Source organism: Ascaphus truei, chromosome 4 (genome assembly GCF_040206685.1).
Source record: "Ascaphus truei isolate aAscTru1 chromosome 4, aAscTru1.hap1, whole genome shotgun sequence".
Classification (NCBI taxonomy): Eukaryota; Metazoa; Chordata; class Amphibia; order Anura; family Ascaphidae; genus Ascaphus; species Ascaphus truei.
This window is the reverse complement of record NC_134486.1, coordinates 101,621,106-101,693,194: the sequence shown is the minus strand read 5'-3', so window position 1 is coordinate 101,693,194 and position 72,089 is coordinate 101,621,106. Positions and strand designations below refer to the sequence as shown.

At 43.9% G+C, this 72,089-nt stretch overlaps 2 protein-coding genes across 2 annotated transcripts; both read left to right on the top strand.

The window, feature by feature from the left end:
* Positions 1-1,818: 1,818 nt before the first annotated feature.
* LOC142491974 (cystatin-like) lies at positions 1,819-7,463 on the top strand. Its single transcript, XM_075594752.1, has 3 exons — positions 1,819-2,112; positions 5,551-5,658; positions 7,196-7,463. The coding sequence occupies exons 1-3, from the start codon at positions 1,903-1,905 to the stop codon at positions 7,271-7,273; spliced, it is 396 nt and encodes a 131-aa protein (XP_075450867.1). The 5' UTR covers positions 1,819-1,902; the 3' UTR covers positions 7,274-7,463.
* A 5,878-nt stretch (positions 7,464-13,341) lies between these two features.
* Positions 13,342-54,461, top strand: LOC142491973 (cystatin-like). Its single transcript, XM_075594751.1, has 3 exons — positions 13,342-13,617; positions 51,662-51,769; positions 53,295-54,461. The coding sequence occupies exons 1-3, from the start codon at positions 13,411-13,413 to the stop codon at positions 53,370-53,372; spliced, it is 393 nt and encodes a 130-aa protein (XP_075450866.1). The 5' UTR covers positions 13,342-13,410; the 3' UTR covers positions 53,373-54,461.
* Positions 54,462-72,089: the final 17,628 nt, after the last annotated feature.

The window sequence follows — 72,089 nt, the reverse complement described above, 5'->3', positions numbered from 1 at the left end:
ACACAAACAGGCACACACAAATATACACACACAGACAGACACACACAGACAGAGACAAATCTCACCCCACACTACATCCAGCAGTGGGGGGAGGGTGGGGGGGGGGGCAGGGAGATGTGCCGGTAGCAGGGGGGGGGGGAAGAGAGCAGGGACATGTATTCAAGATTACATTCAGCTAGTTAATAATACAAATTTTGACTAAATAGTTACAAGCATCAGAGACAGAACAAACTCCACTTCCATTACAATATCCTACAAATTTCTGTATGATCATCTCTAATGTCTCTTTGTTGGAGTAGCACCTCACAAGCCTATACATGATTGTGTATATATATTATTTCCATTTTTGGTTATCCGGTGTAGCCAGGTCCCACTCTTACCTCCAGGCTGCGTGAGGGGGGTGGCTGTGGGGTTACTGTGCTGCAGGGAGCGGCGAGTGAGTCACCAGTGTTCCGCCAAGGGTGCCGCCATTTTGTTTATGCCACGCATGCACCATAGTAGCTTGTGCATGCGCAGAAGATACTGAGAGTAGCAGTGGCCATCTTTATACACCCGGCGCATGTGCAGTGCAGTAAGGAGCGGCAGCCATTACACCCATAGCTCTACATGGGAACTACAGCTCCCATAAGCCTCTGGGCTGCTGACCACATGTTGCAACCAATCAATAGGGCTGTTATAATTTCAGCAGAAGACGGATACATTTGGCGCGATTGTGGGAGCATGTCAGTCGGAAGAGGGACCTCTGAGGAGTACATAGTGTCCAGGGAGATATGGCAGACATTCCCAGTTAGGCCCTGACTCACTGTAGCTTGTCGCTGCTATAGGGATAGCCCATAGTCGGGGACCTTTCCGCAGAAGCTGCACATAGTCAGGTACAGCACCGGTGCGACGCCACGCGGTGACTTGGCCTGTGGACTGGGAACAGACCAGCTTCATGGTAAAGATGGTAAGGTGATTTTATCCACGCCCGAATTCACCTCACGCGTAGGCGGACGCCATCGCGGACAACAACATTGGATCAGATGGATCCTCTGTGTTACTTGGCAATACCCAGCTGCTGGAGCACCGGGCAGGTATCTAGCCAAGTGCACTACAACTCTATGGGATAGCGCTATCTCCAACATATTGGGTGGGCCCTGACATTGGGAAAGGGACATCAGGGCATAGGTGCCTGACACCCAATGTACTCTGGGGACATTCACTGTTGGTATCAGGTGGGGTAATATATATATTACTGTGTGGTACAGGGTACCAATATTATTGTGTTCAGTAAAAGTTGCTAGCATATATTTGTGTGCATGCATTATTATGGTTCCTGTAAGAGGATTATCCCATCCCATTGGGATCCCTTACAGGTGGAGGCGCTGTTACCCAACGAATCAGGTACACCTCAGGATCCCAGCGGCTGAGTTTCAGGCCTTCTGTGAGCCACAGGTAACGCACCAATCACACCATAACCACTAAATTTTCCATAAGGGGGGGGGAGTGTGTTACACCTATATAGGTTTTTTTTCTGTTTTTATGTATTTAAAAAAAAATGTCTACAGTGTGTAATTGTTCCAACTAATTTTCTTTACATTGTCAAACTGTAATAATAATATTTTTTGTTTCCTTGTTTATGAGCTAACTTCATGTACAACATTGTATGCTATAAGGGGAAAAGAATGTTACATTCTACAGCATTTTTTATGGCTCTATTCTTTGCCGCTTCTCATTGTTTTCCTGACGGCTTTCCCAACACGTAATTTAAGAGAAGCTTGGCAAGCTTTGTGACATCAGCAGTTTATATACTGGAGCCCCTGCTTGTTTGCTCTCTATTCTCAGACCTGGAGAAGACAGCAGAGAACCACAGGCACAAAACCTAAGATTAGGAAATAAAGAGGCTGAGAAAAAGTTGTAGGGATGGCTGTTGTATTGAAAGTCTTTGTCGTATTGATTTTAGTCTTTGCAGATCGACAAACTAGACCCCAACTTGTGGGTGGCTGGATAGATGTAAATGAGGATGATGAGGAAATTCAGAAGGCTCTAAAGTTTGCCATGACAGAGTACAACAGAGCAAGCAATGACATGTACATCAGCAAGGTCCACAGGATCATCAGCTTAAAGAAGCAGGTCAGTAAGCATGCATAAGCACAGATGCACATACTGTATACTTCAGTGTCCCTCATTTTGTAAGGATATATGATATTTAAGTGCCACATTCTATAGTAGAGAAGTAGGATTTATCAAAGTCCTCAAATTACAACTTTTGTACAAACACACTGTACCATATTTCACAAAGAAATAAAATCTCCTTGTTTCCAAAAACATATTTTAAAATGTGATACATCTGGTTTATCTTAACTCGTTAATTTTGTAAATATATATATACAGTATACGGTATGTTTGTGTGTTGGTTATTCTGCTTAAGTACGGAAGACAATATATAAAAATGCATTGAACTTTAATGTAGAACTTTTATAGTCTAACATATACATGCAGTTTATTTCATTGTTTTTTTAGACATCTTTCGTTAAAGAGTATAAAAATGAATCGGTTCAAATTAATTTTGGAACTTAATTACACACTTTATGATTCTTTTTCTTGATGCTTAGAAATAAGAAAGGAGCGCAAGGAATGGGTAAGTAAAAAGGTAATTTATAGACAAAAGTGGCAAAATATTAAAAACTCACATACTGTATAGTATAAAGTACAACAGCACATGCACTTTTTTTGATGCTCTCTTTGTATGGTATTCCTGACTGTTTTTTCTAACAATAATTCAAATAAAGGGATTTGCAGTCTTTTACTATATATATATATATATAGTAAAAGACTGCAAATCCCTTTATTTGAATTATTGTTAGAAAAAACAGTCAGGAATACCATAAAAAGAGAGCATATATATATATATATATATATATATATATATATATATATACATATATATATATATATATATGAGATCATATATATATATATATATATATATATATATATATATATATATATATATATATTGATAGCTTAATTCTCATGCTCTACTTAGAGGCCAGAACTAGTCACACATATGTAACGGGTTTCCCCCCCCTCCCCCCCCCCAATCGCAGATTATACTGTGTGCGTGCAGGAACATACAATGTTACTCGGTGTGGTGCGTTACCTGTTGGCTCACAGGAGGGCTGAGCTTCCGCCACGGGGAACCTGGGGCAATTATACTAGGGGTATTCACTTACGATGCAGCGCCTCCACCTGCGATGGCTCCCACCAGAGGGGGAGTGGTTCCTCGCAGGACAATCAATAATCACATAGACAGCATGTATATTAACTAATGACTTTACTAACATGCATAACAACTCATCACACTCATAATGACATGTGTCCCTCTCACGAGGAGACACTAACCTCGACGTCTCGCCGGACGCTTCCTCAACACCAGGTGATCCCCCCCAGTGTCCAAAGAACCCCACCCAATGTCCAGCACTCTTGCAGAGAGTCAATGGGTGACTGCGCAGTCACTATTTACGCTAAGGGCCCGGTGGTGCACTTATGAAAGTATGATACCTGCCGAGCACTCCGGTGCTCGGGTCAGCAACTCTTCACAAAGGATCAGTCGGCGATGACTCATTCGGATCCTCCAACTGAACTCCTGCACGTGGACCGCTAGGGCGGTCCCACTCAGGAACAGTCTCTGTGGACCCCAACGTGGGTCCAACCGCTTCACGGAAACAGCAACAGCCACTGTGTCCCTATCTATCTAAGTGGCACGCACTATGCTATAGGCCGTCCCTATAGCACAGCAACCTGTAGTGGCTTGGGGAAAACTCCTAGGGGCCTACAGGGGTTAATGACCTGTCCCACTCGCCTAACTACCCAAGTCCCCTCAGCCTCACTAATACTTAATGAGTCCCAGCGCCTACAGCAGCAAGCTGTAGCTTACTGGATCTGGCAGCCAACGTGCTGCGCAACAAGGTGCCTGCCTGTCAGACCTCACAGCACTGACCGCCGTGACTCTGACAAGGCAGCACTCTAACACTAAGGGCAGCGTCCCTATCTTGGGCCTCCCTCAGTACTTACCCACTCTACCTAGTGGGGGGTTGGGGCCTACCTGGGGTGTGGGTACCTATGGGGGTGCAGGAGCTGCTCTCACTCCCCGCACCCTTCCTTCCCTCACAGCTCCCTAGCTCCAATGGACAGACCTGAGTGACAGGGTCCCTCTCTCTAGAGCAGTCTCTGTCAACACTATCTAAGAGGATACTTAGCTACCTCAGACCATGGGGGTGCTGGCCTAGTACAGGGAGTCCGCGACTCATGTACCCTACCTCCTTCCCTGGGCTGCTCCGGTCTCTGACTGCCTAACGCGCGCAAAATGTATCCACTTGCCTTCTGAGGCTTCCTAAGCCCTATTGGCTCACTGGTGTCACATGGGGCATTCAGAGGCTCATGGGATCTGTAGTCCCTGCTCAGAGCCTCTCCTAATAGGCTAGGGCTTCGCGGGCTTTTCTGGCTCTCTCCTGCGCATGCGCGAGCTATCTCAGGCTGCCCTAACCTCCCCTGGGCTTTCCCTGCTCTCGCGCGACTTCTCCCTACCCCTGCACTACCTTCCGTGCTATCTGGTCCCTGCGCGTGCGCAACACGCGTAGCAATGGCGGCGCCCTGCTTCCCGAGCCGCCGGGTCCTTAGAGACGCGACCGCGGCCCTAGCGACGGCCCGATCGCGTCCCCGGCAGCCAGCCCACTTGCGGAGGCAGAGCCCTACTCCCTGCTCCGGCCCTACACTCGCGCGACCACTGCACATGCGCGAGCTAACGCGCAATGGTGGCGCCCTAACCGCCCGGCTCCGAGAGTGCCGGGATTCCCGTGACGCGCGTGCGGCCCTGGCAACCGGCCGCACGCGTCCCCAGCAACCCCCGAGCCGGGACCTGACCGCCCTCACCTCCCGTATCGCCGACGGGGCCGCCATTGGACTCGGCGGCACCCGCGATCTCTAGAGAGGTGAGGGGGGTGCTGATACTCCTGGGAGACCTGGCTACACATAGATAGGAGAATGTGTCAGCAATACATAAGTGGTGGATTGGTACAGGTGTAAAATACAGTAGCTGTCTATTCCTTTGTTTGTTCTTGAGCACTGTTTTCCTTAAGGTTTATGACTTTAGAGAAGCTTGGCAAGCCCAACAGAATAACTGTCATAATAGGTTTTGCAGCTAAATCCATAATATAATCTCTAGAGGTGTTTAAGTACACAATTTAGGTTATATATGGAATAAGAACACATTTATTTTATATTTAATCAGTTAGGATTTAATTACTGCATACACTTTTTGTAACTCTCAGTCGGTAACTCACAAAACCAACTCTACTATCCAGTTAGTATCAGTATATTGTTATTATTACAGTATATTCTGGTTATCCACTTTGTTAAATTATAGTGGTAAGTCTTGGCTTCCCAGATGTTACTATTGTCTTGTATATTTTGTCTTGACCCAAAGTTTAATTACTATTACTACTATCATCATTGGTACAATGCAGTTTTAGCTGCTTTGTCACTAAAACTTTTTGTATTGTGTTGAAGGTGGTGGCTGGTATGAAATATTTGATGGAAGTTGAAATCGTTACCACTTCATGCAAAAAGTCAAAATTCACTATGGAAAACTGTCAAAATAAGGGAAACACGTCAAAGGTAAGGTCACGTTACAAATATAACTCACTCTTTCTGCTTTGTGAATGTGATTTTTTTTTTAGGAAACATTTTTAATAAATGTACAAAAATGCATTACACATTTTTTTGCACTGTGAATATCAAGTTGAGTTGCACAAAGGGAGTAAAACTCACCTTTTTACAATAAATCTACCTTTAATACATTTACTGTATCTGTATGTGGGATAGTGTATTTCCAATGCTTATGTATCAGTCTAAGAACATTGCATATTGCTATTAAATGTACTGTATGATACTGCAATCATTTGACGGCTCTTAGCAGCAATGTATAAAATACGTTGCCCCTTCTCATACCTGTGAGTTATTTGTAGAATTGTAATAGAAATGACATAACACTTCTTTGATAATAAGGTGTTTACTTTTATATACGTGTATAAGCCATTATATTTCTAAAAAAAAAAAAATCTATAAATGTCTGCTGAGTCTGGTGGGGAGTAAACATAGTTTGGCCAATTAGCCAATATGCATTGTTACAAATTTACTGTAGATGACTTTGAAAAAAAAGCTTTTGTCAAGTAGCATTTTTCTGACGCCTTATACAGTAGATGGCCCTAATCACTATTTGAGTCTGTAGAGGAAGATCTGTTTATTACTTCAACTTTATTTTGTGTAGTTATGTACTCAAAGGAGCAGAATCATCAAGTTCAGATATGGGGAAATGAACCCCAATCCAGTGTTTAATACCATTCAAGTAGATGGGAATTAATGCCAGGTCAGGGTGCAATACTCTGCATTGATGTTTGATGAATCCTGGTGATAGGGGCATATTTACTAAGCGGTGCAAAGCTATGAGGCATTGTATGGGCTGTAGCATGTCTTACAGCTTAGCTTTGCTGAGTAATTATGGTGCTCAACAGGACTTCCAACAGATCTTGGGGCCTAGGACACTGGGAAACCCTGAGTGGGGAGAGTACGTATGGCGGGGGGAGGGCAGTAGTTATGTCTCAGGGGGGATTAGTTACGTTCCTGGGGGGATTAATTATTTGCCTTTGTGGAATAGTTATGTGCCAGGGAGGGGCTAGTTTTGTGCCTTGGGAATGCGGGGGGGGGTGTAATAATGTCCCATCCACCTAATTCCAGCTGACAGGCAGGCACCTCTGTGGCCCTATTAGGGTCGCCGGCAGCAAACCCAGCCCCCTGGCTCACAGGGTCAGGGCCGGTAGTCCCAGTTGTTCCCCCCTGCCAGCAGCAAAGGCCTTTAATGCTTGCGCTACTGGTGACCTTTAACCATTTGAAATATTTAGCAAAGTTTTAAACAGAGCCAAACTAATTATTATTTCGGACCAAACATTTTATTATTCCTAATAAAAAACGCCAATTGAATGTAAGCAGTTTATATAATGGAGCAACATAGAAATACATTTTTAATCCTTCCTACATTTCATGGTATATTTGAAACTATGCAAAATGCTTTCCAATAGGCTGCATCAAACTTTTGGTTTTTAACAAAGTACGATCAATAGTAAATAAGAATGTTCATATTTCTGTGTTTCTTTAGATAAAGAGATGTACATTTGAAGTTCTGTCTGTTCCCTGGCTGAAGATCACTAAGTTGACACGAAACATTTGCCGCTGAGCAAGGAACACGCATCAAGATTTTAGCTCATTTCTCAGGCGCAGCAATAAACTGCTTCATTAAATGTTCGATGATAGCATTTATTTACCTTTGTCACACAAGCGCTATACTGTTTCTTTGCTTTAAACTTTAAATAAGTAAACACATTTATCAATGTTATTGTTTTCTTATGGGCTATCAAATTACTGTGATGGATACATAATAAAAAGCTGAATGTCTCAATCAAAATGTTATTATTTACACACAAAAAAACAGTATCCTTTATTTATATATTTCTCATTTGTCGGAAAAGAGTTGAAACGTTAGTGAGACATGATGACAAACCGTACACGTAAATCAGACTAATTAAAAGGTGCTAATCTTTAGAAAGTCTTTACTCCCATTCACTTGAATAGGACACAAGGTGGCTTAATGCTAGAGATGGACACATGTTTTGGACAAATTCCCACTCGCCATGGATTTGTAAGTACCTTTAAGCCACAATTTTTTTGCGGATCAGTGTCAAAAAGATACATTTGCTTTGTTTCTATCGCTGAAAATGTGCACCCGGATTTGGATTTTAAAACATTCTAATTCACAAACAGATTTCAGTATATAAAAATCTCTCATTAAAGTTCTCAACGTGCCCACCCACACTCTATCCCAGCCACCAGACCAGTCCCATGCACCCTCTCCCTTCCCTCAAAATCACAAAGTGAACAACAGTAAGGAAATAGGAGGTACAAACGCGAGGCACGCGCGGATACAATTTTTGCCAAATCCACGATTGGATTTACTATAAAATCCAATCATGGAACTTAGAAAATCCGCCTGGAAGGTTACTGATGGCGGGTTCAGGAGAATCCAACTGAATTTGTTAGTGCCCGATCCGACTTTGGGTAGGATGCACAGATCAGGTTTTGGGGTAAAATATGTGAATATTAACTAATTTGCCCATCTCTACTTACTGCAAAGCTCTGCTAGGAAATATGGCCCTGTGTGTCAAAGTGGAGTCTGTGTAACAGCTTCAAAGGGGTAATTTTGTAATGCATGTCCATTGCTGTCAATGGACTTAAAGGGGAAACTCCTCCTAGGATCACAGTTAACTAATTCTTCAGACATGTTAAAGTCTCATATGGGTGATTTATGTATTTTTTACTGAAATCTGACACCTTTAACTATTTCAATATACATTTTAAAAGTTTTACTTGGGAGGGGTTTGATTTCCTCTGGCTACTCCTCTTTGTGTGGTCACTTTGTGTTCAGGTAGTGCATGTACAGCCAGAGTTCCCCTCCCACCGCTCCCTATATCTTTATTGGTTCTCTAATAAGGACAGGGGGGGATAAGGGTAAAGAAAAACTTGATTGACAAACAATTCCCCATTCAGAGGCTCCTAAGAAATTAAACTTGCAACTAATTTACAGACGAGCCAACGAGTATTCTAAAACTTGTATTCTAAAACACATCCCTGATATCCTAATGGATACTTCTCTTACTATATCCCCTTGATATGAATCTCTGCTTCATCTCAGTAGCTCAAATTTCAAAGCATTCCTCTGTGGAGCAGTTACGTTTAAGTCTAATAAATTCACTCAGAGGAATGCCCTGAATTTGGTGGTGCTGATGAAAGCTGGAGGCATGCAAGATAGAGTAAGTGGAAGTGGTCTTCCTATAAATATCTGTACCCACATTCCCACTGGGATCGATATTGAATTTGAGATCCAGAAAATCTATAGAGGAGGTACTAGATTTGCAAGTTAGATTGATGTTGTAGTTGTTGTGGTTGAGTACATCGATGAACTCCCCAAACTCCCTGGCAGAACCCTGATAGAGGATGAGGATATTGTCTATGTATCTCAACCACAAGACGTGCTGAGTCATAGCTGCATTTGCTTCCCTTAAAACCACCTCCCTCTCCCACCACCCCAAAAATAAATTGGCATACGATGGGGCACACGTGGCCCCCATCGCAGTCCCTCTTTTCTGAAGATAAAATCTATTTTTGAAAACAAATAAGTTGTGATGTAAAATAAAGGACAGAAGTTGCATAAGTATGTCAATCAAGACGGGGCTGAACTGTGACATCCTGAGGAAAAACTTAGTAGCATGTAACCCGTCTTGATGACTGATAGACGTGTATAGCGCTTCCACATCACATGTGGCAATAATGTTGCGCTAGTACTGGTGCACGGAAGAGCCACATTATTACAAGGCTGATGACGTCACAAACACTGATCCATCGCGACGCTACAGCTCACAACGCATGCGCAATAAGATTACTGCCGTCAGCTGTGATCTGGCTTCTCTTCGTTACATACCGTGCATCTGTAATCCTGCTCCTACACCAGGCAGCTGATTCCATCATGGCCTCGCTTTCGTGTGCTTCTGCTATTGGCTGAGATCCTTGGGAAGCAATGCTGGCAATCATCTGTTTTACTATATATCTCTGCACACCTCACCTAACCATTGACCACTCCGGGATGAAACCCATCTTAAGGGCGAAACGTGTCGAGTGTCCCTGATGGCATCCCCCCTCTACCTCTCTTTTTTCAAGTCATGTCATTTGATGGTTCAATCCCTGTGTATTACATCAATTACTCAGAACTATGAAGCTATACTTATCCACTAGGATTTTCCATGGACTGATTGCTACCATCTATAGCTGAGTATTACTTTGTCTTTTACCCAGGATTTTCATCAGGACTAGTTCATCCATACGTGTCTTGGCACTTTATGGTATCAGGATAAGGGTGCAGTTTTACAACTCTCTGCCCCTTTATTTGCCTCACGTGTGGGTGCACGCAGGCACCAGTACATGCTTCTGTGTTTTATTTTCCACTGTTTTATACAGGGTTTGAGTATTTTGTTTTCCTTTTTTCTCCTCTGTTGCTCCCCCTTGGTTGTATAACATATATATTTTTATGTATGCTGCATTTTCACTTATAAGTTTATATCAATCTATTTTCTCTCCTTAGTTGTTTTATGCCATATATATTTATATTTAGAGTTTATATTATTTCTTTTCTCTAAGCATTTTGCAGCTATGTACATTTGGGGTTGTCTTTACTCTTAAACTTATTTGGATCACTATTATGTAATTATTAGTGATCATATTACTGTATTTTAGGTTTATTCGTTTAGTATTAGTTTAGTATTTACAGTCTTTGGATTTGTTTATTTGTGTTACATACTTATACTGTAGCTGCACAGTTTTTTCTTGCACATTATAGGCTGCCATCAGTGTTTGTTTATCTTTAAATGTTAGTGTGTCTATTGCTTTGTAATTAAAATCATCACCATTTTTTCTGTTTTGACATTGGTTCCCGGTTTGTGTTTCTTATTTATATTGTTTATTTCAGGCATATTTTGAGTGCTATACCTAGGGATCGTGTTAGTCTTTTTGTGTGTTCAAATATATATATATATGAACAAAAAACAAACAAAAGCGCAAGCTCCATAGCACGTAACTGAGTAAAAAATAAGGTACATTTATTTAAAAAATCAGCAGCCCATACGAATGTGCACTTACAGGATTTTAAACAGAACCATTCGTGGGAGAGAAATCTCTATTGTGGTCATCTGCGGTGATAGGGTGAGTCCCAGGTTTGCAGAGTGGATGTAAACGGCCCAGGTTCACCATGAACTCCTATCCCAAATTGGTAGCAAGATAAAAAGGTATCCAATGACTGCACGTCCTTTGCTCCCTCATACAATGGTTGCTAACACTTGAAATTACCGCCAGCCGGAGTGCAGGGAAGCCAGGGACTCCAAATACACCAACACGAACGCGATGACGTCACAGCTCTATATATAAATAAGCTCCTTACCAGGCAGTTCCAGAGTCCCAGGGCCACATAGCACATACACCGACGTTTGGGTCCAAGAAGCAGGACCTTTATCAAGGGAGTGCTCTAGACATAATGTTTGTTATCACTATGTCTAGAGCACTCCCTTGATAAAGGTCCTGCTTCTAGGACCGAAACGTCGGTGTATGTGCCAGTTCTCTACAATACATGTTTTGACACTTTACTGTGTGTGCTGTCTCTCCCTTGCTACAGTATGTGGCCCTGGGACTCTGGAACTGCCTGGTAAGGAGCTAATTTATAGTGACTTTCTTTATGGGATAAGCACCCACTTTTTTCTATATGCGTGTGCCATCTGCCTGTTTATATATATATATATATATATATATATATATATATATATATAAAAGTATACATTACCGCATAGCAGCAAAAAGGGAGACAGCACTCAGGTGAATGAAAATAAATGTATTAAATACAGCACATAACTCCTAGGAGTTATGTGCTGTATTTAATACATTTATTTTCATTCACCTGAGTGCTGTCTCCATTTTTGCTGCTATGCGGTAATGTATACTTTTATTATTTATATGGGACATGCACCTATTCATTATTGAATTTCTATTGGAGTGCCAGTGATTTTTTATCACATATATATATATATATATATATATATAAAAAACAAAAGGAACTAACTTCATTTTGAGCTCTAACTAATACAGCTTACTTACTTACTATAAGTGGGAGAAATCGAGGTAGGGGATCAGGAGCGCACTTGCATCCAGGAATATATCAAAAGAGAAGACATACACATATAGAGCAACAGAATTTGGGCTGAAAAATAATATGGATAAATAGTAATCTCACTCACGTTTCCCGTGATTAATCAAGGCTTTTTGGTTAACTGGAGTGACCACCTCAGATACAGGTTTCAGTGGTGTTGTCCATCAGCATATATTTATGCAGAGAGATGGGAGAAGGAGGATCCCATATGTGGAAATGGAGGACACACCGATCAACAGCCTTATTTCGGCTAACTGAACTAAGTGTGTGTTCTACAGTATTTGAACTCAAGCCATAACGATAAAACATAGTCAAGGCACTGGTTGCTGTTCGCATTGTTTCTAAAAAAACACATACAGACTCTACTCTTTAAGTAGTGATCAAAAAGACACAGGGTTATCCGAAATAATGCTTTCCCGGTGTCAAGACACGCATAATTATAATGCCTATGAGGTATGGAGTTGACTTCATAAGAAGACGCCTGGCAGCATATATCAGTTATGAGTGATTAATGATCTTAGAGCAGCTGCACTAAGCGCATGTGTCCCACAATATTTGAACTCTAGCCACTATCAGAAAATACCGTGAAGGCGTTTATTGCTGTTCGCTCTGTTTCTAAAACATATGCAGACACTATTACCTAAGTCAAGATCAAAGAGACACAGGGTCAGCAGAAAAAAGGCTATCCCTGAGTCCAGACACGCAACATTACTATATGTGTGGGGTACTAAGTTGAGTCCATAAGATGAAGCCGGGCAGTGTATATTTACACAGAGTCATATTGCCATTTGATAGTGGTATATTATAGACAGTCTGAAACTATACGCTTAATAGCCGCAAACACAGGGAGTCCACAGAATCAGTTAATATTTTTTTCCTTTTTACTACATTTTCCATAAAGGGGGGGAAAGTGTGTTACACCTATATAGGTTTCTTTTCTGTTTTTATGTATTTTAAAAAAATGTCTACAGTACTGTGGAGGCCCCCTTAAACCTCCAACATCACCGGAATTGTTCGGGGCTGTTTGCTTTTACAGCCGAACTTGGCCATGCGCCAGCCGCATCTCTTGGCACGCGCCAGCCGCATCTCCCATTCAGCGCTAATGACGCTAATGATAATGAAAGCGCCTGCGGCGCCGAAACTAAAAAAAAAAAGCCAGCGTCTGCCCGCACATTTAAAATCCCCGCGGTGGCGGCCGCAGGAGACTAAAGGCAGCCGCCACTGTATGTGTATGTAATTTTTCCTACTTATTTTCTTTACCTTGTCAAACTGTGATAATAATCTTTTTTATTTCCTTGTTTATAAGATAACGTCATGTAAACATTGAATGCTATCAGGGAAAAAGAATGTAGATTTTAGGGCTCTATTCTTTGACGTTTCTCTTTGTGTTCCTGACAGCTTTCCCAACACATAATTTAAGAGAAGCTTGGCAAGCTCTGTGACATCAGGAGTTTATATACCGGAGCCCCTGCTTGTTTGCTCTCTATTCTCAGACCTGGAAAAGACAGCAGAGAACCACAGGCACAAAACCTAAGATTAGGAAATAAAGAAGCTGAGAAAAAGTTGTAGGGATGGCTGTTGTATTGAAGGTCTTTGTCGTATTGATTTTAGTCTTTGCAGATCGACAAACTAGACCCCAACTTGTGCGTGGCTGGATAGATGTAAATGATGATGAGGAAATTCAGAAGGCTCTAAAGTTTGCCATGACAGAGTACAACAAAGCAAGCAATGACGTGTACATCAGCAAGGTCCACAGGATCATCAGCTTAAAGAAGCAGGTTAGTAAGGCATGTTATGGGCACAGATGCACATACTGTATACTTCAGTGTCCCCCCTTTTGTAATGTTATATGATATGTAAGTGCCACATTCCAAAGTAGAGAAGTAGGATTTTTCAAAGTCCTCAAATTGCAGCTTTTGGACAAACACACTGTACCATATTTAACAAAGAAATAAAATCTCCTTGTTTCCAAACACATTTTTTTAATTTGATAAATCTGGTTTATCTTAACTCATTAATGTTGTAAAAGTATAAATAATTAACTATATATATACAGCTCAACCCCATTATAGCGTGAACCGCTATAACACGGATCCGCATATAAGACGGTGTGAGCTTGGACCCCAAATTTTTTTTGTTCATTAAAGAGGTAGCTACAGGAATATTGTCTCATTAAATATCTGGTTTTAATTACACTGTTACAATCCATACATTTGAAAGTTTATACAGTAGATCGCCCTCTTCAATTCCCTTTTTAGAAACAGCAATTTTGTATGTAAATAAAAGTGAGTGCAAACAATTAAGATACCTTACTTAATGCAATAGTCACACATCTCATACAGAATACATTCTCCTTAGGTTTAGCCTTAAAAAATGCAATGCACATTAGAAATCATATCCCCAAAACATGCCTATTTGCACCATTTGTTTCCGTTATTATGTTGTAATACTAATATTTAAGCAAATAGAAGATATGTTTAGCATATTTAGCATATGCATTTTGCATTACCTATGCAAGATGGCTTGTCGATTTTTTCAAATATTTGTAGTATTAATATTGTGGGGGATGTAGTATCACATGATAAAAAAATATGTCACTTGCACTGATTTCATGATTATATTTTATACTGACAGTAATATTTAGCAAATATGCCCAAGAACACAATTCCCTTATCTACTGCAAGAACAGAGCATTTTCCAATTGGATGCCTATGTTTATACTTAAATTATCCCTGGTTCATTTTATCACATATATTGCCAACAACATAGGGCTGAAAGATTAGCCCTGATCATATTGAGACACACATTGAGACACACATTGAGACACACATTGAGACACACATTGAGACACACACACACACTACCTCTGGTGGTGCTGGAGGAACGTGCTGGGGCTGCCAGCGCCTCACTTCTGCCATCTTCAATATGCCTGGAGATCATGGTGGGGCTGCTGGGGGATCGTGATGGGGGATGCTGGGGGATCGTGCTTGGGCTGCTGGCACCTCACTCCTGCCTCCTCCCTCCTTCAAATCAAGCACGTGGTGGCCATTTAAAAAAAAAAATAAGCACGACTTTGGTTATAACGCGGTTGGATCGGTGGCCCCCGAGGACAACGTTATAATGGGGTTCAGATATATATATATATATATATATATATATATATATATATATATATATATATATATATATATAAAACATATATTGTAGCGCCAGAGTGATGTGAAATAATAAAAATAAGGATCCTAAATAGGAATATATACAAACAATGAATGGGTACAAAAACAATATAGGTGTAAGTGCAAAAAAAGGTAAAATAAATAGAAGTAAATAGAATCCAGTCCTTCAGAAAAGTCCATCAGATGGTGAATAATTAGTGGATGATTGGTAGAAGTGTGGGGATCTTTGTCAGCTCTCAAAAGGATGAACCACATCCAATTAGCACCTAGAGGTAGAAAAGAAGAGAGAGCACACGCCCCATCGTGTAAAAAAGTACATTTAATGATGGAAGGAAGGGGAAGTGGGGGGGTTGGGGGAAATAAACTCACAAGGGTAAGTTTAAAACAAGCGATTGGGTATATAATCACCGCCCAGCTGGTCGCTCTGCGTCCGGAATCCACAGCCTGAATCACACTCTGTGGTATAGGCAAACAGCGGAACATTGAGGAACCCCAGGGCATCTGGCATCATCACAAAAGTCCAATAAAAGCAGATATGCTGTTGCTGGCAGCCGCAGATTGTCCCACACTCGATTTGGTCTGTTAGTGTGCATGCTCAGCGACGTCCTGATGTAATGTCACTGCGTGCAGGGTAGAAGCGCTCCCTTATGCATTTCGTTGCTCTAGGGCAACTTTCTCAAAGGGGGAATTACAATGGAGCTAACAGGCTGTGTGTTTATAGTTACATAGTTACATAGTTACATAGTAGATGAGGTTGAAAAAAGACGTACGTCCATCAAGTTCAACCTATGCTAAACTCAGACAACAGATACTTTATTCTATATCTATACTTACTTATTGATCCAGAGGAAGGCAAACAAAAAAACCCCATTAAGGGGAAAAATTAATTCCTTCCTGACTCCAAGAATTGGCAATCGGATTAATCCCTGGATCAACATCCTTCCCATGTATACTTATTTGGTAAATCCCTGTATTCCTTTCCCAACTAAAAAGATGTCCAATCTTTTTTTGAACAAATCTATTGTATCTGCCATCACAGTCTCCATGGGTAATAAATTCCACATTTTAACTGCCCTTACTGTAAAGAACCCTTTCCTTTGTTGCTGGTGAAATTTCCTTTCCTCCAACCTTAAGGGATGGCCCCGAGTCCTTTGTACTGCCCGTGGGATGAATAGTTCTTTTGAAAGCTCCTTGTATTGTCCCTGAATATATTTGTATATAGTTATCATATCCCCTCTTAGACGCCTCTTTTCTAATGTAAATAAATCTAATTTAGCTAGCCTCTCCTCATAAGTTAGAATGTCCATCCCCTTTATTAATTTGGTGGCTCTTCTCTGCACTCTCTCTAGTTCCATAATGTCTTTTCTTAGGATTGGTGCCCAAAATTGTACTCCATATTCAAGGTGTGGTCTTACTAATGCTTTGTAAAGGGGCATAATTATGTCTACTTCCCTTCCATCCATTGACCGTTTGATGCAAGATAAGATCTTGTTTGCCTTTGCAACTACTGCATGACATTGGGCACTATTGCTAAGCCTGCTGTCTACAAGCACTCCTAAATCCTTCTCCATCAAGGATTCCCCCAATATATCTCCATTTAATTTGTAAGTCGCCTTTTTATTCTTGCATCCCAAATGCATAACCTTACATTTATCTGTATTAAACCTCATTTGCCATTTACCTGCCCACGTTTCCAGTCTCTCCAAGTCCTTCTGAAGAGAAATTTTATCCTGCTCTGATTCTATTACCTTACACAATTTAGTATCATCTGCAAAGATGGAGACTTTGCTCTCGATCCCAACCTCAAGGTCATTAATAAACAAGTTAAAAAGCAGGGGTCCCAGTACCGATCCTTGAGGTACTCCACTCACGACTTTAGCCCAACCTGAAAAAGTTCCATTTATGACAACCCTCTGTTGTCTGTCCTTTAACCAGTTTTCAATCCAGGTGCATATATTATTACTGAGTCCAATTTTCTTTATTTTGTACACCAACCTCTTGTGTGAAACCGTATCAAAAGCCTTTGCAAAATCTAAGTAGACCACATCAACTGCATTACCCTGGTCTAAATTCCTACTTACCTCCTCAAAGAAACAAATAAGGTTAGTTTGGCAAGATCTATCCTTCATAAATCCATGCTGACTATTACTAATAATTTTGTTTTCCATTAGGTATTCCTGAATATTATCCCGTATTAAACCTTCAAGTAGTTTCCCTACTATTGAAGTCAGGCTTACAGGTCTGTAATTCCCTGGGTGTGATCTAGCTCCCTTTTTAAATATAGGCACCACATCTGCTTTACGCCAATCTTGTGGTACTGAGCCTGTGGAAATGGAGTCCTTGAATATTAAATATAATGGTTTTGCTATTACTGAGCTTAACTCCTTGAGAACTCTTGGATGTATGCCATCGGGGCCAGGTGCCTTATTTACTTAAATTTTTTCAAGTCGCTTATGAACTTCTTCCTCAGTTAACCAATTGGTCATTAATATGGAGGTTGTGGCTTCCTCCTGTGGCACTACTATTGAACCTGATTCTTCCCTGGTAAACACAGAGGCAAATAATTTGTTTAATACCTCTGCTTTTTCCTTATCTCCAATAATCTGCCTACCCATCTCACACTGAAAGGGTCCTATATTTTCTTTTCTCAAAGACCCACTGGGTTGTCTAGCAACCCATTACTAACCAATATTGCATTTAGATGAATAATTATTCAATCAACCAATTGGCTATCACTTTGCATAAGGCTACACCTTCTACAATGAAATAGTATAATGAAATGGTATCACAGTTAATGACTTAGATAAAGATATCTTAAAGGAAATATCCAATTAGACACATATGCTAGATATATTATGGTCTAAGTATACAGTATAACTGTAGACGGACGTTCACAGAGGTACACAATTGGAGACTTTTATAAGGTGAAATTATAATAAGGCTTTATTGTGCCTTTTCCTTTTCATCAGGAAATCATCAAAACACAGGGGGGGGGGATCAAAGCTTCTATTCACTTGGGAGTATCTCTAGTGAAAATACCATGCAATTAATTCACAACTCCCTAAGTCAAGCATGTCTCACAGCCCCAAAACATATAGCATGAAATAAGCAGATATAAGCAGTCTCTTAAGAATAAAAGTCTTATCTGTTTCTTGGAGGGAAAATCTTCTCACTTCCTGGTTCAGCTTCAGGTGTAGTAGTTTTCCTTGTGTCTTGAAATCAGCTCTGCTGTGCAGAGCTCAAGACCGGTCAGCTCCAGAGATGTGTGTTCTCTTGGTCAGTCTCTCCTGGGAGACTCAAGAACACTCCTCTGTCTCCAAAGTTCAGCTCTCAGTCAGAGCTAAGGAGTTACTTCCTGTCTCAACAGACAGGCTTTTGTAAGCAATCAGGCAGGTGGTGTTTATGAATTGACTACCAGCAGTTAACCACCACACTGCTAGATTAAAGGCACATTTCTTGAACAGGGATTACTCCCCTGTTACATACCTCCCCTGTTGGTGGGAAGCTCGGGCTTGCCACGGCCAAAGCCCATCCTTCCACTCTCATTCTAGATATCTCAGTGACTTAAATGAGAGTGGATGGAGGAAGAGAACCCTCAATCCTTTTGGGATTGGAGCCCTTTCTCCAGTTTATTCGTGTCTCCTCCTGAAGGTGTTTGAGATCAGCACCCCTCAGTCGCTCGAGGAGGACTTTCTCCAAGTATAGTCTTTTTTCTACGTGCAGGGTTATGAGATTTCCCTCTCGTCGGGTGCTCGTCTTATTGTAGGCATACTGTATGGCAGCAGTTGCAGAGTGTTTAAAAACAGCCATTTGAGTTTTCCGCTCTTGAAGCTGTCTCTCTGCACTTTTCCCACTCAATGGGGTTGCTAGTTCAGCCTTTTTGATATTAAGTTGCAATTCCACACCCACTTCCAGAGAATGTCCCATCTTTTCAGCTTCATCAGCTAAGGATTCTTCTGGTTTTAATTCAGCACGTGTACCTTCTTTTGTTGCCTGCTGGGTGGCTGAAGGTTTTGCTAGTGCTTGTTTAGGTGGTTCAAATTTTGCAACCTTGTCTTTCAAATGAGCGGTATTCCCAGCTCTCACTGTACCCTTGTCTTCATGGGTTTTTGAGTCTGTGGGATACTGACGCTTAGTCAGGGTCAATACTTGTCCTTGTAGGACTGTAATCTCATCCGCGAGAGATCCCTGTTTTTTGAGTGCGTCTTGAAAGTCTCTTCTCAGGGAATTTATCTGCATGCTTTGCTTTCTCTGAGCTTGCCTCCACATTTTTATTGCATTGTGAAGCACTATGAACTTCTTTGCTTGGGCCACAGTTACTTGTTTCAGTTTCTGGACCTTCTTGTGCTCCCTTTTGTGCCGCGTCACCTGGGTTCTAAGCATGGCTTTTAGCGTTGCTTTGGTGATACTCAGGGTAGCCTTCAGTTTCTCATGCTGCTTTGCGGGGACATACTGGGTCATCAGACGTTCCTGCAGCACTTGAATTTCTTTAACAGCCTGCAGATTGTCATCCTGCAGAGTTCGCTGCTTCTCCTCTTCCTTCTCGAGGTGCGTACGCAGACCTTGCAGTTGGTTCTGCAGTCGATGCTCTGCTTCAAACTTTTCCTTGACTTCTTCTGTCAACTGAAAATGTTCTTCTTTCAGTTTTAAGTTTTCTCTTTTTAATCTTGAATTTTCTCCTTTTTCAGTCTCTGTATTCTTAAGGGCTTCTTTGCAGTCTTCCTTCCATTTACGCACATCTGCTTTGAGAATGACAATCTCCTGGCGTGAGACTTCCTTCTCTAGGTTGAGGGTCTGAAGCTCCTTCTGAGAGACTTTGAGATCTGTATTAAGATTACCAATAGTTTCTTTAGCAATGTCCAGCTCCTCAGTGAGACTGTGTTGTTCCTTTCTGGAAACTTCCAGGTCTGTGCGGCAGCTGTTGGTCTCATGATGTGAGGCATCAAGTGCTCTGCGGAGTGTCTGAACCTCTTTCTGAGATACGTCCACTTCTATCTGGACACTGTTGACCTCCTGTTGTTAGGCATTCAGCTCTATACGAAGAGTGTGAACCGCTTGCTGGAAGACTGTCATCTGCTTCAGTGCCTCCTCATACTTCCGCTTTAGCGTAGCCACCATTTTATCAGATTGGCTCTGCTTTTCATCCATGGCGGAAATAGTAGCCTTTGCAGTATCTAGCTCAGTCTTGAGATCGTCCAATTCTGTCCTGGCAAAAGAGTAAATTGTGAGCACATCTTTTTGTAACCTCACGTTATTTTTCTGTAGCTCTGTGTAACCATCTTACTTTTGTTTCAATTGTTCACGGAGCATATCACAGTCATGCCTGGCATTTTTCAGGGCGTCTTCAGGGCTGGTCAAGGGATCGTCACTCACTGGTTCCGGCTCCACTTCCCTGGGATGGTTGGTTGAGTGTTCCTCACTGTTGGCACCGGACAGACACTTCTTTGGGGTACACGACTTCTGCCTTGGGCCCTCTAGATATTTGGTTAACCGCGGGACAAATTCTCCATTTTTGCTAGGTTGCAGGGCAACTCGGTCCCCCTTTTTCTCCACAGGATCTGTGGACATGTCTGTTCCTTCCACGGTAAGGGAAGAACCGCTTTTCTTTTTCTTTTCCGCTTCTTTGTTTTGGATGACTCCATCCCATCCGGAATACTGGGGTCTCCTTCTTTATTTGATACTTTAGCAGCTTCATTATATACGCCAGGCTTGTCTTGCAGTTGCTTTAGCTGACAGAAATATTGGGTGATCTGCTGCTCCCGCTCTGTCTCCTGCTGATCATATTCGTCATCAAAGGGAGTGGTCTTTTCTGTTCGTGCCGAGTTCAGGCACCCCCACCATTTTTGGGGTGTTTTGTGGGTGTGACTCGGTTTGGGCTCCCCGTAAGAGAGGTCTTCCTCTTTATTGGACTGGAAGGGCCACTCTTCCGTGGGGTACGGTTCATTACAGGAACGCTGCATCTTGTCCTCCATTTCTAGGCTATCAGGTGTAATTTTCTTCCTGACCTCAGGAGGCGCTATTGCAGCTGTTGCCACTGTATTTGCTAGAACCCCCAATTGTGGTAGTCCTACAGGTGGACATATTTTGCTTGTAGAGGTCGTAGCTCTCACAGGCATCTCTGTAGAATTTTTCTTTCTTCAATAATTTTTTTTCAATATCAGCAGTCCTGTGCATGCATTTTCTCTTATCAGGTATACAAGATGTGCAGTTGCTAGGTAAAAAAGTCTATTTGCTTTACACCATTTAGTTGCTAGGTAAATCTCTCATTAGGTATGCTGAATGTGTAGTTGCTAGGAAAAAACTTCTGTTTGCTTTACACCATTTACTTGCTAGGTAATTCTCTCTGCTTCAGCAACAGAATTTGGGTTTCTGCCTGAGTTCAGTAATTTTCAGTCTCATCTTTGGGTATTATGGCATTCACACTTTGGGTGTCTGTTTTTGCTCCCAAGATATATATAGGCAGACTTTTTTACTTGCAGAAAAAAAAAACATTTTTTGCAGTGGACTATTTCTTTCATTCCCGGCAGGGTGACTCAACATTCAGCAATTGGTTTTGAAAAACCTTTTACACAGTTCAGAAATCACTTTTTCCCCCATAGGGCAATTTTACACTCAGCATTTGTTTGCTAAAAATTCCCCTGCTTCAGCACAGTCTTGTATCAATTTTCACACTTTTCTGCATATACTCCATTCACAGCTGGTAGCCCTATGCGGTGTGGCAACCTTTATTTGCAAAATCAGTACCACTCGTGAGTCACCATCTGTATTCACTGCTTCAGCGAAACTTTTGAAAACAACAAACACCTATCCCTTTTTAAGGGCTGACTCACTTCTTGAACCCTGACTATGGCTGGAAGGCAAAACCCCTATTTTCAATGACCATATTACACTTTGTGATAGGCAAAATAAGGTTTAGCTAATTCAGCAGTCTCTCTCCTCTTGGCATTGGGGCAAAGAGTCCACCTGTGGTTTTGTAAGTTTCAGTGCAGTGTGGTTTCAGTGGTGTGTATCCCTTTAACTCTGATCTCTGCTGCATGAGGTTTTTTTTTTTTTTTTTCTAAGTTGCTCAGACTGTTTGTAGGCAAAAAGCATAAAAAAAAATTTCACATAAAAATCTCCGGTCCTTTTTAACTTCAAAGACACCTCTTGTCCCACTTCGGACACCATATGTAGACGGACGTTCACAGTGGTACACAATTGGAGACTTTTATAAGGTGAAATTATAATAAGGCTTTATTGTGTCTTTTCATTTTCATCAGGAAATCATTCAAACACAGGGGGGGGGGACAAAGCTTCTATTCACTTGGGAGTATCTCTAGTGAAAATACCATGCAATTCATTCACAACTCCCTAAGTCAAGCATGTCTCACAGCCCCAAAACATATACTGCTGCGACACACTTTATTCTAACAAATCACCGGTTTGTCCCTGGCTGGTTCCTGGAATGCGACACTGTTCACCTGGAGCATGCCGCGTTCCAAGCCAGGGGTCATGCCCGGCTGATGCGCGGCTGATGTGTTAATTTATAATGGTTCAGGATTTAAAAGGAGGGGAGGGAGAGGGGCTTGGAGCACAGCAAATAAAAAACAGGCTGGCGGCAGTAGCAGCGTGCAAAAAGCTTTAATGTGGCAACATAGCCATAAAAAACAGGACAATTCTCTGACGCGTTTCGTCTAAGAGACAGGATTTAAAAGGCTGCAATGCTTAGCGTGTCTGCAAGATGGCATAAATTCATGAATTGTAATGCAGTATATATATACTGTATATATATATATATATATATATATATATATATATATATATATATATATATATATATATATACTGTATAACAACAACCCCTTTAACCCCTAGCATACAGTACTGTACACATACAGTACTGTATATGCACATCAATGATAATATGGGCTGGCGGGGCGAGATGTGTTTGCAGCAGAGAGAGATCCGCTGCTCTCTCTGCGCAAACATCGGCACATTAACAATTATTTAAAATACATTTTTATTCATAGTGTACATGTGCAGGGGGTCTACGGAGCTGAACCGTGTTGGTTTCAGGTCGGGGGACCCCCTGCATCTCGAGATACAGACCCCTTCATGAGGTGCCGGTATCCCTCTGCATTAAAAGGTCCCGATCACGTGACCGCGGCCTGTAAACCAAGCAGAGGGATACCGGCACCCCCTAATGGGGCCTGTATCTCGGGGAGCAGGGGGTCCCCGGACCTAAAACCACAGCGGTTCTGCTCCGGAGACCCTCTGCACATCTACAGTATGAATAAAACACATATATAAATAAACACTCGTTCCTTACCTTAGCGGCTATGTGCTATGGTAACGAAGCAGCATTTCTGTATTTTAATAATATTGTACAGTGAGCAGGGGGTTCCCTGAGCCAGAAATTAATGCTCAGGGGACCCCCTGCTCCTGCACAATATTATTAAAAATACAGAAATGCTGCTTCATTACCATAGCGTATAGCCGCTAAGGCAATGAAGGGGTTAACCCACCGTGCCCTCTTTATTGTGGGTAGCGGGGGTGGGTGAAGGGGGTATTTGGCCCATGGTGTGAGTTTAGGACTTGCGGGGGGGTTGCGGGTCAACTTAACCCCTTCACGACCGTAGCAGTTAATACCGCTACGGTCATGAAGGGGTTAACCCCTCCCGCTACCCCCCCGCAAGCCCTAAACAACCACCGTTGGGGCTAATACCCCCTTCACCCACCCCCGCTACCCACAATAAAAAAACTCACACACAGCAGCCGCCCAAAAAATAAATAAATAAATCTAAATAAATAAATAAATAAATGAATATAAATAAATACATTTGAAATACATTTTTATTCATAGTGTAGATGTGCAGGGGGTCTCGGGAGCTGAACCGCATTGGTTTCAGGTCCGGGGACCCCCTGCTCCCTGAGATACAGACCCCTTTATGAGGTGCCGGTATCCCTCTGCATTTAAATGTCCTGATCATGTGACAGCGGCCTGTAAACCAAGGGGGAAGGGGGTATTTGGCCCATGGTGTGAGTTTAGGACTTGCGGGGGGGTTTCGGGTCAACTTAACCCCTTCACGACCGTAGCAGTTAATACCGCTACGGTCATGAAGGGGTTAACCCCTCCCGCTACCCCCCCGCAAGCCCTAAACAACCACCGTTGGGGCTAATACCCCCTTCACCCACCCCCGCTACCCACAATAAAAAAAACTCACACACAGCAGCCGCCCAAAAAATAGATAAATAAATCTAAATAAATAAATAAATAAATGAATATAAATAAATACATTTGAAATACATTTTTATTCATAGTGTAGATGTGCAGGGGGTCTCGGGAGCTGAACCGCGTTGGTTTCAGGTCCGGGGACCCCCTGCTCCCTGAGATACAGACCCCTTTATGAGGTGCCGGTATCCCTCTGCATTTAAATGTCCTGATCATGTGACAGCGGCCTGTAAACCAAGCAGAGGGATACCGGCACCCCATAAAGGGGCCTGTATCTGGTGGAGCAGGGGGTCCCCGAACCTAAAACCAAAATGTTTCTGCTCCGGAAACCCTCTGCACATCTACAGTATGAATAAAACACACACATCAATAAAGAATCGTTCTTTACCTTAGCGGCTATGTGCTACGGTAACGAAGCAGCATTTCTGTATTTTTAATAATATTGTACAGTGAGCAGGGGGTTCCCTGAGCCTGAAATTAATGCTCAGGGGACCCCCTGCTCCTGCACAATATTATTAAAAATACAGAAATGCTGCTTCATTACCATAGCGTATAGCCGCTAAGGCAATGAAGGGTTAAGGCAGAATAAACAATAAATACATTAAATACATATTTTTAATGTGTGTGTTAAACTTCCCTGCCTTCACTGTAATCTATGTAAAAACCCCTCCCCCTATTGTGTATGTTAAGCTTCCCTGCCTTCACTGTAATCTATGTAAAACCCACTCCCCCTATTGTGTCTGCTAAACTTGCCTGCTTTGACTAATCTGTGTAAGCCCCCCTCCTCCTATTGTGTCAGTTAAATCTCCCTGCCTGTGTTTCTGTGAGTGCAGTGTACTGTATGTAAATGTGGGGAGGGGGATCCTGTGTAAATAACCACACCCACACCCACTACCCACTACCCACCTGCACATGGCCCCTCCGCTGCTGCAAAACAGAGACAAAAATTAAAGCATACAAAGTAATGTCCCCTAACCCCTTAATCACCATAGCGGTTATTAACCGCTACAGTCATTAAGGGGTTAACCCACCCTCACCCACCACTCGGGATGCCTACATACCCTCCCACACGAACCCCCCCCCCCCCGTGAGGCCTAACCACCCTCACCCAGTACCCACAAGGGAGGCCTACTCACATACCGTTGGGGAAACACCCCCCCCCCTCACCCCCAGTACCCACAATAAAAACAATACAGTGACCCACAATAAACATCATTCTATTTATTAAATACATTACCCACCCCCTGTGCCCCCCCATAAATACATGATTTATTCTTTTACATACAGGGTTCATAACGCAGCCCCACGCGAGTCCCCGGTGGGCTGGCGGGGCACCTGGACAGACCTACAGGGTATCAGCAGCCCTTTTTAAACTGGTTCTGGAGGCCTGCTGGTGCGTCCCGCCAGCACCATGGCCCCCAGGTGGTCTCCTTGAGTCACCGTGGGCCACAATTGTGTCCCCACGGTAGGCCCGCGGATGTCTGGGAGCCCCGGGTGTCTGCGGGGCCTCGGGTGGTTCCCACGGGGGTCTGGGGAACTCACGAGTGCTCACTACGGGTCCGCGGTGCCCCCACAGAAGTGGGACCACACATCATCATACCCGCACCTACGGGTCGGCGGTGCCCCCACAGAAGTGGGACCACACATCTTCATCCCCGCAGACTACGGGTCGGCCAATCAGAGCGTGGGAACTCCATCCCTACTCTGATTGGCTACCGTACCATGTGAAAGGTTTTCATTGACGTCACATCCTTTCTCCCCCAAGCCTCTGTCACATGGTATACTAGAGTCAATCAGAGTAGGGATGGAGTTCCCTCGCTCTGATTGGCTACCGTACCATGTGTGCACGGCCATGTGTCTTTTAATGACGTCATCTTAAAGGCAATTGAAGCAAAGCCATTCTGATTGGCTGTGCTTTCATTCCCTTTAAGTGATGTCATCATTTTTATTTTTATCGGCCAAAACACATGGTTTTCACGGCCCAATCAGGGCCGTGGGAACCATATGACGAAAATGTGACGTCATAGGCCTTTAAAAGCCTATGTCGTCTCATTTTGAAGCCAGACACCGCGGAGGAAGGACCTCCAGAGAAGAAAGAAGACAAGGGCGTGGCCGAAGATGGAAAGAAGACCCCGCCCCGCCCGGAAGGAGATAGAAGAAAGAAGAATACAGATGAATATGGATTACAAATAGAAGACCCGTGGATTGATTTGGATTTTTAGTTTAATGTTTATTTTTTTATGGTTTATTATTTTATGGGTTCCTGTGCCTGGTGGATTGGTTCGTGAGTAAGGTGCACAACGGGAGTCGGTGGGGCCAAGTAATGGTAAGTGAACTAAAGAAATGTATTTTATTTAACTTGTTAATTTTTTCAAAAGGTTTTTTAACATGTGTATTTTTTTTTTGTGGTATATCATTTCTTGCCACTGTATGTATGTATGTATGTATGTATGTATGTATGTATGTATGAATGTATGTATGTATGTCTAGAGAGATATATACATACAGGGTAAGAAATGATGTTGCTTTAAAAGCTTGATTTGATGTGTTTTAAATTAATTTGTCTATGCTGCTATGCAATATTGTGAGTTTAAAGTATTTTACAATTAGATAGATGTAATCCTTGGTATTGTATTGTGTGTTTGAGGGAGGTCAGGGATAGCTTTGGTTTTAAAGGTTGTATTCTGGTTGGTACTTATATTTTTTCACATGCTAAATTGTTCTGCTCCAGGCGTGAATTAGTTAATTGTTTCATTGTTCGGGATGGAGTGTCAATTGTTTAGGGATGTAAATAATGATTGCTAATTGATTTTTGTTTACTTGATTGGTTGTAATGTATTGATTGGAATGTGAGGTGTTTCATTGGCATTTGATGATTTAGATTGTAAGATCAGTTAGGATTATTAAAGGAAATTGATTTTATTGTAGTGTGTCTGTATGGAGAAGTGTTATTTGTAGGACAGTATGGTTTTGATAACGCTTCCACATTTATTTGTATACTGGTTCATCATGTGTGTGTATATACTGTATGTATATATATATCTGTATGTATATATATATCTGTATATATATATATATATACTGTATATATAGTTGCATGATGAAGCCACTGTACAAATGCATAGGTGAAGGGTGGGTATCGGGCCAGTGGGGCTTAACCCTTTAATCACCTTTGCAGTTATTATCTGATAAGGTGTTTAATGGGTTAATTGATATCTGAATGTAATTGCAATGTATTGGCTTTGTATTGGCTATGTATTTTGTGGGCAAGACAAGGATGTTGCTGGCGACGGACACTTGGTATTGATGAGGTCAGTAGTACTTTATTTATTTTAATATGCTAGTTAATGTTTTTAATAATGGGCAATTAATCTATTATCCATAGCTGGATAATAGTTATTTTGCATATTATTGTACTGTAGGTGTTGGGGGGGGGGGGTATGTATTGAATGTATAGGCCAGGTTTATTTTTTTTACATTCTGGGTTGGTTCCGTGGTTCTGCGTGGGACCTCTGGAGACCACCTGTGGATTTCCTCGGGTATCCCACGAGTATCAGGCTGGTGGTTCCACGGGTGACACATGCGGGGATGAAGCGGTGGCCTCACATCTGTGGGGGCAACGCCGACCCGTAGTCTGCGGGGATGAAGATGTGTGGTCCCACTTCTGTGGGGGCACCGCCGACCCATAGGTGCGGGTATGATGATGTGTGGTCCCACTTCTGTGGGGGCACCGCGGACCTGTAGTGAGCACTCGTGAGTTCCCCAGACCCCCGTGGGAACCACCCGAGGCCCCGCAGACATCCGGGGCTCCCAGACATCCGCGGGCCTACCGTGGGGACACAATTGTGGCCCACGGTGACTCAAGGAGACCACCTGGGGGCCATGGTGCTGGCGGGACGCACCAGCAGGCCTCCAGAACCAGTTTAAAAAGGGCTGCTGATACCCTGTAGGTCTGTCCAGGTGCCCCGCCAGCCCACCGGGGACTCGCGTGGGGCTGCGTTATGAACCCTGTATGTAAAAGAATAAATCATGTATTTATGGGGGGGCACAGGGTGTGGGTAATGTATTTAATAAATAGAATGATGTTTATTGCGGGTCACTGTATTGTTTTTATTGTGGGTACTGGGGGTGGGGGGGGGTATTTCCCAAACGGTATGTGGGTAGGCCTCCCTTGTGGGTACTGGGTGAGGGTGGTTAGGCCTCACGTGGGGGGGGTTAGTGTGGGAGGGTATGTAGGCATCCCGGATGGTGGGTGAGGGTGAGTTAACCCCTTAATGACTGTAGCGGTTAATAACCGCTATGGTGATTAAGGGGTTAGGGGACATTACTTTGTATGCTTTAATTTTTGTCTCTGTTTTGCAGCAGCGGAGGGGCCATGTGCAGGTGGGTAGTGGGTAGCGGGTGTGGGTGTGGTTATTTACACGGGATCCCCCTCCCCACATTTACATACAGTACACTGCACTCACAGAAACACAGGCAGGGAGATTTAACTGACAAGATAGGGGGAGGGGGGCTTACACAGATTAGTCAAAGCAGGGAATCTTAGCAGACATAATAGGGGGAGGGGGATTTACATAGATTACAGTGAAGGCAGGGAAGCTTAACACACACAATAGGGGGAGGGTTTTTTACATAGATTACAGTGAAGGCAGGGAAGTTTATCACACACAATAGGGGGAGGGGGTTTTACATAGATTACAGTGAAGGCAGGGAAGTTTAACACACACATTAAAAATATGTATTTAATGTATTTATTGTTTATTCTGCCTTAACCCTTCATTGCCTTAGTGGCTATACGCTATGGAAATGAAGAAGCATTTCTGTATTTTTAATAATATTGTGCAGGAGCAGGGGGTCCCCTGAGCATTAATTTCAGGCCCAGGGAACCCCCTGCTCACTGTACAATATTATTAAAAATACAGAAATGCTGCTTCGTTACCGTAGCACATAGCCGCTAAGGTAAGGAACGAGTGTTTATTTATATATGTGTTTTATTCATACTGTAGATGTGCAGAGGGTCTCCGGAGCAGAACCGCTGTGGTTTTAGGTCCGGGGACCCCCTGCTCCCCGAGATACAGGCCCCTTTAGGGGGTGCCGGTATCCCTCTGCTTTGTTTACAGGTCGCGGTCACGTGATCGGGACCTTGAAACGCAGAGGGATACCGGCACCTCATAAAGGGGTCTGTATCTCGGGGAGCAGGGGGTCCCCGGACCTGAAACCAATGCGGTTCAGCTCCCGAGACCCCCTGCACATCTACACTATGAATAAAAATGTATTTCAAATGTATTTATTTATATTCATTTATTTATTTAGATTTAGTTATTTATTTTTTGGGCGGCTGCTGTGTGTGAGTTTTTTTTTATTGTGGGTAGCGGGGGTGGGTGAAGGGGGTATTAGCCCCAACGGTGGTTGTTTAGGGCTTGCGGGGGGTAGCGGGAGGGGTTAACCCCTTCATGACCGTAGCGGTATTAACTGCTACGGTCGTGAAGGGGTTAAGTGGACCCGCAACCCCCCTGCAAGTCCTAAACTCACACCAAGGGCCAAATACCCCCTTCACCCACCCCCGCTACCCACAATAAAGCGGGCACGGTGGGTTAACCCCTTCATTGCCTTAGCTGCTATACGCTATGGTAATGAAGCAGCATTTCTGTATTTTTAATAATATTGTGCAGGAGCAGGGGGTCCCCTGAGCATTAATTTCTGGCTCAGGGAACCCCCTGCTCACTGTACAATATTATTAAAATACAGAAATGCTGCTTCGTTACCATAGCACATAGCCGCAAAGGTAAGGAATGAGTGTTTATTTATATATGTGTTTTATTCATACTGTAGATGTGCAGAGGATCTCCGGAGCAGAACCGCTGTGGTTTTAGGTCCGGGGACCCCCTGCTCCCCGAGATACAGGCCCCTTTAGGGGGTGCTGGTATCCCTCTGCTTGGTTTACAGGCCGCGGTCACGTGAACGGGACCTTTAAATGCAGAGGGATACTGGCACCTCATAAAGGGGGCTGTATCTCGGGAAGCAGGGGGTCCCCCGACCTGAAACCAACACGGTTCATCTCCGGAGACCCCATGCACATGTACACTATGAATAAAAATGTATTTTAAATAATTGTTAATGTGCCGATGTTTGCGCAGAGAGAGCAGCGGATCTCTCTCTGCTGCAAACACATCTCGCCCCCGCCAGCCCATAGTATCATTGATGTGCATATACAGTACTGAATGTGTACAGTACTGTATGTTAGGGGTTATAGGGGTTGTTGTTATACAGTATATATATATATATACAGTATATATACTGCATTACAATTCATTATAGGGGATGGCTTCAAAGACAACAGCTCGCAAACGCCCCCATGTGTTTTTACACGGCATTGCAGTATTGCAGCCAGCGGGAATAAAATGCTTAAATCACAGCCGGGAAAATAACGCTATACACTCCGGCCGAAAACGACACAAAACCGAACATCACCGGGATATACCCAAATTCGCGGAACTAGCCGAGTTAGAATAAAGTGTGTCGCCACTGTAGCATGAAATAAGCAGATATAAGCAGTCTCTTAAGAATAAAAGTCTTATCTGTTTCTTGGAGGGAAAATCTTCTCACTTCCTGGTTCAGCTTCAGGTGTAGTAGTTTTCCCTGTGTCTTGAAATTAGCTCTGCTGTGCAGAGCTCAAGACTGGTCAGCTCCAGAGATGTGTGTTCTCTTGGTCAGTCTCTCCTGGGAGACTCAAGTACACTCCTCTGTCTCCAAATTTCAGCTCTCAGTCAGAGCTAAGGAGTTACTTCCTGTCTCAACAGACAGGCTTTTGTAAGCAATCAGGCAGGTGGTGTTTATGAATTGACTACCAGCAGTTAACCACCACACTGCTAGATTAAAGGCACATTACTTGAACAGGGATTACTCCCCTGTTACAATAACAATAAAATAACATTTGTAAATTATATAAAAGATATAACAAATATATACATAAAATGCATAATCAACAAACAGAGCTCTGATAGGTTAGGGACACTATTGAGAGGCCACGTGATTATTGATGGTTTAAAAATATCAGGACAAAATCCTAAACCAACAGTGAAATCCTCCATAGAGGAAGGAATAGGAATGGGAAAAAGGAAAGGGGAGGGAGGGGAGGGAAATGGGGGGTCAGGAAAGGGGGTGGGGGAAGGGGGAGTGGGAGAGGGGGATAATCCAAGTTAAAGCAACAAGATGGCCAATAGGGCATTGCACATGAACTGCCCTAATTAAATGAAAGTACCTTGATGGTGATAATTGCAGGAGAAAAGATGAAAGCTACTATTAAGGACATAAGTAAGAGAGGAAGAGCAGAGTTGCCAAATGAATGGCAGAACCAGAGTCCAGACGGGGAGACCGACCAGGGAACAAAGGAGACTAAACAAGCGTACTTGCATCCAAACACTCATGCAGTCCACCAGGGGTTAAAGTACCCAACTGCTGGATCCAGAATGGCTCCCACCAGCAAAGTGCCTTGAAGCGATCGCCTCCTAGAGAAAAAGGAGAAACATGTTCAAGACCCATGATGGTCATATAAATAGGGACCTGGTTATGGGCTGATTTGAAATGCTGAGGGAGACTGTGAGTATTGATACCCTTTAAGACATTTCTCCTATGCTCAATGAAGCACAAGCTTAATGAGCGCGTTGTGCAACCAACATATTGCTGGCTGCATCCACACTGGATCAGGTATACGACATACGTACTATGGCAATTAATATTGCTCCTAATCTGATAGACCGTCCCCTTACTAGATGAATGAAATTGATGCTTAACCACTAGATGCTTGCAGGTGATACATCTGGTCCTCCCGCACTTGCGATTACCAAATGGGCTCACAGTCGCAGAAGAGGCAGGCGAACCACTCGGCCTGAGTTTACTCGGTGCCACTACTGGCGCCTCACTCCTGTCTCCTCCCTCCTCCTTCAAATCGGGCATGCTGCAGCCATTTTTTTTCAAATTAGCGCGACTTCGGTTATAACGCGGTTGGATCGGGTTGCACCCGAGGACCACTTTATAACAGGGTTCAGCTATATATATATATATATATATATATATATATACACACACACACACACACACACACACACACACACACACACACACACACACACACACACACACACACACACACACACACACACACACACACACACACACACATACATATATATATATAATAAATGTAAATATACTGTATGCTCATTTGCCTGTCTTAGGCAGGTCTGCAACCCCGCCTTTCACCATTATCACCCAGCACACAGCACTTCCACTGCAGCAAGGGATTCTGGGAAATGGCATGCAAATGAGCACACAGTGCCACTTTTTGCTTCAAAAACCATTTGAAATCTGGCTTGCGTTACGTTTAATTTCCTTCGTTTTCCAGGCCCGTGAAATCATGAAAATCGGAGATAACAAGTGTCAGTGCATGAAAAGCTTCCTGGGGGAGTCTGGTGCATGGCAGATGTGTATATCCAGTCACAAGGCCTTCAGCTCTTTTGGCAGAGGAAATTTTCCTTTCAGTTCTGAAGCCTAGGCAAGGAAAAGGTTTCCATCAATTTTGGCGTCTAGAAGTGGGGATTCACAAAGGCGGCAAGTGAGTATATGTGATTTTTACATTGTCTCACCCCCCCTCTGGGAATTCAGTACCTAAATTGTAACTGTGGATTGGGTTAGAGTCCCTTGAAAACATTTTTGGTTAGAGTCCAGTAAATTTTGTGCACGACTGGACTGTTATCTCTGATCTAGGTGAACGACCATTGTATATTGTGTAAAGTATAAGAATTGTATTATTATTTATCTGCAATTATTTGTCATAAATTAGCTGTTTCCTATACGCAACTATGGGTGTACATGAGTAAGAAGGACTTTGGAAGGAAGCCTAGGAATGTACATTTTTAAATGAAAGTGTAAACCTAGTCAGACTCCTGAAGAATTTGTTGCTCAGAAGGCTGGTGATTATTATTGTGACCCGTTTGTAAATTATGCAGCAGGTTGTTCTCGGCAAGAGAATAATGCAATGTATTTTGACAAGGCAGGATAGATGGAGATTTTATGCTGGTCCCAGAAATTAATCAGGAAGAATAGCTCAGAATAATGGTGTCTGTTTTAATTGTGGTGATTTTAGTCATTGGCAGAGAGAGTGCCACTATCAGAGTCAGAAGCAAGGAACTGCTGCTTCGCCCGTGGGGGCTCAGTGTGCAAGTCTCTGTAAAAAAAAAAAAAAAAAAAAACACGCTACCTTATGTAAAAGAGTTTGTTTGTAACCCTGATGAATTTTTTCCTCAATGATTTCTTGTGTGAAAGATACTGTGGGTCATGGTGATTATCATATGTGCATAGGTCGCAATCCATGAATTTGCAGATATTTACAACAAAAATATGAATATTAGTTGCTCATGATGAGATCTAAATTTTAAAAGTTTTTAAAAGGTGTACACCAATTTATAGAAATACATCACAGCGGAAAGGAACGAATATATTAAGCTCTGTCCCTGGTTATAGTTTGAAAGGTTTATTCGTCCTGGCCAGGCGGATACTTTTTAAACCGGACACATTCTTTTTGTTTGCGGTATTTCTATCATAACGAAAGGAGGGGCACAGCCTCTCCCTTACAGTTTAAAGAATGTGAAGCATTCACATTAAAATTAACTAGTTCTGTGCTTAAGCAGTTTATTTATGAGAACAAGGTAATGTAGAACTGTTTTCTCATCTGTTTGTTATTTCTGTGAAGTTGCTGACTGTGTATGAGAGACGTTTTTGTGTTGCGTGTCCTGTATTGTGTGTAACCAGTAAGATAACACATTTCAATTTTATTTCTACAGGATTAAATTATGTTTGGGAATGTTTTTGTTTAAAAATGCTGGTAAAAGCTCACAAACACTGTTTGAATTATATATTGTATTATATATGTATATAACACCATTAATGTGCATAGCGCTTCAAAGGAGGGTGTCCATGGTGGCAAATGCTGCAGAGAGGTTGAGTAATATGAGCAGAGTGTAATGATATCTGTCTTTAGCAGCATGTAGGTCATCAGTTATTTTAATGAGAATTGTCTCCGTTAAATAAGCAGTGTAGAAGCCATACAAGACAGGTAGGGTCAAGCTTGCTGTTTTTGAGTCATGGTATAACTGGTATAACTGTTGCATGTTTGAAGAGATTTTGTTTCGTTTAAGAGAGGGCAGAGTTGAAACGGCATAAATTTGTATTGATGGAAGTTTGCAGGAATATGAGATTTCTTTCAGAAGGCATTCAGGGGAATGAGTGGAAGAATGTTGCATGCTCTTGTTGGCATAGATTTGGTGTTTATAAGTAATTTGAAATATTCCCGTTATTTAATTTTTGAAAGGCCATACAAAATGCAGTTTTAGGACTGTGTAGAAAGCTTCATATTTAACATTAAACTAATGTTCCAATCCCCTGCGCGAGGGATTAATCCAGCAGTTAATATGTATAAAACAGCGAAACCCGTTATCTTCAATCCGTAATTCAAGGTTTTTGGCGAAATGCCTGGTACAAACTGGCTGTTTGCCCAGAAAAAGAGCGCTTTGAAAATTATTATTTTTTTTTAAGTCAGTGTCTTTAAAAGTTAAAGCTGGTCGTGTGCTCGGCACTTCGCAAGGAGTTACAAGAAATTAGTATGGAGTCTTATACAAAATTATTTGTCTATTTTAAAAGGAAACCTCCTGCTCAGGATTTCAGGATTTTTCTTATATTTACAGGTTTACTATTAATAATGCCACAGTTGTTAAAATACCTACTGCAGGCTTTATCTTTTAACACAAGCAGTAAATATTTTTATAGTCGCTACACATACAAATCTACAGTGGCGGCCGACTTTATCCTAATGCGGCCGGATCCGCAGCGCTCATATAATCGCGTGTAGATTCGCTTTTTTTTGGGTCCGGAGTGAATTGCGTTATTTTAGCGCTCGTGATATTAGCATTTTATTATAGAGGCTGTAATACTGCAATACCATAAAAAAACTCAGGGGGGCGTTCGCGAGCTGATGTCTTGGAAGTCTAATACTTTAGCAGTTCAACCTACGTCAGTACACAGTCTGCATGTGCGTGCGCAGTAATTGTAAATTTGCATATTTACTGTATACATGCATTTGCAGTGCAGTACTGTATGTCTCATTTGAAAATTGTTTAAACGCATAGGCGTGTACAGTACTGTAATAGTGTCACATTTCGGCATATACAGCGCTCTCCCCTCGCTCGCCCCTGCACACACAGGATAATTTACTGCACTGCAGGGTATTTCAACTTCTTATCTTCTCTAGAGTGCAGCACATCTCTCCCACACAATTCCTTTGAATGTTTGTCTATCTGGTTTCAATCACATTCCTGCTTGACAGCCTCAGGAAACAGGGAGCTGAAGTCAACATGGAGAGTACTCCACTTGGGCACAGGAGACAGGAACAGACCTCTGCGTGAACTAGGGAATAGAACTAGAGAGATTAGTACACAACAGAGCCAAGCCTAGGGCTTGTGGCAGAACACTTGTGACATCCACGAAGGATTATGCTCGGCAGGGAAGCATTGTGGGAAGGCTGTCTTTAAAGGTCAATGAACCAATAGCAGAAGGGGCGTGTGACAGCATTGCTTTAATGAGTGAACCCAGGGTGGAGCTGCAGTAAATATCAGCAGCAGTGTTCCAGGGCTGCACAGGTCTGTATGGCAAGGCAAACAGTAAACTAAGGTGCGGATCCGTTACAGTAGCCCCCCCCTTCACGTGAGACCTCCGGGCGAATAAGACCACTCATAGAGTTGGGGGACCTGGAAATGTTACTGAACTGTCTAGAATTGGGAGTAGAGTCATGGTCCAGAGACTCCTGAGCACTCCTTTGCGTACCCCCACCCCCCAGTGAAAACTGTGGCCAAACAGGGCCATCCATGGGTTTCGGGGACATTAAGTTGTTCCTAAAGTTTTTTAGGTGGAAAGGGGATCCGTAAACGAGCAGTTCCTTGTGAGTACTGTTCTAGGATATGAGAGTGGTGGTAGAGACAACATTGATACATGGCTCGCAACGCGAAATGGCTTGGGAATCCAGGGCTGTGAAGAACCAGGGGTTTCCAGAGCAGAAACGGCAGAAGAACCCCCACTGGGAACCCAGTCTTTAGTAATGGGACCAGAGTTCAGGGTAAGCGGCATCGATAGTTGATCGAACATACTAGGGAGACCTTCGGGACAGACAAAGTCTTGGCTGACCTCTGCATGTAGGAATTTGAGAGGGTTTTCTCCTCCAGAGGTCTCCTAGGTAATGGTCAGCGAGGGTATAGGGTGGGTGGGAGCATTTCCAGGTATTGGTATGGAAGGTGACAAGGCAAGCAGTAAACCAGGCATAGAGACCGAAATCTTGGGATACGTACAGAGTATTTCCAACACAGAGGAATTAACAGGGGCAACAGAAGGTTCCGAGGGAGAAAACCATGGTTTCACAGAGGCAGAGAAGCAATCAGCAGTGGAGCTCCCAAATACTGTTGAACCCTCTGTGGGAGATAGTATTGTCTGGGGATTAGGAATAGGCTTTGGGGCTTTAATATCAGGAACTTGAGAACCAGGCAGTGCAAGGGTAGCGGAGGGAGGGGAGCTAGCATCAGAAGCTGAAGTCTGTACTTCAGTGACAGGGACCTGAGAGACTACAAAAGCAGCAGCAAGTAGAGGAATCGACTCCGGAGCTGGAGGCTCGGAATCCATAACAGAAACATTTAGCAATGCAGGGGTACTGCTAGGAGAACTAGCGTCAAGAGCTGGTGCCTAAGAGTCAGTGACGGATAATGGGGGAGTAATGATGGGAGTTAAAGAGAAAACAAGCGGCAAGTTGGAACCATGGAAACTCTTAATAGCAGAAACCTTAGAAGTAAAAGGTGTCTTATCCAAAACTGCAAGGGCCCTAAAAACAGGGGTACTTGTCATGACAAAAACATAAATAGGCGTGTTTACTAGTGCAAAAAATCTGATAACCGTACTCCTAGCCAGTGGTGAGGGTGTCTGGGTTTGACTAGTGAGAAAATCAGATACAGTGATAAGTGACTTAGAATCAATCACTGAGGTTCTAGGTTTGCTGGACATGTGTGAGAAAGTACCCTTTAAGACAGGAGTTTTAATTTTTACCCCGAGTAACCCAACGGTTGCTTGGGCATATTTTGATGCAGTGCTGAGGGACTGAGGTTTAGCAAGGGCAGGAAAACTAAATAGCTCAGATTTAAACACCAGGACTAGTAATATAGGCATTGTGGTCTCAGACTGTACTAAGGGAGTAACAACAGATACTGTATGCTGATCCCTGGAGGGGTTGCATGGGCAGAGAAATTAGGGGAACCAAAAGCAAGAACGGCCTCTATAGGAAGAGATTCTAAATCTGAAGGAAGGTTTTTACCTCTCAGAGTAGCGGGACGGACAAGGCAAATTTTAGAGAGAGAGGGGAGACTGTGTACAGGCTTCTAGCAAGCACATATGAAAAAGCGTCACTTTTGAGTGAAATCAGTGTCAGCAAACATTCCTGGAAACACAACATGAACCCCAGGAGGGGCAAAATGACCACTGTATGCTTTTAACCCTAAGCTTTGAGAAAAGGAGAACACAGAGAGTACAAGGGGGGTAATCACAACTGTACTGGTCTCTGAAGTGGGTATTTGGTAAGGAGTGTCTGGGAAACCAGAAATGACTGCAGATTCCACGAGGTGGGGACTATGCGCTGAAGCAGGGATCACCGTTGTCTGGGTGACAGACTGGTTCAGCGAAATACCCAGAAGTGGGAACTCTGCGACCAAGCTTAGGGAAAAACCTGGTACCAGAATACATTTAACTGGAAACAGAACTTTAGCCGAAGTTTCAGTGGGCACAGCAGCTGAAACTTGAGCTGAAGCAGGGGGTTTATAGCAAAGAATATCTAAGGACTCTGCAACGTTAGGGGAGTCATTCAATGCAACCTCTGCTGTCGGACTTGGGGACTCATTCTCTGAGGCTAAAACGGAGGCATTAGCTTGGAGGCAGCAAGAATTTACAGGGGTTAATGCAGATAGTACCTGAGAATAAAAAATAGAGAGTATTTCCTCTGTAATTGGGGACACAAGGGATTCCTCCACTGGAGCTAGGGACGTGACCTTGCTGGCAAAGAACAGGGACTTACCAGAGGAGACTCATAGAGCTGCCCCACAGGGGTTAATACTGGAAAAACCCTGGGAACAGAACTTAGAAAATCAAGCTTAGAACGTGGAAGTAGAAGGGATTCTTTCTCTGACAGGGAGAGCACGCAGGACTGCCTAGCAGGGGTTAAAGCAGGAAAAACCTCAAGGGCTGGAATGGGAGATTCAGAGTTAGAAAGAGAGAGTAAAGAGAGCTTACACTGTGAGAGAGACACACAGACCTGAGAAATACAGGGATTTACAGTGGGAAACTCATAGGCCTGACTAGCAGGGGTTAAGACAGGACTAAGCTCAAGTACAGAATTTAGGGATTCTGAGCTAGAAATAGAGGGAAAAAGGGATTCGTTCTTGGATACTAGAGCCTTAGTGTTGGCTAGAGAAATATACGTATACTCCAGGGGAACCTCACAGGGCTGATCGGCAGGGGTTAACGTAGACATATCATTGGGGTCAGAGTAACCGGGCGAACAATCAGGGCTAGGGACCGTGGCAGATTCTACGTTAGAGGGCAGTGACAGTTTGGTCATTTCCTGGAGAGGGAGATACGTCACCAGGTTTAGCGACAGGACTGGCAGCACAGGGGGACTGCCAAGCGGCAGCGTAGCTGGCGAGGAGAGGGTCCTGTTCCTTTATGCAAATGTCCAAAGTCAGGGAAAGTACACAAAGTGTGTTTTGTGCGCGAGCCAACATGAAGAGAGGGTCCTCTCGTACTATGAGAATGTCCAGTGATAAGGCCAGGGCATAGAGTGCATCTTGGGCGTCGGCCAGTTACATAGGGTTCACATTATCCCAGGTTAAAGAGGAACCAGGGGAGCGAACACAAGCGACCAGCGACTGTTTTAAGTCCTTGAGGCAAATAGCCTTACTAATGAGATAATAACGGCATCTGTTTTGCAAAGGGGTTAAACCTTTATACATATATAGAACTTCAATCCGAGGTAGTATTTCGCACAGATACTGGTTTTCCAACTGGGACTGGTCGGCAGACCGGGACAGGAGTTCAGAGAGAAACATACCAACCCGCACCACAGGGCGGTCCGAGTTTGTGGAGCCAAGCATACTGTCACGGTTGTGTTCGCCGCAAACCTGGGTCAGACCGGGTGGTTGAGGTGGGGTTGTATAAGCACCGACCTTAGACCACGCAGGCTGATCCGGATTGCGCAGTTCGTAGTCGTACGTAGCAGGGTCGGAACTGGAGAAGGTAGCAACATCAGTGGACAAGCCATGGTCAAGACTGGAGAGATCAGGGTAAACGTTATCCAAGCGGAGTTTCGGCAACAGGTAGTCAGGATTTCCCAACTTCAGCTTACGAGCCTGGACGCGGAAGCGGGTTCTGCGCGCAACCATGGCCCATGGTACCGGTCTCAGGAAGGGATAGGCAGACCGGAGTGGGCACACCGCCTGGCAGCACCGGTAAACCAGTGCCTCAGCGCAAGAGCCCAGAGCGGGCCTGTGCAAGGAGAGAGAGAACTATAGAGACCTCAGTACTCATAGACTGGCCTCTGCTAAGGGTAGGGCAGCAGACCACAGGAAACAGGGAGCTGAAGTATACACTGGAGGGCTCCGCTTCAGCACAGGAACCTGGACACGGCCTCTGCAATGGAGAGAGAGCAGCGGGCCCCAGGAACCGGTAGACAGGCCTCTGCTATGGAAGGACAGCAGGCCTCAGGAAACAGGGAGCTGAAGTACACACTGGAGTCCTCCGCTTCAGCACAGGAGTCAGGAACAGGCCTCTGTGTGAGACTAGCAGCAGGCCTCAGGAACAGTAGATAGGCTTCTGCTATGGAAGCACAGCAGGCCTCAGGAAACAGGGAACTGAAGTCAACATGGAGAGTACTCGCTTCAGCACAGGAGTCAGGAACAGGCCTCTGCGTGTAACTAGCAGCAGGCCTCAGGAACAAGTAGATAGGTCTCTAATATGGAAGCACAGCAGGCCTCAGGAAACAGGGAGCTGAAGTCAACATGGAGAGTACTCCGCTTCAGCACAGGAGACAGGAACAGACCTCTGCGTGAACTAGGGAATAGAACTAGAGAGATTAGTACACAACAGAGCCAAGCCTAGGGCTTGTGGCAGAACACTTGTGACATCCACGAAGGATTATGCTCGGCAGGGAAGCATTGTGGGAAGGCTGTCATTAAAGGTCAGTGAACCAATAGCAGAAGTGGCGTGTGACAGCATTGCTTTAATGAGTGAACCCAGGGTGGAGCTGCAGTAAATATCAGGAGCAGTGTTCCAGGGCTGCACATGTCTGTAAGGCAAGGCAAACAGTAAACTAAGGTGCGGATCCGTTACATTATTATGATGACCTGATTTTTGAAATTATGTCATTTCTTTGAACTGCAGTACAAGTAATCCTTCCTGCAGCTATACCCTGTGCCCCCCTTCCCCACGCACACACACAAGGCTCACTGAAGGATTTGAAACTTTTATCGACAGACACCTCTACAGAGTCATTCATTTTCTGAAGCTTTTCATTGTGTTTTTAATCCGTCCCTAGCCGAGCGTCACCTCACTGCGCCTGCGTGTAATCCTCTTTGAGATGGGAGCTATCTGATTACTGCGCATGACTCACCAACCCCCCCCCCCCCCCAAACCCTTTGAGGCTTTGTTTACGGTAATGCTTTGGAAAATCGCTTCTCGAATTTGAAATGTAAATCTGATTTGCACAGCACTGTGTGAATTGAGAGTTAAAAAAACATTAACTGATTCATGTTGTTTTGTCATTCATTCTTTTTCTTTGGTGTACTGTAGGTGTGGGTGGGGGTTGATGTCAATGATTATGATTATCAAGAATGTAAATAAATATTTATTTTATTTTATCAGGAACAAAAAAAAACAAATATAAAAATAATCATTAATAATACATAATGCAGTCTTTATTAAGTTCTTCTGACAGATGGAAATTGAGGGCCGGTGGATAATCATGAATAATACACATTGATAATAATATTAATTAATAATATATCATATATAATATATAATAATATGTATATACTGTATAGTAATATATTTTTTTCCGTCTTTATCTTCTTCCTCATTCTGTGTACAGTACTGTAGTTCATTGAGAGAGGAGAGGTTTTGTGTACATCATGACTGCATTTTAGATACTGTACACTTAACTGTACAAACAGTTAACAGACTTTACACGATACCCCCCCCTCTCCCAGGCCATCCTTTTTTCTGAAAAGACAAGAAAACAAAAAATTAGTGCAGTTATGTGCATACTGTATTATGGCATTGTGTGCTGTGTAGTACTGTCAAACTACTCTATACTTGAACTACTGTATATTGTGACTACTGTTAAATACTTTGTAACCAGATGGCTAGTGCTGCTCTCTCTGGAAATAATAATAATATAATACTCAGTCTCACGAACACGTCTTGTATCGCGCTTGATATTACTTGTACATACCTGATATACTAACACCATATGTATGCATATGGCCACGTGAAAACTCACTACTTTTGCAGCAGGCAGCAGACCTGCCCGTTTGAAGTTCCACTCATCGGGTTTCAGCAACAGATCTTCACTATATCTATTATCTATTAATGAGCATGCGCAGTGAATATCCTGCCGTGTATATCACCTACTACAGTGCAGGAAAAACGCCATCACGTATTGCTTACGTTTTGAAGCTGTATAATTACAATTAAAATTGACATCACTTGTCCAGAGCTTCACAATCAGGTGTACTCTGTTGGCAATCTTATAGATTTTATCAGTATATTTGTAGCGGGCAACAGATCTGCCTCATTCTAGGCAAAGGGCATTGAACCCCTATACAGGTGTTTCTAAATGTGTACTCTTTACCTACCACGGAAGATGCACAGCTAACAGCCCCCCACGATTTCAACCTCTGTTCAGGAAAACATCCCTAAGTATTGCTTACATCCTGAATTTAGTATACTTACACAGTTTTTGAACACACGTTCATCACAGTATACTCACCAAGAGATCCACCTCTGTCATTACATAGGTATATTATCCTTTAAAGCACTTAACACGAAGATGGGCACACCTACATAGGATTCATTATATACTTTGTGAATTTCTCTGGTACACACTGTTCTCATGATACCTCCATAGGAGACTTACATCTCCATTAAACAGCACTACCTGGCTACTAGATATACAGAACATTTATACAGTGAACATTGATACTGAGTAACTTTAGCTATTAGACGTCTACCCTATTAGAGGGTGTACATCGTTTTTAAGTACAATTGAATCAATAAACTGTTTTTATATATACATTTTTTTCACCTCTGACCATATTATTACATAAAGGTCTGCAGTGCGCCTACATCAGGGATCTTCTGCACCTCCTCTAGGTACACCTTTACGTTTACATCTAATAATATGCAGCAATATAAACAATATATATACTTTGTTATATAAATATACCGAAATAACTATAAAAGTAGATACAGAAGATCTACACAATATATTGTTCTATTAATATGCATCAATATAAACAATATATATACTGTTGTTATATAAATATACCAAAATAACTATAAAAGTAGATACAGTAGATCTACACAATATATTGTTCTATTAATATAAAAAATACTGTGTAGAGAGACCTTGCTCACACCCCTTGGTGGTAAGTGCGTGCTGCCTAGGGAGAGTAGCAGATTTAAACGTAAAGATATTCTCCGTAGCACCCATCCACCCAGATGTCCACAGCACGCCATGCACAAGAACCAGCTCGTTAGACCAGATGCTGAATGGGATAAGTGTGGATATCCCTGGGGACTCTATTGTGCTGGCAAAGATAGATCTGCTTCTGGAGACCATGCTAAATATGGATCAACGGATGCAGAAGATGGATCAACGGATGGAGAAGATGGATCGACGGATGGTGAAGATAGAGACTGACATAGCAGGGATACATAATTTGCTCGGTGTTCATGTCCCTGTATTCCCGACGCCGGAGCAGGCGGGTGGCATGGATGTGATGAAAGGGACCTTCGACCACCTTCCATCAGCAAGCGAACCAGACGATTTTGTGTACATGTATGCCGTTGAGGAGGAGGATAACATGACAACCCCGTCAAGACCACGCCAGGAGACAACACGGCGACCAAGACAGGAGGAAAGCTTCCTCCCAGACAACCTACCCTCTCCCGCCGCCACAAGCACACCCACTCACAGAAGAACACCCACTTCCAGAACCCAACCTACAATCGCTTGCATCGATACGGTGCCCGACATCATCCTGCGTGATCTGCCACTGGCACTCAGGGAGAAGTATAGGGTGATGAGTGCTGGTGTTCCCCACAAGTATGCCTTGTTAATTTTTAAGCATCACGTGTCCTACTTGGTTAACTGCGAGTGGCCGTTCAAAGTGAACTGCGAAGGAAATCGCGAAAAAAAGGCGCTTCCTGACAATTTAGGAAAGACTATTCTGGAGGAATTGCGGGGCTTTTTTTCAATTACAGATCCTTTAATGAAAGGCGTTCGAGACTGCATTAATGGCATTTTGCGCCATACAAGGCATCGGCCCTGGAAGGACAATCTGGTGGGGTACGCATTTGCGTGAGTGTCCAACTGTTGTTTATTTTTTGTAAATGTTTTGTTCCAGTCCCCGAGGGCCGCAAACAAACAGGCCCGGTTTTCAAGGTTATCCTGAAAACTGGGCCTGTTTGCGGCCCTCGAGGACTGGAGTTGTGCAGGCCTGACTGACTGTTCTGCACACCATCCTACTGTAAATGTTTTGACTTGCTGTTCTTTAATAAAGGAGATGTTGCGTTTTGTATATTTTATGAATAAAGAATTTTTTTTAATACAGGTAACACCATACTGTTGTGATGTAATGTATATGTTATGTACTTAAATAAAGGAGATGTTGTGTGTTTTAACTTGTATTGATAAAGAAATGTTTTAACTTACTGTACATACAGGACATGCACAATTCCAGTACCCGAGGGCCGCAAACAGGCCCTTTTTTCAAGGTTATCCTAAAAACCGGGCCTGTTTGCGGCCCTCGAGGAGTGGAGTTGTGCAGGCCCGACTGACTGTTCTGCACACCATCCTACTGTAATTTTTTTGACTTGCTGTTCTTTAATAAAGGAGATGTTGCGTTTTGTATATTTAGGAATAAATAATTTTTTTTTGAATAACAACATGACTGAAAACCATACTGACTGACTGTAAATGTCTTGACTTTCTGTACATAAATGTTTTCACTAGCAGTAAACCATACACCTGTTGATGTTTTGAAATGCTGTGCACTTAAAATGTTTTTGCATTGTACACTATTTGTAAATAAATGTTTTTGTACTTACTCCACCAATAAAAGAAAATTTTGATTTGTTTTAAATTGTTCCATTGTCTCCTTTTATACTGTAACAAAATACAGTGTTTCTAGAATGTACAGTACTGTCCAGGCATACTGTACTGTATACTGTAGGCATGCTCAGTACTGTGCAACACAAGAGTATTAAAGCAATACATGCTGTATGGGTATAGAATACACATATGTACTGGAATACATGTAGAATAAATGCATAGTTTTAATTTTTTCGGGTTAATTATACAGTATATATAAAAAAAGTATTGTATACGGTCTGAAAACATCGGCATACTGTTTCAGGTATTCTATCATAATCAATAACAACGGCCACTAAACTGTAGACTCCGGTACGTGGTTTTTTAAATCCGATTCTGCAATGTGCAGGCATTGTTACACAAAGCGATATTATCCATCGAAATCCCTCCATTTGCCGTTTTCCACATAAGATGACAAAGTTTTCTTTTCTGAGGAAAAAAAAAATATATGTTTTACTGTAATGGTCAGTCCCCTAAAGAAGTTCCCAGTCAGTCCCACCAATAATTTTCTCGGGTGGCGTCTCCTGTTCACATGCGCATGCGCCTACCGTCGATGTGATGACACGCATATGCGTTTCAAGAAGGTTCCAATGCGCATGCGCCTTGCTTTTCACCAATTGTGCAGTATCTACTGTAGAAGCCGCTCAGCCAATGATATTGCTTACAGGAGAATCGCTTGACTTTTGAATCGCACTGATATTGATATTTTCAAAATAAAAAAAACAGAATAAAATATGGCAACATTACTCACCATAGAATTTCCAATCAGCTGGTGCCGGACCACTGCCAGCCCCATATTCTTGATCATACACGTTGTTGACAGGTGACAGAGGGACTACTACACCTGTAGTCAGTTGATGAGGCTGGAAATCGCTTAGGTACATGCAAGCTTGCTCGAAACTATAAGCGAAATCCGGCTCAGGCTACAGGTATCCGTGCGTGGACAGACAGCAAGGGTTGTCACTGATGGTCGGACCGTTATTGGAAGCCGGTGCTGGTGCTGTGCATTGCTTGCCAGCGACTGTCGTTTCTTAGTTGGTTTTAACACGCCTTTTGCCGTCTGCATGATCATAGATACAGGAAAAACCCGGTGATACACACCAATACGCTAAAAGTGAAAACAGAAAAGACTTGCGCTCATATGTGGTCTGTGATATAAATAGTGACTTAGAAATGAGTTATACAATACAACCTGATAGGTGGGGTTTTGTGCTGCCAGGGATATGAGTAAAAAATGAAGGAACGCACCCTCTCCTACGCGTTTCGTACTTCCGTACTTCGTCAGGGAATCGTTCCCTGGCGAAGTACGGAAGTACGAAACACGTAGGAGAGGGCGCGTTACTTCATTTTTTACTCATATCCCCATTGCGGCTTTATACTTGAACATCTGTTTCATTGTGGGACCTGTCCGGGACTTGCTATACCGCTCGATTGCTTATCGCTAAGGAGTGACGCATCAAAGACGCGACCGGCCGAGAGACGCTGCCGGATGACGTCACACTCCAACGCGGACTAACCAGGAAGAAACGTGGCGATCAACCCTTGAGAATAATTGCTGAGAGCTCCGTGAAGACGCGGGAAGGTTCCCCAACGCTGAGCTGCATATTCTGAATCCGGATACCAGCATCTTGAGGGAGGACGTCTAATAATTGGTGTCTGCATCCTGCTGTGCCTGTCGAGTGGTAACATGTCCCTAACATGTCTTGCTATTAACCCTTTTTTTTGATGTACGTGCAATACTCACCCTCACATTATAAATAATTATTTTAATATACTACACCATGGTTTTTTTCACACCAATACGCTCCAATAAATTCGGGATCAATACAAAAAAAACATGGATCGCTACATAACTTTTTCATTTTTGCACACTTCCACACATGGGGAGCTGGGGAAAATTTGTAAAAGTCATAGTTTTTGATAAAATACTGATAAATTTGAACAACTGTTGCCATCTTATCATCTGTTGCATTAATCGCGGACCATATTAAATAAGCGTACGTTCTGTTGGGTTTTTGGAACACGGGCTGCACTTGTACACTCATGGAGGGACGCTCAGCTCAGGACAATAACCAGACCGGAAACGGTGCTTGTCTTTATTTAATATGAGAAGCCTAAATTGATACATTATTGTAACCTCTTCCTTCAGTCCCAAGGCCAATTTACAATAGACCACTGTGGTATTAAACTAAACACCTGCAAGTCGACACATTACTGAAGCGCATGCGCATTACAATTCATGAATATCTGCCATCTGGCGGACACGAGAAGAATTGCAACCAATTAAATCCGAACCATTCTCAATAAACACATCAACCGCGCAACAACCGCGCATCAACCGCGCATCAACCGCGGCTGTGAATGCAACATGAATGCGGCATGAACGCGGTGAAGTGCGTAGCATTCGGAAAAAAATCCCGGAAAAATGCCGTGATGTTGGAGAATAAAAGGGGCCGTAGCAGTATTTACCAGTTTAATTTAGCTATATATCAAGCAACCTGTTTTCATAATTATATTTACATCTTTGTTCACATAAGTATATAGATAATATATGAACAAAAGAGGGGAGATACATAGGTTATTGAAGGACACTTTGAGATCCCTATAGAGGTTCCAGAGCTTGATATGTTTGTAAATAATACACAATTCACAGCAGGTTCAGAATTTATTTCAAGCAATGTTAACTCCAAGGGTAATAAAGGTTGCTGCCTATACTACTAACAGGGCTGACAGGCTCCTAGTAAAAAAAATAATAATACCTTTGCAGATGTCACAGCAAAGCAGGTAGCAAGCCGTCACTATGTTGAGGGATATATCAAATCTGCCAACTTTATAATTTTGTAACCATTTATTCATTTTTGGGTGTGTCCTGGACAAAGAGTAGGACAGGTGATGCATTGTTGCAAGTGCAGTTGCATAAGTGAGCAGGGTATACATTATATACAAGGCATTTCACATTTTTAACAAAATAGTTACAGTGGAGTGTTTGAGGTGAAAGCCAAGAGTGACTGTGGGACAATAGCCATGAGTGCAGGCTGTTGGGATGCTTGATTTGTGGGGCAAGTTTTAAGGTTAGTTAGTATTAAATGACTAAAAGGTTGACACCATTTGCATCAGAGGAAATGGCAAATGGCAATTAGGTATAAATGAGAGCAAGTGTGTATTAGGAGAAGGGAGATTGATCTGTAGTTTGAGACAGTGTTTTTGTCCCCATTTTTGAAGATTGGAACAACTCTGGCAGTTTTACAGGTCTAAGGAAAATGGCCTGCAGACAGGATAGAGTTGATTATGGAAGCTATTGGTTTGGCACAGGCTGAGGTACCAAGTTTTAGGAGCTTGGATTGTAACAAAGTCAAGTCCACATTGGTTGCTTAGTTTAAAATTTGAGGAGCGTTAGTAGGAGATATCTCTTTTCATATGCGGATGCTAAGACAGTAGTAACCATATTAATACAATAATTTATTTCTAGGTATAAATTCTCTCCCTATGAGACACTTATGGGATGAGTTATGACCATCAGTCGTTCAAAGGAACGAATTAAGGACCATGTTATTGGTAATAAAACAATTAATAAGTATTGCATGCAACTAATATATTTTTTTGAGTCTCTCTAGGCACAGGTTAAAGCTGAAAGTGCACCTACGCGAGACTGGTTAATGGTCAAGCATTTTCTACGCAAGCATGCTCTTCATCCCAGATGAAAAGGCCATTTAAATACTACTCATCACCAGCATTGCAGTAAAAGTTTGCTTAATTATCATCATGGATTCACATCACGCACGTCAAAATAGTGCCAGCCTCGGCACAAACAGCTAATAAAGACAAAGACGTAGGGCCTGCAAATTAGTGTTTTGATGGACACAATACTCTGTGACCACTAATCATCAAGGGAGAAAGGTCATAGGCAAAAAGTCCAGGCCTCAACACCCGAACTTTGAACTTTTTATTCTTACAGGTTTTTATTGTTTTTCAGTTACAATGTATTGGGTTTGTGTAAGTGGCGTCCCATAAGGATGACAAAAATAGTATAAGGTATTATTTGTTTAACTCTGTTTATTTTGTTTGGATTTATAGATTAATAGAATCTCCCTGCAGAATGATATCCCAGTGGGAGAATGTTTTATCAGTCAAACACACGGTTATGTTAATTGCTCATAGGTAGAGTTGGAAACAGAAGAGAGACACCCAATACACAAGTGCTAAAAAGTAATCTATGGGAAGAACAAGTTTCGGGGAACTTATTCCCAAATGTAGGAGTTGGGTTACTGAATGACAGGTTTACAGGGATATCCTCAATCATACAACCACAGACATTTACTCACTTAACCAAGAATAGGTTTAGTTTAAATTAATGGCTCTGCAGAATGGAATAGATCTAGACTATATTTTAGCCTCAAAGGGAGGGGTATGTATGCGCCCTAGTTAAAGCGCAATGTTGTGTATTTATCCAGGATTCAGGAACCATTGGGACTTGGTGGTTGGATTGATTTGCTTTGATCGAAGTTAGTGAATGTTTTTGTATGTGTGTTTGTCCTACTCATTGCTCTCTATGTGTTAAGTACAGCAAAACTCTGATCCAGAAGTGCGTTGCTACCCCCAACGACGCTATGCCTCTTTGCGGTGATGATGTCGCAAGTCCCCCAGAAGAAGAGACCAAAGAAGAAATCAACAGGGCTGATATAATGGCCGGAAAGGAAAGGAATGAAGTTGTGCACAACTTGGACATCTTTGTTCAGCAGGACTATGAAATGGTTAACTGTTCTGTTCTTTTAAATAGACTGTCTCTTAAGGATATGGGGGGACTGAGAAGACTGGATATGAGGAAGGTGGGAGGTCACCAAGGGCCGGGAGTCAACCATCAGCCATTTTGACCATAGCAGCCGTTTTGGTCCATTTTGCCATTCTGAGTAAATGCAGTATGAAAGATGCGTGCAAGATGAATGTTTGTACAGTCGCTCTTAGCAGAAATTAGCCCCCACCAATTCTCACAAATAGCTGACCCTTACATTATGTGACGTATTGAGACGTAAGCCATTTTTCTAATCTGTAGAAATATTTAATGATATATATATATATATACATGACTCTATTGGTCACTACAAGGCTCAAGTCATAGAGAGGAGTACCAAGTAAGGGTATTTGTTCTTTAGAGAACAAAAATTAGGGAATTGTTAGGACCAGTAGGTCATGCCAGACTCTGCACTTGTGTTTTCATCATCCATTTTGTCTTTTCCTAACCTGTTAAGATTCTGTAGTCAGCCTTTTGATGAAATATAATTTCTAATGTACTCAGTTTCTGCCAAATTACATTTCCTTTCTCCTGCTCAGGATATTGCTAAGATACTTTTTGTATTGTCAGTTTCCTGCTCTTTTAGTCAATATACAATAGACTGGTTCTCTGAAAGAGGCAAAATCGTATAACTTAGTTGCTAGAGATTCAAGGTCTCTTTTGATAACAGACAATGAATAAGCTATGTATTCAGACAGTGCCTGTATTGGGAGAAACATGTCCCAAAATCATGCCACTAATATATCCTGCCCCTAAATCACGCCTCTAATCAAACCTACCCCCAAGCCACACCTAGGTTACACCTATGTTACGCCTCTAATCAAACTTCTCTGTTTTCCTGTATAAAAATAACCCTATGCTTAATAAATAAGACAAAGGAATTTGAAATCTGGCTTGCGTTACGTTTAATTTCCTCCGTTTTACGGGCGTGTGAAATCATCAAAATCGGAGATAACAAGTGTCAGTGAGTGAAAAGCTTCCTGGGGGAGTCTGCTGTACGGTGCAGATGTGTATATCCAGTCACAAGGCCTTCAGCTCTTTTGGCAGAAGAAAGGTTCCTTTCAGTTCTGAAGTCTAGGCAAGGAAAAGGTTTCCTTCAGTTGGTATGAGGTGTTTGTGCTGATATGCTGTGTTTGGTTTTCACCAAACGTCGGGCTGTGCATTATGGCCAAACATCTCCACTTTGGTCTCGTCTGTCTAAAGGACATTGTTCCAGAAGTCTTGTGGTTTGTTCAGATGCAACTTTGCAAATCTAAGCCATGCTGCCATGCTCTTTTTAGAGAGAATAGGCTTTCTCCTGGCAACCCTTCCAAACAAACCGTACTTGTTCAGTCTTTTTCTAATTGTACTGTCATGAACTTTAACATTTAACATGCTAACTGAGGCCTGTAGAGTCAGATGTAACTCTTGGGTATTTTGCAATTTCTCTGAGCATTGCACGGTCTGACCTTGGGGTGAATTTGCTGGGATGTCCTCTCTTGGGAAGATTGGCAATCGTCTTGAATGTTTTCCACTTTTGAATAATCTTTCTCACTGTAGAATGATGGACTTTAAATTGTTTGGAAATGGCCTTATAACCCTTCCCAGATTGATGGGCAGCAACAATTGCTTCTCTAAGATCATTGCTGATGTCTTTCCTCCTTGGCATTGTGTTAACACACACCTGAATGCTCCAGACCAGCAAACTGCTAAAACTTCAGCTTTAATAGAGGTGGTCACACTTGCTGATGATCAATCAATCAAGGGCATTTGATTTGCAACACCTGTCTGCTACATAGCATCTTAATTCCTATGGAAACAGTAAGGGTGTACTTAGTTTTTCACACATAGCTTCTCTATTTTGGCTTTATTTTTGTTAAATAAATCATGACACAGTGTAATATGGCATGTGTTGTGGTTCATCTGAGGTTGTATTTACCAAATTTTTAGACCTGCTAAGGAACAGATGATTGTTATTATATCCAGATATGTAAAACCATGGAATTCAAAGCGGGTGTACTTTCTTTTTCACATGACTGTATGTATGTATATTTTGTCTTTACCCAAAGTGTAATTAGTATTACTACTACTGTATCATCATTGGCACAATGCAGTTTTGGCTGCTTTGTCACTAAAACTTTTTTGTTTTGTGTTGAAGGTGGTGGCTGGTATGAAATATTTGATGAAAGTTGAGATCGTTACCACTTCCTGCAAAAAGTCAAAATTCACAATGGAAAACTGTCCAAATAAGGGAAACACGTCGAAGGTAAGGTCCTGTTACAAATATTAAACTCACTCTTTCTGCTTTGTGAATGTGTTTTTTAGGAAACATATTTAATAAATGTAAAAAAATGCAGTACACATTTTTTAGCACTGTGAATATCTAGGTGAGTTGTGCAAAAAGAGTAAGACTCACCTTTTTACAATAAATCTATCTTTAGTACATGTATCTGTATGTGGGATAGTGTATTTCCAATGCTAATGTATCAGACTAAGAACATTGCATATTGCTATTAAATGTACTGATGATACTGCAATCATTTGACGGCTCTTAGCAGCAATGTATAAAATAACTTTGCCCCTTCTCATCCCTGTGAGTTATTTGTAGAATTGTAATAGAAATGGCATAACACTTCTATGATAATAAGATGTTTACTTTTATATACCTGTATAAGCCATTATTTTCTAAAAAAAAATTCTATAAAAGTCTGCTGATTCTGGTGGGGAGTAAACATCGTTTGGCCAATTAACCAATATGCATTGTTACAAATTTACTGCAGATGACTTTGAAAAAAAAAGCTTTTGTCAAGTAGCATTTTTCCGACGCCCCATTGATGGCCCCAATCACCATTTGTGTCTGTAGAGGAAGATCTGTTTATTACTTCAACTTTATTTTGTGTAATTATGTACTCATAGGAGCAGAATTATCAAGTTCAGATATGGGGAAATGAACCCCAATCCAGTGTTTAATACAATTCAAGTAGATGGGAATTAATGCCAGGTCAGGGTGCAATACTCTGCATTGATGTTTGATGAATCCTGGTGATAGGGGCATATTTACTAAGTGATGCAAAGCTATGAGGCATTGTATGGGCTGTAGCATGTCTTACAGCTTAGCTTTGCTGAGTAATTATGGTGCTCAACAGGACTTCCAACAGATCTTGGGGCCTAGGACACTGGGAAACCCTGAGGGGGGAGAGAACGTATGGCGGGGGGGGGGGGGGCAGTAGTTATGTCTCAGGGGGGATTGGTTACGTTCCTTGGGGGATTAATTATGTGCCTTTGTGGAATAGTTATGTGCCAGGGAGGAGCTAGTTTTGAGCCTTGGGGATTGGGGGAGGGGGGGTGTAATTATGGCCCATCCACCTGCTTCCAGCAGGCCTCCTCTGACAGGCACCTAGGTGGCTCTATTAGGGTCGCCGGCAGCATACCCAGCCCCCTGGTCAGGGCCGGTAGTTCCAGTTGTTCCTCCCTGTCAGCAGCAAAGGCCCTTAATGCTTGCGCTACTGGTGACCTTTTACCATTTGAAATATTTAGCAAAGTTTTAAACATTGCCTAAACAATTATTATTTCGGACCAAACATTTTATAATTCCTAATAAAAAACGCCAATTGAATGTAAGCAGTTTATACAATGGAGCAACATAGAAATACATTTTTAATCCCTCCTACATTTCATGGTTTATTTGAAACTATGCAAAATGCTTTCCAATAGGCTGCATCGATCTTTTGGTTTTTAACAAAGTACGATCAATAGTAAATAAGAATGTTCATATTTCTGTGTTTCTTTAGATAAAGAGATGTACATTTGAAGTTCTGTCTGTTCCCTGGCTGAAGATCACTAAGTTGACACAAAACATTTGCCGCTGAGCAAGGAACACGCATCAAGATTTTAGCTCATTTCTCAGGCGCAGCAATAAACTGCTTCATTAAATGTCCGATGATAGCATTTATTTACCTTTGTCACACAAGCGCTATACTGTTTCTTTGCTTTAAACTTTAAATAAGTAAACACATTTATCAATGTTATTGTTTTCTTATGGGCTATCAAATTACTGTGATGGATACATATGTAACGGTATTTCGATCAAAGCAATACATTCAAAGGTAAACAGAAACAAGATCAGATTGAGGAGTTTTATCACATGCAATACCAACTATGTGGTATATATTCTAACATGTGGCTGTGGTATGAGCTACATAGGGCGTACAATACGTCCATTAAAGCTTCGAATAATGGAGCATATTAGAAGTATCAAGAACAAAGATCAGAGGTTCCCGGTGGCACGACACTTTATGGAATGCCCTAAAGGTAATTTAAACCATCTAACCTTTAGTGGTTTAGAACACACTCCACTCCCAGTCCGACGTGGAGATCGCCAGAGGATTCTGAATCAAAAGGAAATGTTTTGGATCTTCACGTTGGTTACCATGACACCTCGAGGTATCAATGTGGACTGGGAGATAAAACACTTTCTGTAAAAAACTGTTAAAAATTGTAGAAAATCCCAAATAAACCTAAACATGGAGTGGTCTTGCCATTGGGAATCCCGATATACTTATATACTTATATATTCCTGTATATGTTCCTACACATGCTCTTACCTGTGTTGTTGACCCATGTAGCTTGTTCATATACACACCAATCTGTAACAGCAATTACCATGTGTGTACTATATGTATACATGACATGTATAGGTAACAAATTGAATGATTAATCGGTTGTCCTTTTGTGTACCTTTCAGTTCCACTATATATATCTCTCTCCCTTGATGTGTTAAAAATACCTTGGATTCAGGTTAATGACTTAAGAATTATGAATATTCATTTTATTTTATTGACATAACATGTTCACTATATGATCTAATCTGATTGTCACATGATAATACTGTATACATTATTTAATATATACTCTGGATCATATAAGCAAGTCGTGTTCCAACTCTCCTACCATGTTTTCCCCACAATCCCCCCTCCCCCCCTCCCTCTCCCTCCCCCCCCTTCTCCCTTTTCCTCCCCAACCCCTCCCCTCCACCCCCCCCTCCCCGTCCCCCCCCATCCCCCCCCTTCCATTTTTCCCATCATTTGAGAACACATTATCCATTTAGGTCTCCAATACTCATATTGGTGTTGATGTAAATATCATTATTAATATCAATTATTCTCTCAATGATCGAGAATTGCATAACAATTGTTGCCTTTCATGTTTCAACTTTAACTATGAATTATGTTGGTGTTAGTAATATCAAGATTTTCTATTTTGTATTGATTATGAATTATTTGAGCTTTCCACATATATGTACTGACTATTTGGTTATGAATTCATTTGAATATTATGATTCATGTTATTTGGAAATAACAATTACCCCTTGCTATTACTTGTTTTTAACCTAAAATTATTATCACTAGTTGCTATCCATAGTTACAAATATAGCCAATTGAATAATCTTTTACATACTATTACATACATATATATGTCACCGGCCGTTTAAGACATATTAAATTAATTAATTAACATCTATTGTTAGTATAGCTATATGTGGATCGCAAGATGAATTTACTTTGTTTTTAATCCCTTCGATTTCTACTGCGCATGACACTGATGCCCCTGTATGCCGCGCGAGCGCCCTCCAGCCAGGGACTCAGTTTCCCATCATGCTGTTCGCAGCATACTGGCAGTTCATTGGCTGGGTGACGTCACGTCCGGTCTACATCCGGTATATCAGAGCTCACCAGACACGAGTATGTTACTCTTTGAAAAAGCCCAATTGCAGGGTGAAACGCATTAGAGGTGCAGGGGTATGCCTCCCCTCCTCTTTTTAACCATTTTTCAATAAAGGTTTTTGTATGCAGCACAGTCCGGCCTCAGAAACTTTCTTCCTGCATCGTGGTGCCCGCTGGTCTGCCTGTCCCCGTCGGTATAGGTGCCTGTTCTGTATTTCTGAACTGGCCTGACCCACCCAATCTCATATTGGCCCCTGTGGTCTAACCAGTCCCCATTACAGTGTGGTAGTGTCTGGTGGTGCACCTGTTGGCAACAGGACTCCTGAGTCTCCCGCATGATGGTGTGTGGGGAGAACCCGTCCAGACAGGCAGCTGAGGTAGTGTGCTGAGTCCTACCTAGGTCCAGTGCAGCGCCTCCACCTCATCAGGGTCCCTTCGGTCACTTGGGGATGGTCCTGGCGAGGAACTCCTCTGTGGTGCTCCTCTCTGTACAATCACTTCACACATGTACACGAGAGGGTTTGCGATTAAGAGCATCTTTATTGTACGGTGGGCCATGCTGCCCTCCACAATGGGGTGTATTAGCCCTCCATTATCACCGCACTTCCCTTTAAAAGTTATAGTTCGCCTTAAATAGGGATTCCCTATCCCAGCCGGGATGTCTTTACTCTGTGCCAGATCCCTGGACACAGACTCCTGCTCCAGCTACTAGAACATAACTGACTGGTACTGGAACTAGAACTAGCAGAACTCACACTTGAACTAGAACTAACTTTTGGACACAGTGCTGTGCCTTATGTACACTCTGGGGGCTGACACAACTCTGACATCACCAACCAGGGAGTCAGAGTCTGTGACCACTCCCATCCTTACATAGGGCACCTCACCAGGGTGTGAGGGCAAACCTCCATAATTACTGCTGGCATGCCCACAACTTACCAGGCCTTACTGTCAGCAGGAGAGATGACTGTAGCCATTTTATATGACCGCTACATTCTCCCCCTAGTGAATCCCATCGTCCTCGCTGGGACCTAAATTTGCATACCTTCTTCCAGGAAGCACTGTAACACAAAACATAATGTTAACATCACACAGATTCTCATAATGCCATACAAAAAAAATGACTACAGTACATTCCGCCAAGTCCGCCCCGACCAGCAGCCACGAACCCGCGTAATGTATAGTACCTCCTAATAATAGTGACTCGGGTCAGGTTTTCTAACCTCCCTACCACCCATATCCAGGACCGTGACATGATAATGTCTAGGCAGTCCCCTCTCGGGCCTATAGGTCACCTTATGCTTGTGTATGTTCCTCCCTATGCTCCACACTCGCATCAGGTGATCTATCCTGTCCTCTGCCTTCCTTCCTGTAACTGCACTCCCCTTATTGACCAGATACATTTCAATGGTTTCCCTGAGCCACCTTTCTCTGTTTTCTTCTATCTCCTCCATGAGGGGTTCAGGGACATAAGGGTACTCCAACCCGTGGGAAGACTTATATCTGGCTATTATTGCCCGTTCAGCTCTACTGATCCTGGTCAGCTCAGCATTACCTGCCCTCCCAGGTAGCACCCATGACAGGGGTTCGTCTGGATCCACAGGGTCTGATATAATATCAGGTCCCATGGGCTCTAATTCCCTGCGCTCAATCTTGAACCACCTCTCCTGTAGTTCCCTATCTCGTTGCTCAGGGGTGAATTCTCCTACGGCCCACCAATAGTCTACTACATCCTCCCTACGGATGAGAAACCGCGTACGGTCCATCCAGGCTACATAGCCTTTAAAGAGTGGGGCCCACCAACGGTGTTCTTTGAACTTATGCGAATCCCCTGAATCGCTTTTGTCAGCATCCCCCCCAGAGAATACCCCCGATGTCCGTGCCGACCGTGGTACGGACCACCGTGAGGATCCCAGGGCCTTTTTCTCTAGTTCTTTGGTCACCGGAGGCAACCACCGGCCTACCGCAGCCTTACCCAACTCTCCCCCACCCCGAGAAATGCCTTTCGTAGCGCAACTGCGCTGTCTCTCCCCAGTCCGTTTTACCTCCTCCTCCAACGGTATGTCCACAGATTCTAGGCTAGGCGGGGAACCCGGGGACCGTGTGATTGGGGCAGGGGTTTTACCTAGGGCTTGGGGCGGGGCGTAAGGGCAAGCCATTGGGCCCCACAGGGTTACGACCCGTTCCCGGCTGTCCGTGGATTGATCCAATGAGGATAGCTCATCCTCCTCAGTCCTCGGATTGCCCATCCAGCTCCTGGGCCTTTGAGGCGATCGGGGACCTTCACCCGATCGCCGAAGCGTCGCTGCTTTCTTCCCAGCGGTTCCGCCGTCGCCACCGGAAGTTATGTCCTCCCCGGAACCGGAAGCGCCGCCATCTTGGGTTGGACCCCCATGCGGGATCTCTTCCTCGATGACGACATCCGGGAGCTCCGCCGTCATCTTCACCGGAACTGATGCCGTTTCTACACGTGCGTCTTGGGCCTGGCACGGCCTTTCTACCGCTACGCTGTCTGCCGGGACAAGGTAAGTGATTGGGCTTCGCTTACCAGTCCGCAGGGGTGTAGGCGTCTCTCGCCCGTCGCCGCCATATCCTGGGGCGGAGGGACTCCGTCTCTCGGCTCGCCGATATGCGGGGGACGCCCTGTTCTCCAGGCTGCCACTCACCCCACGGGGTGTCGTCCTTCCCTGTTCCTTCTTGGGCCCCGATTTTACCACCGCTAGCTCGCGGAGATCCTCATCCGAGTAGTCTCCCTTCCCCGATCTAGGGGTCACCGATCGGGGCAAAAGTCTCTTTTCAGTGCGGTCGGGGGGTGACCCGACCGTCTCGGTTGCTGCTGACCCAGCCGATTTGATCGACTCCAGTCCCCTTTCTCCGGGACTTGCACGACTTATCCATAGTGCACCAGGGGACTCGGCGGCTCGTATAGCCGTATCCCCCGGGGGGTCAGCAGGTTGTATAGGGATGAATGTTGGCATTGGCCACAGATACAATGTCCCGCAGTGTGGGCAACGTGCCGCTGTATTAACAGTGCCTCCGGGCAGCCCGCATTGAAGGCAGAGCCCGACCACCGTCTCGGTGTTGGCCACCCTGACTACCAGTAGCCCGCCGGGTACCGAGTAGGGCTGGGTGGAGACCATAGTGCCCACAGTGGAGGAGCAGGCCATTCTTTTAATAGGGGCCACTTTCTGTATGGGTCTCTCCAGGTCAGTGGTTCCAAGCAACTGACTGGTAGAAGTTGCTGGACCAGCCACTCCCTGCTTCGGCTCCTCCCTCCGCTGACATAGCTGGAACCCGCCCTCAGGGGTTGCAATAATGGGCGGGTCCCACAGAGGAATAGCATGCCCCTTAATTAAGGCCGCGCCTTTCTCAGTCCTGGTGGGCGCGGTCTGCGTTTTCGCGCCAGTTTCCCCATCAGGGTGAGGTTCTTTTCCCGCGGCTAGTTCCCGCCTTCTCCTGGCAGCCGCCTTGCGTGCAAAATATCCCTCCTTTTTTCACGCTACCTCCGCGGCCGGAACTACTTCTTGTAGTGGCGCCGTCTGGATATCAGTCCCTGGGCCCAGTGGGTGCATTCCCACAGGCCATAGTTGAAAGTCACTCCCCCTGGTTGAAATCAGGGGAGGGTCCCATAGACTAAGCGGTTGACTCAGCACAGGGGCCGAGTGAGTCACTGTCCATGAAGGCGCAGCCATAGCTTTCGCGCCATGCCCCCCATCAGGGCGGGGCTCTGCTGTTCACGCCATTCCCGGCCAGCTTTTTGCATGTCCTGAATCAGCCAAGTTCTCTGCGACTGGCCCACGCGGTCTCCCTAGCAAGCGGGAGCCGCCATTTTGGATAGCTTTTGAGTCCGAAATGTCAGTTTGTTTTCTTGATGAGGTAGCATTCATTTGGTTGCACGTCCACTGACATCCATCCTCACTGTGCTCCACCCCATTTATCACAATGTCCTCACACTCCTCAAGGGGGGCACCTCGGTGTCCCAGACAGGACAAAAACGGGGCAGCCACCGCCTTCGCTCCACTCCAGAGCAGATTAGTTAGAGACAGCTTGGCGACAGTTTGCTCTTCAGTGGGGCGCACGCCACGGGTGCCTTCCCCATCAGCCTCTGATCGCCATTTTGGGCTCTCCGCACCACGCGGATCCTCCCTTCCTTGGGTTGTCACGCTCTCGTACCAATTATCGTACATGGGGCTCCGCTCTGCGGGGCAGCCACCACACCAGTACAATAAAGATTTGCTCAGATGCACCACCACATGTGTACCTGATCTAGGCTGGACTCATGTTGCACTACCTCAGGCTAGGCTCACTCTCTCAGTGTCTGCTGTAACTCCTTCCTCCCAGTCTGTGCTCCCTATGGTAAGTGTCTGGAATGGGCTAGAGTACTCTGGCTCTGCCATGCAGTACTTGGGGCATCTACCTGTCTTGGTTAGCCTAGCGCAGACCCTCTCCAGGATTCCTGACCACGTTAACAGGCTATCCCTTCTGGCGTCCTACCAACTAGCACTACCTCAAAGTGACTCGGTCAGCTATAGCCCGGCTCCAAACCCCTCACTCCTTTCAGGCCCCTAGGTCGTCCCTGCGAACTGACAATACCCTGTCAGCCCCTGACCACCCCTAGGTCTGTCCCAACGCAGCACAGAGTGGCAGCAGACACTCTCCCTGTTTCCCAGTGTGCCTAGCTAGAGCCTGTCCTGTTGACAGATCTGATCTCAGCAGCTCGCCTCCAAATGTAACGGTATTTCTGGACTGGCCTGACCCACCCAATCTCATATTGGCCCCTGTGGTCTAACCAGTCCCCATTACAGTGTGGTAGTGTCTGGTGGTGCACCTGTTGGCAACAGGACTCCTGAGTCTCCCGCATGATGGTGTGTGGGGAGAACCCGTCCAGACAGGCAGCTGAGGTAGTGTGCTGAGTCCTACCTAGGTCCAGTGCAGCGCCTCCACCTCATCAGGGTCCCTTCGGTCACTTGGGGATGGTCCTGGCGAGGAACTCCTCTGTGGTGCTCCTCTCTGTACAATCACATCACACATGTACACGAGAGGGTTTGCGATTAAGAACATCTTTATTGTACGGTGGGCCATGCTGCCCTCCACAATGGGGTGTATTAGCCCTCCATTATCACCGCACTTCCCTTTAAAAGTTATAGTTCGCCTTAAATAGGGATTCCCTATCCCAGCCGGGATGTCTTTACTCTGTGCCAGATCCCTGGACACAGACTCCTGCTCCAGCTACTAGAACATAACTGATTGGTACTGGAACTAGAACTAGCAGAACTCACACTTGAACTAGAACTAACTTTTGGACACAGTGCTGTGCCTTATGTACACTCTGGGGGTTGACACAACTCTGACATCACCAACCAGGGAGTCAGAGTCAGGTGACCACTCCCATCCTTACATAGGGCACCTCACCAGGGTGTGAGGGCAAACCTCCATAATTACTGCTGGCATGCCCACAACTTACCAGGCCTTACTGTCAGCAGGAGAGATGACTGTAGCCATTTTACATGACCACTACACATAATAAAAAGCTGAATGTCTCAATCAAAATGTTATTATTTAAACACAAAGAAAACCAGTATCCTTTATTTATATATTTCTCATTTATCAGAAAAGAGTTGAAACGTTGGTGAGACTGTGACAGATATGAGGGAACGGTAGTGAAAAGGGAATATTACCGCCCTCAATTAGTGCGGGATTTCTGCTCCACTCCACGGTTTGGAGATATAACAAAGGGAATCCAGACCGGGACTCTTGCTCTCCCTGTTTTCACAGGACTGGAGCAGCTGATTGAGCAGGGAGAGGGTTAAAAGGCTGCTCTAAACAGAGCAAGACAGAGTGTTTTCACTCTCAAGAGAAGTGTGTGCTGAAAACTGTGTTATGCTGAGGAAAAGCAAAGACTTTTGTTTTGTTTGTTTGATTTATTCCTATTATCTGCTGTAGCATTTGTATGGCAAAATAAACAGGCCATAGCTTTTCACCTCTGTGTCAGAAGACTGTCTCCTCTACCTGGAAGGCTGTGTGAAAGTGCTGATCCCTGGACAAAAGGTACAGAGCAAGAGGGTACTTTGTCACATATGGTGGAGAATGCGGCCATCACACTGACAAGCCTGTAAGATGCAAAAGGGAATAGAGGAAGTAGTCATAGCCCTGATCCAATCCACATCTACACAACAAGAAACTAATGCCTTACAGCAAGAAACCAACAGCAGGCTGGCTGAGGGTAATGTTTCACAGCAGGAAAGCATGGCACTATTGCAGAGACTGGTGCTGGCCCAGGCAGAAGCTCATAAACTGCTCAGAAAGGAGCAGGAAAATACCGCCCATGCCTTACAGGAGATCCAGGGCCTATCTGAGAGGCTTACCGGGGATGCCGCAGAAGCACATCCTAAATTGGTTAGAGTGAGTAACTGAATACATAACTTGGTGATTCACCGCTCACCTGAACATCTATTCCGGTGCTCAGATAATTCTATATTTCCTGCCGGTGCAGAGGAGGATAGTGTAGACAAACGCAAACATATAAAGTGGGTAGAGAAACCCACTCAAAAGATCCTCCTTGATTGCACACAAGGCTAGGGATAATATATAAGGTGTCAATACCTACTGTATATACAGTGGTGGTTCAGTCAACCTTTACAGGGAAGCAATTGCTCACTGCATTGAGTGAGGACAGTTGCCACTAAAATGCCATAGCCAAAATAACAAAATTTTAATGATTATCAACAAGACTGACAACATAAACGGCGCATGCTCTAAACTAACTAAAACCAATTAAAATATGAATCCGGGAAACAGTCACAGCTGAAGCAATCAGAATAAATTACCATCTAGTTTCTCTGTAGGTACATATAACCTGCCACTATTGAATGGCTGTATAATGGAATTAATAATCAGTTACAATGCACCTATAATGTGTAGGTGTGCATGGGATAAATGCACAGTATGGTCGGCACAGGTAGAAAACTATAGACAACTGCCACAGTATCTGCAGTATCTCCAATAGTACTAGCAACTATTCTACCACAGGTATGGGTTGCACAATATCTGATTGCCTATACTGCGGGGCGGCTCTACTGATAAGGATATGAAGTATCGCCCTGTGTAATCAGTATTAATGGATAATATCCACTTTTAAGGCAGGATGTGTAGGGGTGTATAGAACAAGTAGATATTGTCAGTGGCGCAGATAGAAAATACAGCTGCATGCCGCAGTGATACACACAGTAATCACAGAGTCTCCAGCACCAATATATACTGCGCACCTCTAATCGCTGGTATAGCGAGGCGGTTATAGTTGTTAATCAACACAATATCACAATATGCAGTTGTTAGCCCCCACACACTCAAATGTTACCAGATCACATCCACATTGAAATCAGTCGAGCCTGTGTGGTTTAACCTCGCTGCAGCCCGATACATGGACTAGTCTCACCGGATTCCTGCCTCCTCTACGACGTCAGCGTGATGACGTCATGCCGACGTACGTTTCGCGCGTAGGGGGACCTGCGCTTTCTCAAGGATGGGAGGTGCCAGTATGGAGCAGCGCTGTCTGTATATATATGCTGCTAATTGATAGTAGTAAGTGTCTGCAATTATTCATTAAAGCCATAGGCATCTACAGCTGAACCTCAATAAAAAGGATATCTTTTATTTATCTATTTTGTGGTTGTGGTTTCAGAGTATGTGTGTTACTTCCAGATTGTATGTATGGTGATTACTTAGTGGTTATATTTACATATCATTGTATGGTTATCAGAGAGAATGTCTAAATATTATAAACAGTAATCCTGTTACTGTAGGTGCTCTATAGAGATGTACATACAACTCCCAGTCTCAGGTATTTATCACTGGGGTACCAATGCATATGAAAATAGTATAGGCAGTGTACTGGGTATAGGGTAACGTCATGAATGAGTCCCTCATATACCTCCCTCATATAATACTGTACTTGTCAGAATGGTAGTAGGATAAGATTCCGGATGGAGTATTATTATAATCAGGTAAATTATTGTGTAGGAGTGTTCTAACACAATAATTAACCTGATTATAATAATACTCCATCCGGAATCTTATCCTACTACCATTCTGACAAGTACAGTATTATATGAGGGAGGTATATGAGGGACTCATTCATGACGTTACCCTATACCCAGTACACTGCCTATACTATTTTCATATGCATTGGGACCCCAGTGATAAATACCTGAGACTGGGAGTTGTATGTACATCTCTATAGAGCACCTAACAGGATTACTGTTTTGTAATATTTAGACATTCTCTCTGATAACCATACAATTATATGTAAATATAACCACTAAGTAATCACCATACATACAATCTGGAAGTAACACACATACTCTGAAACCACAACCACAAAATAAATAGATAAAAGATATCCTTTTTATTGAGGTTCAGCTGTAGATGCCTATGGCTTTAATGAATAATTGCAGACACTTACTACTATCAATTAGCAGCATATATATACAGACAGCGCTGCTCCATACTGGCACCTCCCATCCTTGAGAAAGCGCAGGTACCCCTACGCGCGAAACGTACGTCGGCATGACGTCATCACGCTGACGTCGTGGAGGAGGCAGGAATCCGGTGAGAATAGTCCATGTATCGGGCTGCAGCGGGGTTAAACCACACAGGCTCAACTGATTTCAATGTGGATGTGATCTGGTAACATTTGAGTGTGTGGGGGCTAACAACTGCATATTGTGATATTGTGTTGATTTACAACTATAACCGCCTCGCTATACCAGCGATTAGAGGTGCGCAGTATATATTGGTGCTGGAGACTCTGTGATTACTGTGTGTATCACTGCGGCATGCAGCTGTATTTTCTATCTGCGCCACTGACAATATCTACTTGTTCTATACACCCCTACACACCCTGCCTTAAAAGTGGATATTATCCATTAATACTGATTACACAGGGCGATACTTCATATCCTTATCAGTAGAGCCGCCCCGCAGTATAGGCAATCAGATATTGTGCAACCCATACCTGTGGTAGAATAGTTGCTAGTACTATTGGAGATACTGCAGATACTGTGGCAGTTGTCTATAGTTTTCTACCTGTGCCGTCCATACTGTGCATTTATCCCATGCACACCTACACATTATAGGTGCATTGTAACTGATTATTAATTCCATTATACAGCCATTCAATAGTGGCAGGTTATATGTACCTACAGAGAAACTAGATGGTAATTTATTCTGATTGCTTCAGCTGTGACTGTTTCCCGGATTCATATTTTAATTGGTTTTAGTTAGTTTAGAGCATGCGCCGTTTATGTTGTCAGTCTTGTTGATAATCATTAAAATTTTGTTATTTTGGCTATGGCATTTTAGTGGCAACTGTCCTCATTCAATGAATTGAACAATTGTTTCCATGTAAAGGTTGGCTGAACCACCACTGTATATAGGTATTGACACCTTATATATTATCCCTAGCCTAGTGTGCAATCAAGGAGGATCTTTTGAGTGGGTTTCTCTACCCACTTAATATGTTTGCGTAGAGTGAGTAACTACCTGCAAAAGATGGTGGCTGCAGATAATGTAGAGGCCTACCTGATGGCATTTGAGAGGACGGCTGAGAGAGAAAAATGGCATGTGGCTGAATGGGCAAGTCTGCTAGCACCGTTCCTGTGTGGGGAGGCCCAGAAAGCATACTATGATCTGGAACCGACTCAAGCCAGAGATTACAGCGATCTGAAAAAGGAGATCCTGGCACGCCTAGGGGTGAAAACGGCTGTCCGTGCCAAGAAGTTTCACTCCTGGACCTACAACCTGGATAAAGATCACAGATGTTTGACTTAATACATCTGGCCAGAAAGTGGTTACAACCAGAAATCAACACATCCAGACACATTGTGGAGCAACTAGTGATGGACCGATTTCTGAGAGGCTTACCTGTTGCCCTTCGTCGCTGGGTCAGTCAGAGTGATCCTCAAACAGCTGACCAGTTTGTCGACTTGGTAGAACGATATATTGCAGCTGGAGAATGGCTTCAAACCCCTATTCAAGGGCAGCAACCGAACCGGAAGGTCCAGAGCCCCAGTAAAACTGGTAAGACTGTTCCAGGGAAAAGGGGGAATTTTGATGAACAGATTGGGGTCTATAACCCCAGGGACATAACCACAAGAGAAAGGAACTTTGTTAAGCGGGAAGAACCTATAAGGGACTATGCTGTAAAATGTTTTAAATGTCTAGAGTTTGGACATATGGCAAAGGACTGTCCCAGAATGGTTGAACCCATGAAATGTAATGTGGGTAGTAAAAATGAGGATGATTACTCACTCTATGCTCAAACTGTGTGTTCCGCAAACAAAAATGGCTGTCTGAATAGTTACCCTTGGTGTTCCATGCAGGTAGAGGGGAAAAGGGTTCAGGCATTACTAGACTCAGGGAGTATGGTTACCCTCATAGACCCAGATTTGGTAAATGGTATTCAGGTAGATGACACCCAACAGATTGATATTTCCTGTATACATGGGGATGTATATAACTACTCTACTGCTGAAATACAGGTTGAGTCAGTGTGGCTCTGTAAATTGGCGAGTTGGTCTTGTACCAAAATTGGCCCATGACATGATTATTGAAAGAGATTTTCCCCATTTTCTAAATTTATGGCCAGCTGCTGAAAAACTTGCCACTTATTCATCAGATGAATGTAATGATGATTTCCCATTTGCTGACATTTTGGAAGACGACTAGATAGCACAAATGAGTCTGGGAGTAAACAGCCATACCTCTAAAAGCACTAGTGGGCGACAACCCAGAACAAAATGGTGCCGGACCATCTAATAGTCCGGAACCAGACATTGACCTTATTGATTTAGAGGTCAGCCCAGGTAACTTTAAGAGTGCCCAGTGGTGTGATCCCACTTTGTCAGTAGCCCGAAAATCCATTTCAGTAAGGAATTGAACCCCTACTAATCAGACAGACCTTTGTCGTATCCTTACTTTGAGGTGGATAACGATCTGTTGTATCGCCGTGAGGAAAAACAGTCTGTTAGAGTAAAACAGTTGTTAGTGCCAAAAGCGTATCAGCGCACTGTGTTAAGTCTCGCGCATAGCCATGTACTAGGTGGTCACCTAGGGTTTGAAAAGACGAAAGACCCTATTCTCAGGAGTTTTTATTGGCCGGGGGTGATGTCAGCAATAATAGATTATTGTTCATCGTGTCCTGAATGTCAGCTCACTGCCCCTTTGCCAGCGTTGGTACTCCTACCAATAATTGGAATCCCATTTGAACGAATTGCTATGGATTTTGTTGGCCCTTTAGTGAAGTCAGCCAGGGGGCATCAGTACATACTGGTGATATTGGACTATGCGACCCGATATCCTGAGGCAATCTCTCTATGCACGGTCTCAGCAAAATCTATTGCTAAAGAGTTAAATGATGATGTGTAGTCGGGTGGGGATTCCCAAGGAGATCCTATCAGATCAGGGTGCTCCATTTATGTCTCGGGTAACCAAGGAGTTATGCAAACTTCTCCACATAAAACAGTTAAAAACCTCTGTGTACCACCCACAAACTGATGGTTTGTGGAGTGGTTCAATAAAACCCTAAAGGAAATGCTGCGAAAAGTAATTGATAAGGATGGAAAGAACTGGGATTTTCTTTTACCTTATTTAATGTTTGCTATTAGAGAAGTGCCCCAAGCATCTACTGGGTTTTCACCATATGAATTGTTGTATGGTAGACACCTTAGGGGGTTACTTGACATAGCCAAGGAGACATGGGTATAGGAGACTACACCCCATCGCAGTGTAATTGAGCACATAACACAAATGCAGGAACGCATGGCAGCTATTATGCCTATAGTGCGTGAACATATGGAAAAGACCCAACGTAACCAGCGGAATAGCTATAATAGGAATGCTAGGGTCCATAGGTTTCAACCTGGAGACAGAGTCGTAGTGTTAATCCCCACAGTAGAAAATAAATTTCTGGCAAAATGGCATGGGCCATATGAGGTTATTGTAAAATGGGTGAGGTAAATTGTAAAGTGAGACAGCCAGGCAGACGAAAGCCTGAACAAATACACCATGTGAACTTACTCAAGCCCTGGAAAGAAAGGGAGGTTCTAATTACTGTGGAAAACACTGCCTTCCACGCTAGGGAAACCCCAGATCCAGAAGTGAACATATCAAAGGCCCTGTCTATACACTAGGCACGGGAAGTCAAATAATTTGTTAAATTAAATAAAAGGGTATTCTCCGCAGTTCCAGGAAGGACTAGGGTTATTAGGCATGAAATTATAACCGATCCTGGAAAAAGGATCAATCTTAAGCCTTATAGAATACCTGCAGCTCGTAGAGAGGCAATTAGAGCAGAGGTTAAGAAAATTCTAGAACTTGGGGTGATTTAGGAGTCACAAAGTGACTGAAGCAGCCCTATTGTGCTTGTACCAAAGCCTGATGGGATTGTAAGGTTTTGTAACGATTATCGGAAGATGAATGCTATTCAAAATTTGATTCCTACCCCATGCTAAGAGCTGATGGGTTAGTGGAGAGGCTTGGGAAAGCCTGTTACCTCACCACACTAGATCTGACAAAGGGTTAGTGGCAGGTTCCACTCACAGAGCAGGGAAAGAAAAGACTGCCTTTTCTACTCCTGATGGTCTTTTCCAATAGAAGGTGTTGCCGTTTGGTCTGCATGGGGCTCCTGCCACCTTTCAAAGGATGATGGACAGAATATTAAGGCCACATACATTATATGCAGCTGCATCTTTAGACAATGTACTGATACATACGGTAGATTGGGAATCCCACCTTCCAAAAGTAGAAGCAGTGTTAAACTCGATTTACTCTGCGGGGTTAATGGCTAACCCAAGTAAGTATACAATTGGCTTAGAGCAGGGGTTGTGAAACCGCGGCTCGCGAGCCACTTGCGGCTCTTTGGGCAAGTCCGTGCGGCAATCCCCTCAGCATTTGAAATTGAGGGGCAGGCGCGATGCGGGAGCAAAATGGCAGCGATTCCACTGCGGTCCCGGCGTGCGCATGCGCAAGTCCCCAAATGTGGGATGGAGGGGGAAGTATAAGCTCTTCCTGCGGCAGCCCCTCCCCCCGCTCCCTACGTGGGACGGAGGGGGAAATACCAGGTAATCCTGCGGCCTGCTTCCCCCTGCTTCCCCCCGCGGCCGCTTCTCGCGATCCCCCCGAGCCCAACTTCCGTGCTCACCTCCCGTTCCCCCCCTCCCGAGCGCACCTCCCATGCCCCCCGAGCCCACCTCCGCACCACCAAGCCCACCTCCCCTCCCGGGCAGCTGCCGTAGGGATATCGGGGGCAGGAGGGGAAAGAGTCCGGCGGCAACTTGCACCCACCTGGTCAAGGTAAGTCACTGTCACCCACCCAGTCACTGTCACCCACCCAGTCACTGTCACCCACCACCCAGTCACTGTCACCCACCGAGTCACTGTCACCCAGTCTGTCTCCCACCCACCCACCCAGTTACTGTCACCCAGTCTGTCTCCCACCCACCCAGTCACTGTCACTGTCAGTCACTGTCTCCCACCCACACAGTCACTGTCACTCACTGTCACCCACCCACCCAGTCACTGTCACTCACTGTCAAGTCACTGTCACTCACTGTCACCCACCCAGTCACTGTCACTCACCCAGTCACTGTTACCCACCCACTCACTGTCACCCACCCACCCAGTCACTGTCAGTCACTGTCACCCACCCAGTCCCTGTCAGTCACTGTCAGTTACTGTCAGTCACTGTCAGTCACCAACCCAGTCACTGTTACTCACCCACTCACTGTCACCCACCCACCCAGTCACTGTCAGTCACTGTCACCCACCCAGTCACTGTCAGTCACTGTCAGTTACTGTCAGTCACTGTCAGTCACCCTCCAACCCAGTCACTGTCAGTCACTGTCAGTCACTGTCAGTCACTGTCACCCTCCCACCCAGTCACTGTCAGTCACTGTCAGTCACTGTCACCCTCCCACCCTCCCACCGAGTCACTGTCAGTCACTGTCAGTCACTGTCACCCTCCCACCCAGTCACTGTCAGTCACTGTCAGTCACTGTCACCCTCCCACCCAGTCACTGTCAGTCACTGTCACCCTCCCACCCAGTCACTTTCAGTCACTGTCACCCTCCCACCCAGTCACTGTCACCCTCCCACCCAGTCACTGTCACCCTCCCACCCAGTCACTGCCACCCTCCCACCCAGTCACTGTCACCCTCCCACCCAGTCACTGTCTCCCATCCACCCACTGTCTCCCACCCACCCACTGTCTCCCACCCACCCACTGTCTCTCACCCAGTCACTGTCTCCCACCCACCCACTGTCATTCAACTGTCATTCACACACCCACCCACTGTCATTTACCCACCCACCCACCATCATTCAAACGTCATTCACCCACCCACTGTCATTTACCCATCCACCCACCAACTGTCATTCAACCACCCACCCACCCACTGTCATTCACCCACTGTCATTCACCCACCCACCGTCTAACAACCATCATTCACCCACCCACCGTCATTCACCCAACTGCCATTCTACTGTCATTCACCCACCCAGTCATCAGTCATCCACCCACCCACTAACCACCCAGGCAGGCAGTCACATGTCTTTTGTTGAAAATATCAAAATAAATAGGTTGCACTGTAATGTTTTTTTCTGTATCACAATAAGAAAACAGTTAAGTAAAGTTGCTCGCTAAAAGATATTATTTCGTGGTAGGTGCGCTATGGGTTCGGGGGGGAGGCCTGCTCCTTTCATTTGTCCCGGGCCTCATGGTTTCTGTTGGTGGCCCTGGGGGGGGGGCAGCCTGATGTGATGAGGGGGAATAATGATGGGGGGACAGCCTGATGTGATGACGGTTAATAAACCATATTTGTAAAAATATATTTATGGCTCTTTGAAAAATTCTAAATCGCCATGCTACTCATATTTGGCACTTTTGGACTCATAGTTTGATGACCCCTGGCTTAGAGGAAGCCAAATATTTAGGATATTCTATTGGTAGAGGGGTAGTGAAACCTCAAATGGCTAAAGTGGAAGCCATAAGGAATTGGCCCCGGCCAGTCACTAAGAAACAAGTGAGAACTTTCCTTTACCTAGTTGGATATTACCAGAGGTTTATCTATAACTTTGCTACCCTTGCGTGTCCTTTAACTGATCTGACAAAGGCAAGAGGTCCAGTAAAGGAAAAATGGTCCCCAGAACTAGAACAAGCATCCAGGTCATTGAAAGAAGCCATATGTGCCCAACTAGTGTTAGTAACCCCCGATTTTGCTAGGGAATTTATTTTGCAAACCGATGCGTCGGACGTAGGGGTTGATGTGGTCCTCTCACAAGAGAACCAGAATGAAGAACATCCTATCTTGTACCTAAGCAGAAAACTTAACCCACATGAAAGAAACTATTCCATAGTGGAAAAAGAGTGTCTTGCTATAAAGTGGGCAGTAGACAGTCTTAAATACTACCTGTTAGGCAGAAAATTCAGGCTGGTGACAGACCATGCACCCCTAACCTGGATGAGTCAGAATAGGGAGAAAAACAGCAGCATGACACGCTGGTTTCTCAGTTTGCAACCCTACACATTCTCAGTGGAACACAGGGCCGGCAGTAGACAGGGGAATGCAGATGGCCTGTCAAGAATGCATTCACTGGTGTGCACGGTCGCTCACCCCACTAGGTCTGAGCTGGGGGGAAGGATATGTGACAGATATGAGGGAACGGTAGTGAAAAGGGGATATTACGGCCCTCAATTAGTGCAGGGTTTCTGCTCCAATCCACCGTTTGGAGATTTACCAAAGGGAATCCAGACCGGGACTCTAGCTCTCCCTGCTTTCACAGGACTGGAGCAGCTGATTGAGCAGGGAGATGATTAAAAGGCTGCTCTGAACAGAGCAAGACAGAGCTGTTTTACTCTCAAGGGAAGTGTGTGCTGAAAAGCTGTGTTATGCTGAGGAAAAGCAAAGACTTTTGTTTTGTTTGTTTGATTTATTCCTATTATCTGCTGTAGCATTTGTATGGCAAAATAAACAGGCCATAGCTTTTCACCTCTGTGTCAGAAGACTGTCTCCTCTACCTGGAAGGCTGTGTGAAAGTGCTGATCCCTGGACAAAAGGTACAGAGCAAGAGGGTACTTTGTCACATATGGTGGAGAATGCGGCCATCACACTGACAAGCCTGTAAGATGCAAAAGGGAATAGAGGAAGTAGTCATAGCCCTGATCCAATCCACATCTACACAACAAGAAACTAATGCCTTACAGCAAGAAACCAACAGCAGGCTGGCTGAGGGTAATGTTTCACAGCAGGAAAGCATGGCACTATTGCAGAGACTGGTGCTGGCCCAAGCAGAAGCTCATAAACTGCTCAGAGAGGAGCAGGAAAATACCGCCCATGCCTTACAGGAGATCCAGGGCCTATCTGAGAGGCTTACCGGGGATGCCGCAGAAGCACATCCTAAATTGGTTAGAGTGAGTAACTGAATACATAACTTGGTGATTCACCGCTCACCTGAACATCTATTCCGGTGCTCAGATAATTCTATATTTCCTGCCGGTGCAGAGGAGGATAGTGTAGACAAACGCAAACATATAAAGTGGGTAGAGAAACCCACTCAAAAGATCCTCCTTGATTGCACACTAGGCTAGGGATAATATATAAGGTGTCAATACCTACTGTATATACTGCACTGACACACTTTATTCGAGCAAATACCCAGTATGTACCTGGCAGATACCTGGAATGCGCCGCTCCTCACCTCTGACAAGCCCCGTTGCGTTTGCCTTCCCAGCCTGGGTTCATGCCTGGCTGACGGGCGGCTGATCTGTTAAATGATAATGATTAGGATTGAATAGGCTGCAATGCTTCG

What these genes read in the sequence shown, in the direction of transcription:
- LOC142491973 (XM_075594751.1), top strand. Translation starts at nt 13,411, where the DNA reads ATGGCTGTTGTATTGAAGGTCTTTGTCGTATTGATTTTAGTCTTTGCA. An exon ending in TCATCAGCTTAAAGAAGCAG is followed by an intron (nt 13,618 to 51,661) that starts GTTAGTAAGGCA and finishes TTTGTGTTGAAG; the next exon opens with GTGGTGGCTGGTATGAAATA. An exon ending in ATAAGGGAAACACGTCGAAG is followed by an intron (nt 51,770 to 53,294) that starts GTAAGGTCCTGT and finishes GTGTTTCTTTAG; the next exon opens with ATAAAGAGATGTACATTTGA.
- LOC142491974 (XM_075594752.1), top strand. Translation starts at nt 1,903, where the DNA reads ATGGCTGTTGTATTGAAAGTCTTTGTCGTATTGATTTTAGTCTTTGCA. An exon ending in TCATCAGCTTAAAGAAGCAG is followed by an intron (nt 2,113 to 5,550) that starts GTCAGTAAGCAT and finishes ATTGTGTTGAAG; the next exon opens with GTGGTGGCTGGTATGAAATA. An exon ending in ATAAGGGAAACACGTCAAAG is followed by an intron (nt 5,659 to 7,195) that starts GTAAGGTCACGT and finishes GTGTTTCTTTAG; the next exon opens with ATAAAGAGATGTACATTTGA.